Raw genomic sequence first — 72,089 nt, 5'->3', positions numbered from 1 at the left:
TGGTTGTTTTTTGGCTAAAGCCTACATCAGGGTGAAGCTGTCACACCAAGTGCATTTAACCAGCAATAGTCTGTTCATTTTTTGGCCATATACAAAATCAGGGGCAAGCTGCGCCTGTCACCAAGTGCATTTAACCCTCAATGGTGTGGTTGTTTTTTGGCTAAAGCCTACATCAGGGTGAAGCTGTCACACCAAGTGCATTTAACCAGCAATAGTCTGTTCATTTTTTGGCCATATACAAAATCAGGGGCAAGCTGCGCCTGTCACCAAGTGCATTTAACCCTCAATGGTGTGGTTGTTTTTTGGCTAAAGCCTACATCAGGGTGAAGCTGTCACACCAAGTGCATTTAACCAGCAATAGTCTGTTTATTTTTTGGCCATATCCCAGTCTAATTCTGTCACTAAATCCATACCGGTCACCCAGCGCCTAAATACTAGGCCTCAAATTTATATCCAGCTAAATCTGTCCCTAGTGCTGTAGCTGGGCGAGTTATTTAGTGTCCGTTCAAGCACATTTCTTGTTCTGGGTTGAAATACAATTCCCAATTTAGCAATTTCATAATTTAGTGGTTCCTGCTATATCAGAGCTATTTGAAATCTATCCCAAAAAGGGTATATAATATTGAAGGTGCACATTGGGTCATTCAGAATAACTTCACACACACCCGCTACTGTGTATTTCCAAGTCTAATTCTGTCACTAAACCCATACCTGTCACCCAGCGCCTAAATACTAGGCCTCAAATTTAAATCCCTCTAAATCTCTCGTTACCGCTGTACTGTTGTTGCTGGGCAAGATATTTAGTGTCCGTCAAAGCACATTTTTTGTTCTGGGTTGAAGTACAATTCCCAATTTAGCAATTTCATAATTTAGTGGTTCCTGCTATATCAGAGCTATTTGGAATCTATCCCTAAAAGGGTATATAATATTGAAGGTGCACATTGGGTCATTCAGAATAACTTCACACACACCCGCTACTGTGTATTTCCAAGTCTAATTCTGTCACTAAACCCATACCTGTCACCCAGCGCCTAAATACTAGGCCTCAAATTTAAATCCCTCTAAATCTCTCGTTACCGCTGTACTGTTGTTGCTGGGCAAGATATTTAGTGTCCGTCAAAGCACATTTTTTGTTCTGGGTTGAAGTACAATTCCCAATTTAGCAATTTCATAATTTAGTGGTTCCTGCTATATCAGAGCTATTTGGAATCTATCCCTAAAAGGGTATATAATATTGAAGGTGCACATTGGGTCATTCAGAATAACTTCACACACACCCGCTACTGTGTATTTCCAAGTCTAATTCTGTCACTAAACCCATACCTGTCACCCAGCGCCTAAATACTAGGCCTCAAATTTAAATCCCTCTAAATCTCTCGTTACCGCTGTACTGTTGTTGCTGGGCAAGATATTTAGTGTCCGTCAAAGCACATTTTTTGTTCTGGGTTGAAGTACAATTCCCAATTTAGCAATTTCATAATTTAGTGGTTTCTGCTATATCAGAGCTATTTGAAATCTATCCCTAAAAGGGTATATAATATTGAAGGTGCACATAGGGTCATTCAGAATAACTTCACACACACGCTTCTGTGCATTTCCAAGTCTAATTCTGTCACTAAATCCATACCGGTGACCCAGCGCCTAAATACTAGGCCTCAAATTTAAATCCCTCTAAATCTCTCGTTACCCACCGCTGTACTGTTGTTGCTGGGCAAGATATTTAGTGTCCGTCAAAGCACATTTTTTGTTCTGGGTTGAAGTACAATTCCCAATTTAGCAATTTCATAATTTAGTGGTTTCTGCTATATCAGAGCTATTTGAAATCTATCCCTAAAAGGGTATATAATATTGAAGGTGCACATAGGGTCATTCAGAATAACTTCACACACACGCTTCTGTGCATTTCCAAGTCTAATTCTGTCACTAAATCCATACCGGTGACCCAGCGCCTAAATACTAGGCCTCAAATTTAAATCCCTCTAAATCTCTCGTTACCCACCGCTGTACTGTTGTTGCTGGGCAAGATATTTAGTGTCCGTCAAAGCACATTTTTTGTTCTGGGTTGAAGTACAATTCCCAATTTAGCAATTTCATAATTTAGTGGTTTCTGCTATATCAGAGCTATTTGAAATCTATCCCTAAAAGGGTATATAATATTGAAGGTGCACATAGGGTCATTCAGAATAACTTCACACACACGCTTCTGTGCATTTCCAAGTCTAATTCTGTCACTAAATCCATACCGGTGACCCAGCGCCTAAATACTAGGCCTTAAATTTAAATCCCTCTAAATCTCTCGTTACCCACCGCTGTACTGTTGTTGCTGGGCAAGATATTTAGTGTCCGTCAAAGCACATTTTTTGTTCTGGGTTGAAGTACAATTCCCAATTTAGCAATTTCATAATTTAGTGGTTTCTGCTATATCAGAGCTATTTGAAATCTATCCCTAAAAGGGTATATAATATTGAAGGTGCACATAGGGTCATTCAGAATAACTTCACACACACGCTTCTGTGCATTTCCAAGTCTAATTCTGTCACTAAATCCATACCGGTGACCCAGCGCCTAAATACTAGGCCTCAAATTTAAATCCCTCTAAATCTCTCGTTACCCACCGCTGTACTGTTGTTGCTGGGCAAGATATTTAGTGTCCGTCAAAGCACATTTTTTGTTCTGGGTTGAAGTACAATTCCCAATTTAGCAATTTCATAATTTAGTGGTTTCTGCTATATCAGAGCTATTTGAAATCTATCCCTAAAAGGGTATATAATATTGAAGGTGCACATAGGGTCATTCAGAATAACTTCACACACACGCTTCTGTGCATTTCCAAGTCTAATTCTGTCACTAAATCCATACCGGTGACCCAGCGCCTAAATACTAGGCCTCAAATTTAAATCCCTCTAAATCTCTCGTTACCCACCGCTGTACTGTTGTTGCTGGGCAAGATATTTAGTGTCCGTCAAAGCACATTTTTTGTTCTGGGTTGAAGTACAATTCCCAATTTAGCAATTTCATAATTTAGTGGTTTCTGCTATATCAGAGCTATTTGAAATCTATCCCTAAAAGGGTATATAATATTGAAGGTGCACATAGGGTCATTCAGAATAACTTCACACACACGCTTCTGTGCATTTCCAAGTCTAATTCTGTCACTAAATCCATACCGGTGACCCAGCGCCTAAATACTAGGCCTCAAATTTAAATCCCTCTAAATCTCTCGTTACCCACCGCTGTACTGTTGTTGCTGGGCAAGATATTTAGTGTCCGTCAAAGCACATTTTTTGTTCTGGGTTGAAGTACAATTCCCAATTTAGCAATTTCATAATTTAGTGGTTTCTGCTATATCAGAGCTATTTGAAATCTATCCCTAAAAGGGTATATAATATTGAAGGTGCACATAGGGTCATTCAGAATAACTTCACACACACGCTTCTGTGCATTTCCAAGTCTAATTCTGTCACTAAATCCATACCGGTGACCCAGCGCCTAAATACTAGGCCTCAAATTTAAATCCCTCTAAATCTCTCGTTACCCACCGCTGTACTGTTGTTGCTGGGCAAGATATTTAGTGTCCGTCAAAGCACATTTTTTGTTCTGGGTTGAAGTACAATTCCCAATTTAGCAATTTCATAATTTAGTGGTTTCTGCTATATCAGAGCTATTTGAAATCTATCCCTAAAAGGGTATATAATATTGAAGGTGCACATAGGGTCATTCAGAATAACTTCACACACACGCTTCTGTGCATTTCCAAGTCTAATTCTGTCACTAAATCCATACCGGTGACCCAGCGCCTAAATACTAGGCCTCAAATTTAAATCCCTCTAAATCTCTCGTTACCCACCGCTGTACTGTTGTTGCTGGGCAAGATATTTAGTGTCCGTCAAAGCACATTTTTTGTTCTGGGTTGAAGTACAATTCCCAATTTAGCAATTTCATAATTTAGTGGTTTCTGCTATATCAGAGCTATTTGAAATCTATCCCTAAAAGGGTATATAATATTGAAGGTGCACATAGGGTCATTCAGAATAACTTCACACACACCCGCTACTGTGTATTTCCAAGTCTAATTCTGTCACTAAACCCATACCTGTCACCCAGCGCCTAAATACTAGGCCTCAAATTTAAATCCCTCTAAATCTCTCGTTACCGCTGTCCTGTTGTAGCTGGGAAAGTTATTTAGTGCCCGTCAAAGCACATTTTTTGTTCTGGGTTGAAGTACAATTCCCAATTTAGCAATTTCATAATTTAGTGGTTCCTGCTATATCAGAGCTATTTGAAATCTATCCCAAAAAGGGTATATAATATTCAAGGTGCACATTGGGTCATTCAGAATAACTTCACACACACGCTTCTGTGCATTTCCAAGTCTAATTCTGTCACTAAATCCATACCGGTCACCCAGCGCCTAAATACTAGGCCTCAAATTTATATCCCGCTGAATTTGAATACAATACATTGGGCCAAATAATATATTTGTTGTTGTGGTGAACCATAACAATGAGAAAAACATCTAGTAAGGGACGCGGACGTGGACATGGTCGTGGTGGTGTTAGTGGACCCTCTGGTGCTGGGAGAGGACGTGGCCGTTCTGCCACATCCACACGTCCTAGTGTACCAACTACCTCAGGTCCCAGTAGCCGCCAGAATTTACAGCGATATATGGTGGGGCCCAATGCCGTTCTAAGGATGGTAAGGCCTGAGCAGGTACAGGCATTAGTCAATTGGGTGGCCGACAGTGGATCCAGCACGTTCACATTATCTCCCACCCAGTCTTCTGCAGAAAGCGCACAGATGGCGCCTGAAAACCAACCCCATCAGTCTGTCACATCACCCCCATGCATACCAGGGAAACTGTCTCAGCCTCAAGTTATGCAGCAGTCTCTTATGCTGTTTGAAGACTCCGCTGGCAGGGTTTCCCAAGGGCATCCACCTAGCCCTTCCCCAGCGGTGAAAGACATAGAATGCACTGACGCACAACCACTTATGTTTCCTGATGATGAGGACATGGGAATACCACCTCAGCATGTCTCTGATGATGACGAAACACAGGTGCCAACTGCTGCGTCTTTCTGCAGTGTGCAGACTGAACAGGAGGTCAGGGATCAAGACTGGGTGGAAGACGATGCAGGGGACGATGAGGTCCTAGACCCCACATGGAATGAAGGTCGTGCCACTGACTTTCACAGTTCGGAGGAAGAGGCAGTGGTGAGACCGAGCCAACAGCGTAGCAAAAGAGGGAGCAGTGGGCAAAAGCAGAACACCCGCCGCCAAGAGACTCCGCCTGCTACTGACCGCCGCCATCTGGGACCGAGCACCCCAAAGGCAGCTTCAAGGAGTTCCCTGGCATGGCACTTCTTCAAACAATGTGCTGACGACAAGACCCGAGTGGTTTGCACGATGTGCCATCAGAGCCTGAAGCGAGGCATTAACGTTCTGAACCTGAGCACAACCTGCATGACCAGGCACCTGCATGCAAAGCATGAACTGCAGTGGAGTAAACACCTTAAAACCAAGGAAGTCACTCAGGCTCCCCCTGCTACCTCTTCTGCTGCTGCCGCCTCGGCCTATTCTGCTGCTGCCGCCTCGGCCTCTTCCTCCGCCTCTGGAGGAACGTTGGCACCTGCCGCCCAGCAAACAGGGGATGTACCACCAACACCACCACCACCACCTCCGTCACCAAGCGTCTCAACCATGTCACACGCCAGCGTTCAGCTCTCCATCTCACAAACATTTGATAGAAAGCGTAAATTCCCACCTAGCCACCCTCGATCCCTGGCCCTGAATGCCAGCATTTCTAAACTACTGGCCTATGAAATGCTGTCATTTAGGCTGGTGGACACAGACAGCTTCAAACAGCTCATGTCGCTTGCTGTCCCACAGTATGTTGTTCCCAGCCGGCACTACTTCTCCAAGAGAGCCGTGCCTTCCCTGCACAACCAAGTATCCGATAAAATCAAGTGTGCACTGCGCAACGCCATCTGTAGCAAGGTCCACCTAACCACAGATACGTGGACCAGTAAGCACGGCCAGGGACGCTATATCTCCCTAACTGCACACTGGGTAAATGTAGTGGCAGCTGGGCCCCAGGCGGAGAGCTGTTTGGCGCACGTCCTGCCGCCGCCAAGGATCGCAGGGCAACATTCTTTGCCTCCTGTTGCCACCTCCTCCTTCTCGGCTTCCTCCTCCTCTTCTTCCACCTGCTCATCCAGTCAGCCACACACCTTCACCACCAACTTCAGCACAGCCCGGGGTAAACGTCAGCAGGCCATTCTGAAACTCATATGTTTGGGGGACAGGCCCCACACCGCACAGGAGTTGTGGCGGGGTATTGAACAACAGACCGACGAGTGGTTGCTGCCGGTGAGCCTCAAGCCCGGCCTGGTGGTGTGTGATAATGGGCGAAATCTCGTTGCAGCTCTGGGACTAGCCAATTTGACGCACATCCCTTGCTTGGCGCATGTGCTGAATTTGGTGGTGCAGAAGTTCATTCACAACTACCCCGACATGTCAGAGCTGCTGCATAAAGTGCGGGCCGTCTGTTCGCGCTTCCGGCGTTCACATCCTGCCGCTGCTCGCCTGTCTGCGCTACAGCGTAACTTCGGCCTTCCCGCTCACCGCCTCATATGCGACGTGCCCACCAGGTGGAACTCCACCTTGCACATGCTGGACAGACTGTGCGAGCAGCAGCAGGCCATAGTGGAGTTTCAGCTGCAGCACGCACGGGTCAGTCGCACTACAGAACAGCACCACTTCACCACCAATGACTGGGCCTCCATGCGAGACCTGTGTGCCCTGTTGCGCTGTTTCGAGTACTCCACCAACATGGCCAGTGGCGATGACACCGTTATCAGCGTTACAATACCACTTCTATGTCTCCTTGAGAAAACACTTAGGGCGATGATGGAACAGGAGGTGGCCCAGGAGGAGGAGGAGGAGGATGAGGAAGAGGGGTCATTTTTAGCACTTTCAGGCCAGTCTCTTCGAAGTGACTCAGAGGGAGGTTTTTTGCAACAGCAGAGGCCAGGTACAAATGTGGCCAGCCAGGGCCCACTACTGGAGGACGAGGAGGACGAGGATGAGGAGGAGGTGGAGGAGGATGAGGATGAAGCATGGTCACAGCGGGGTGGCACCCAACGCAGCTCGGGTCCATCACTGGTGCGTGGCTGGGGGGAAAGGCAGGACGATGACGATACGCCTCCCACAGAGGACAGCTTGTCCTTACCCCTGGGCAGCCTGGCACACATGAGCGACTACATGCTGCAGTGCCTGCGCAACGACAGCAGAGTTGCCCACATTTTAACCTGTGCGGACTACTGGGTTGCCACCCTGCTGGATCCACGCTACAAAGACAATGTGCCCACCTTACTTCCTGCACTGGAGCGTGATAGGAAGATGCGCGAGTACAAGCGCACGTTGGTAGACGCGCTACTGAGAGCATTCCCAAATGTCACAGGGGAACAAGTGGAAGCCCAAGGCCAAGGCAGAGGAGGAGCAAGAGGTCGCCAAGGCAGCTGTGTCACGGCCAGCTCCTCTGAGGGCAGGGTTAGCATGGCAGAGATGTGGAAAACTTTTGTCAACACGCCACAGCTAACTGCACCACCACCTGATACGCAACGTGTTAGCAGGAGGCAACATTTCACTAACATGGTGGAACAGTACGTGTGCACACCCCTCCACGTACTGACTGATGGTTCGGCCCCATTCAACTTCTGGGTCTCTAAATTGTCCACGTGGCCAGAGCTAGCCTTTTATGCCTTGGAGGTGCTGGCCTGCCCGGCAGCCAGCGTTTTGTCTGAACGTGTATTCAGCACGGCAGGGGGCGTCATTACAGACAAACGCAGCCGCCTGTCTACAGCCAATGTGGACAAGCTGACGTTCATAAAAATGAACCAGGCATGGATCCCACAGGACCTGTCCGTCCCTTGTCCAGATTAGACATTAACTACCTCCCCATAACCATATATTATTGGACTCCAGGGCACTTCCTCATTCAATCCTATTTTTATTTTCATTTTACCATTATATTGCGATGCTACCCAAAGTTGAATGAACCTCTCCTCTGCCTGTGTGCTAGGCCTAAATATATGCCAATGGACTGTTGCAGTGGTGGCTGACATGAAGCCTGATTCTCTGCTATGACATGCAGACTAATTCTCTGCTGACATGAAGCCAGATTGTCTGTTACGGGACCTCTCTCCTCTGCCTGGGTGCTGGGCCTAAATTTATGACAATGGACTGTTGCAGTGGTGGCTGACGTGAAGCCTGATTCTCTGCTATGACATGCAGACTGATTCTCTGCTGACATGAAGCCAGATCCTCTGTTACGGGACCTCTCTCCTCTGCCTGGGTGCTGGGCCTAAATTTATGACAATGGACTGTTGCAGTGGTGGCTGACGTGAAGCCTGATTCTCTGCTATGACATGCAGACTGATTCTCTGCTGACATGAAGCCAGATCCTCTGTTACGGGACCTCTCTCCTCTGCCTGGGTGCTGGGCCTGAATATATGCCAATGGACTGTTGCAGTGGTGGGTGACGTGAAGCCTCATTCTCTGCTATGACATGCAGACTGATTCTCTGCTGACATGAAGCCAGATCCTCTGTTACGGGACCTCTCTCCTCTGCCTGGGTGCTGGGCCTAAATTTATGACAATGGACTGTTGCAGTGGTGGCTGACGTGAAGCCTGATTCTCTGCTATGACATGCAGACTGATTCTCTGCTGACATGAAGCCAGATCCTCTGTTACGGGACCTCTCTCCTCTGCCTGGGTGCTGGGCCTGAATATATGCCAATGGACTGTTGCAGTGGTGGGTGACGTGAAGCCTCATTCTCTGCTATGACATGCAGACTAATTCTCTGCTGACATGAAGCCAGATTGTCTGTTACGGGACCTCTCTCCTCTGCCTGTGTGTGTGCTGGGCCTAAATATATGCCAATGGACTGTTGCAGTGGTGGCTGACGTGAAGCCTCATTCTCTGCTATGACATGCAGACTGATTCTCTGCTGACATGAAGCCAGATCCTCTGTTACGGGACCTCTCTCCTCTGCCTGGGTGCTGGGCCTAAATTTATGACAATGGACTGTTGCAGTGGTGGCTGACGTGAAGCCTGATTCTCTGCTATGACATGCAGACTGATTCTCTGCTGTCATGAAGCCAGATTGTCTGTTACGGGACCTTTCTCCTCTACCTGGGTTCTGGGCCTAAATTTATGAAAATTGACTCTTACAGTGGTGGGTGACGTGAAGCCTGATTCTCTGCTATGATATGAAGACTGATTCTCTGCTGACATGAAGCCAGATTGTCTGTTACGGGACCTTTCTCCTCTGCCTGGGTTCTGGGCCTAAATTTATGAAAATTGACTCTTACAGTGGTGGGTGACGTGAAGCCTGATTCTCTGCTATGATATGAAGACTGATTCTCTGCTGACATGAAGCCAGATTGTCTGTTACGGGACCTTTCTCCTCTGCCTGGGTTCTGGGCCTAAATTTATGAAAATTGACTCTTACAGTGGTGGGTGACGTGAAGCCTGATTCTCTGCTATGATATGAAGACTGATTCTCTGCTGACATGAAGCCAGATTGTCTGTTACTGGACCTTTCTCCTCTGCCTGGGTTCTGGGCCTAAATTTATGAAAATTGACTCTTACAGTGGTGGGTGACGTGAAGCCTGATTCTCTGCTATGACATGCAGACTAATTCTCTGCTGACATGAAGACAGATTCTCTGTTACGGGACCTCTCTCCTCTGCCTGTGTGTGTGCTGGGCCTAAATATATGCCAATGGACTGTTGCAGTGGTGGCTGACGTGAAGCCTCATTCTCTGCTATGACATGCAGACTGATTCTCTGCTGACATGAAGCCAGATTCTCTGTTACGGGACCTCTCTCCTCTGCCTGTGTGTGTGCTGGGCCTAAATATATGCCAATGGACTGTTGCAGTGGTGGCTGACGTGAAGCCTCATTCTCTGCTATGACATGCAGACTAATTCTCTGCTGACATGAAGCCAGATTCTCTGTTACGGGACCTCCCTCCTCTGCCTGGGTGCTGGGCCTAAATATATGCCAATGGACTGTTGCAGTGGTGGCTGACGTGAAGCCTCATTCTCTGCTATGACATGCAGACTGATTCTCTGCTGTCATGAAGCCAGATTGTCTGTTACGGGACCTCTCTGCTCTGCCTGTGTGCTAGGCCTAAATATATGCCAATGGACTGTTGCAGTGGTGGGTGACGTGAAGCCTCATTCTCTGCTATGACATGCAGACTGATTCTCTGCTGACATGAAGCCAGATTGTCTGTTACGGGACCTCTCTGCTCTGCCTGTGTGCTAGGCCTAAATATATGCCAATGGACTGTTGCAGTGGTGGGTGACGTGAAGCCTCATTCTCTGCTATGACATGCAGACTGATTCTCTGCTGTCATGAAGCCAGATTGTCTGTTACGGGACCTCCCTCCTCTGCCTGGGTGCTGGGCCTAAATATATGCCAATGGACTGTTGCAGTGGTGGCTGACGTGAAGCCTCATTCTCTGCTATGACATGCAGACTAATTCTCTGCTGACATGAAGACAGATTCTCTGTTACGGGACCTCTCTCCTCTGCCTGGGTGCCGGGGCCTAAATATCTGAGAATGGACTGTTCCAGTGGTGGGTGACGGGAAGCCAGATTCTCTGCTATGGAACCTCTCTCCAATTGATTTTGGTTAATTTTTATTTATTTAATTTTTATTTTAATTCATTTCCCTATCCACATTTGTTTGCAGGGGATTTACCTACATGTTGCTGCCTTTTGCAGCCCTCTAGCTCTTTCCTGGGCTGTTTTACAGCCTTTTTAGTGCCGAAAAGTTCGGGTCCCCATTGACTTCAATGGGGTTCGGGTTCGGGACGAAGTTCGGATCGGGTTCGGATCCCGAACCCGAACATTTCCGGGATGTTCGGCCGAACTTCTCGAACCCGAACTTCCAGGTGTTCGCTCAACTCTATCTAGGACCTCATCGTCCCCTGCATCGACTTCCACCCAGTCTTCCTCCCTGACCTCCTGTTCAGTCTGTACACTGCAGAAAGATGCAGCAGTTGGCACCTGTGTTTCGTCATCATCAGAGACGTGCTGAGATGGTATTCCCATGTCCTCATCATCAGGAAACATAAGTGGTTGTGCGTCAGTGCATTCTGTCTTCCACCGCTGGGGAAGGTCTAGGTGGATGCCCTTTGGAAACCCTGCCAGCAGAGTCTTCAAACAGCATAAGAGACTGCTGCATAACTTGAGGCTCAGACAGTTTCCCTGATATGCATGGGGATGATGTGACAGACTGATGGGTTTGGTTTTCAGGTGCCATCTGTGCGCTTTCTGCAGAAGACTGGGTGGGAGATAATGTGAATGTGCTGGATCCACTGTCGGACACCTAATTGACTAATGCCTGTACCTCCTCAGGCCTTACCATTCTTAGAACGGCATTGGGCCCCACTAAATATCGCTGTAAATTATGGCGGCTACTGGGACCTGAGGTAGTTGGTTCACTAGGACGTGTGGCTGTGGCAGAACGGCCACGTCCTCTCCCAGCACCAGAGGGTCCACTAACACCACCACGACCGCGTCCGCGTCCCTTACTAGATGTTTTCCTCATTGTTACCGTTCACCACAATAAGAAAAACATTTTTTGGCCCAATGTATTGAATACAAATTCAGGCCTTTTTTTTTACAGACACAGAACACTATCTAGCTATTTATTTAGGTACCGTATTACACTAATACAGCCACAGCAGTAACAACAGATTTAGCTGAATATAAATTGTAGGCCTATTATTTAGGCGCTGGATGACAGGTATACGTTTTTAAGTTATTGAGGATGACCCTATCCGCACCTTCAATCTAATATACCCTTTTATGGATAGATTTAAACTTGGCCTGCTACAGCGGGAAACCACTGATTTAGGGAATTGCTAAGTTGGGAATTGTATTTCAATCCAGAACAAAAATATATCCTTTGCCAGACAGCAGACAGTATTACAATTGGCTAGCCGCAGCTGAAACACCAGATTTAGGGTACTGCTATTTTGGCAATTGTATTTCACCCCTCAATAAAATAGCTAGCACAGCCAAGCCCCTGATGTAGGATATAGCAAAAAAATAAAAAAAACACTATTGATGGTTAAATGTATTTGGTGGCAGCTTGTGCTGGCGCACCACAAGACGCAAAATGGCCGCCGATCACCCCAGAAAAAAGTGACAGAAAAATGCTCTGGGCAGCCTAAAAACAGTGAGCAATTAAATAGCAGAGGTTGAATGATTTACAGCTGTAGATCAATCACTTCATTAAGTGTTTTTGAAGAGTAAATCACTGCCTAATCTCGCCCTAACAGCAGCAGCTGCATCCTCTCCCTACACTGATCAGAGCAGAGTGACGTGTGGCGCTACGTGGCTCCAGCTTAAATAGAGGCTGGGTCACATGCTGCACTGGCCAATCACAGCCATGCCAATAGTAGTCATGGCTGTGATGGCCTCTTGGGGCAAGTAGTATGACGCTTGTTGATTGGCTGCTTTGCAGCCTTTTAAAAAGCGCCAAGAAAGCGCCGAACACATAACCCGAACCCGGACTTTTACGAAAATGTTCGGGTTCGGGTCCATGTCACGGACACCCCAAAATTCGGTACGAACCCGAACTGTACAGTTCGGGTTCGCTCATCCCTATTTACGAGTTCTCGAAGTGCCGATATTTGCGATTAATATTCGCTATTCGAATATTCGAGTCCAACACTACTGTCTAGTATAAGAGGGCAAGCAAGGTATTATGAGGATAATTTTGAAGCCACTTTTTGGGATAATATGCAAAATACTCACTGTCTCCCTCTCTCTTCACCTCCAGCAGAATAGGAACCAATTTTAAACCAAGTTGGCTTAATTACAAGGGTTTCTCAAGATGTGGATTTAACCCGTGTAAAACTTGTAATTATGTGACCCCCATACAGTCATTTGACAAGTCGGACCATTCCTGCAGCTTTCCCATCCGTAGCTACATAAATTGTAACACAGAAGGCGTTGTCTATGTCATCCGGTGCACTGACTGCGATCTAATGTACATTGGTAGCACAATCCGCAAATTTAAAAATCGACTCCTAGAGCATTTAAATTATATCAATAACCCGAATGCTCTGAATATCTCTAATGTGGCGAGGCACTTTATACAAAAGCATGCCCGTCAGGTGAAGTTCTTTAAAGCCTATGCCATTGAGAGAGTCCTTGCACCCAGGAGGGGGGGGTGATCATCGCAAAAAAATCCTCCTCCGGGAGGCATACTGGATTTTCAGACTCAACACCAGAATTCCAACTGGTTTGAACCTGAAAAAAGAACTAATGTATATTTATCAGTAATAAAAATAGACACGGACATAGTATCAAATAAATGTTACTTCTTGGTTACAGTATAAATGTCAAGTATATGTCTACGGAATCTTTTAAATCTGTAATTAATCTGAGGTTCAGATTATTTTGGGTCTCATTCATGCCTTTATCCACTTGTTATATCAAGTGTGCTGTTCACACGGTGCGGTATTCTTCCTTTCCCTGTATCTGCCTATGAACATGACAATATGATCCTTGGGGTCTGAAGTGGACTGGAAGTCCCCGTGCCGTGTTATACATACCGCATATGCAATTTTAATATACAGTTAACAGCTATACAAATTGTCACAAAAATAACAACTGTTGTCACTCTTGCTCTAAAATTGGAAATAAAATAAAATAAAAACATATATATTGTGTATAATCCCTAGCCCATTGGAAGGTATAAGGTCATTTTTGGTTTTGAATTGTATGTTTTGAATTGTTGTATGGATGGTAATGTTCACACTGTGCGGTTTCTCTCTTTTTCTGGTATTTGTTTGCAAGAGGGGATCATAGTACCCTAAGGGTTAAAATGGCCTGAGAGCTGCAGCACAGTTTGCTACCAATATAACATGTGATTACTGTGGTAAAAGGAAGGGTGTGATGCACAGTGTGATGACCAATGGTGTTGGAAGCTCCCCCCCTGAAATTTGGAGGGAGGGGCACCTAACTCCTTTAAATAGTGGGGTCACACAGTGCAACTTTGTTACGACTAAGGGTCTTGAACCCGAAAAGCGTCAACGTTTGTATGCCGTGTACCAAGTGGCTGCGTCCGCTGTTTATTTATGAATAATAAAGAAGAACTTTTAGAGGACCTCCATTGCTTCCGAGACCTTCCTTTTCAAAGGTAATCACTGCCTAATCTCGCCCTAACGTCGCAGCTGCAACCTCTCCCTACACTAAGCACAGCAGAGTGACGTGCGGCGCTACGTGACTCCAGCTTAAATAGAGACTGGGTCACATGCTGCACTGGCCAATCACAGCCATGCCAATAGTAGGCATGGCTGTGACTGCCTCTTCGGGCAAGTAGTATGACGCTTGTTGATTGGCTGGTTTGCAGCCTTTCAAAAAGCGCCAAGAAAACGACGAACACCGAACCCGGACTTTTACTAAAATGTTCGGGTTCGGGTCCGTGTCACGGACACCCCAAAATTCGGTACGAACCCGAACTATACAGTTCGGATTCGCTCATCCCTAATGGCAAGCAAACCTGAAAAACCTTCAGGTCATATTTGCAGCCACCAAATACTTAGTAGAAGTGTCCAAATAGTCCCACAACATGGCCAGTGACATACTAGAGGGGGATCAATGACAAAAACTCCAACAAAAAATATGTATCTTAATCAGGGGACATTTTAATGCGTCTTAAAGTAAAATTCTCTGAAATGTGCCCTGTTGGAGCCTAGATTTTTTTTTATTTTAGGCCACAGGAGTAAAAAGGCATTCACCTGACATAAAATAAATTCTGATTATGTGGTTTGAGGTACATTATGCAGTCAATGGATACAAATTTTAGTGTAGGCCACTGGACTACAGGCCCCAAACATTAGGCATTCATATGAAAGAAAAGATCAAGTGATTATGTGGCCAGAGGTATAATACACGGTCAATGGATATCAATTTTACTGCAGGCCAGTACAAATATAGGTCAAATACATATGTTTAAAAAAATGAAAAATATTAAATTGGATTAAAAACATGGCGAAATCCCCCCTCTTGAAAAAAAACCCTAATGATAATAGTTGAAATTCGATAACACGTGGTCGTCACTGGTGTTGAATTCCTCCGAGGCCGCACCAATTATTCAGTCAGCGTGCATAAAAGAACAAGTAAGTATGTGGCTGGAGGTAGATTACACGGTCATTGGATATACATTTTACCGCAGGCTAGTGTACTACAGGCCCCAAAAATTATGCATTCAGCGTACATAAAAGAACAAGTAATAAGTGGCTGGAGGTAGATTACACGGTCATTGGATATAAATTTTCCAGCAGGCCACTGTAATACAGGCCCCCTAAATTATGCATTCAGCGTACATAAAAAAAAACAAAGTATGTGGCTGGAGGTCTATTTGATGGTCAAAGGATATAAATTTTACTGAAGGCCAGTACAAATACAAGTCAAATGCATATATTTAAAATAATTAAAAATATAAAATTGGATTAAAAACATGGCTAACGAAACCCCCCATCTTGAAAAAAAAACTAATGATAATAGTTGAAACGCGTGGTCGTCACAGGTGTTTAATTTCTCAGAGGCCCAAAACATTAGGCATTCAACAGACAGAAAAGGCTTTTTCTGCCGCTGTATTTACCTAAGACAGGGACCAATATTTGTTCTGGGTGGTGGCGGATATTTTATGGGCTGGCATGAGAAAATTGAATTAAACGTGGTCATCACATGTGTTGAATTCCTCTGAGATCCATGCCTCATTGATTTTAAGAAATGTGAGGTAGTCCACACTCTCGTGAGCTAGGCGAGTGCGCTTATCAGTCACGATCCCCCCTGGACGAGGTGCAAGCCAACAGTTCCATGGCAAATTGTGCCAGCTCTGGTCACAGGTCAAGCCTGCACACCCAGTAGTCCAGGGGTTCCTCGCTTCTTAGAGAGTCCACATCGGCCGTTAACCCGATGTAGTCGGAAACCTGTCAGTCTAGGCGTTTTGTGAGGCTGGATACGGAGGGCGCCTGTCGATGGGTTGGCTGCAAGAATGAAGTGACCAACACATCTTCAAATCGCCCTCTTCTTGCATACACTGTTGGATTGGTACCCACAACTGAAATTCCTCTGCCAGCGCCCGCAAAAGCAGAATGCAGCATTTCTCGAAGCAAGGCCTGGAAGTGCTGCATTCTGACACCCTCTGTGATGGTGGTAACATGTCCGCCATTATGTGTTTGTACTGGGGATCTAAGCACATTTTCACCCAGTACTGGTCCTTAGTAGAGTTGAGCGCACACCTAGATGTTCGGGATCTACGGGTTCGGCGAACTTGAGAAAAAATTTTGAGTTCAGGACCCGAACTTGTCCCGAACTTGACCCCGAACCCGAACCCTATTGAAGTCAATGGGGACCCAAATTTAAATATTGACCCGAAAAATGGCTAGAGGGCTGCAAATGGCATCAAAATGTGGTTAAGAGCATGGCAAGTGCTCTGCAAACAAATGTGGATAGGGAAATGACTTTGAATAACATAAAATAGGTAAAAATAAAAAATAATAATCTTGATCTAGAAGGATGAGGTCCATATGGAGTAGGAGGTTGAGGAGGCGGTGGATGTGGCGGTGTAGTTGGAAGCGGCAGTGGAGGAGGAGGAGGTAGCCTACACTGCTTTTTGGTTTTACATTTTATTTTTATAATTAGGGTACACCCCAAAACATTGGGAAATATAACATGTGATAACCCCCTCCAGTCGTGCTAAACACATGTTCAGACAATACACTGGCTGCAGGGCAGGCCAGCACCTCCAAGGGGTAAAGGGCAAGCTCAGGCCATGTGCCCAATTTGGAGACCCAGAAGTTGCAGGGGCTGACCCCTGTCAGTCAGTTCGTGTAGGCGTGTGCACACTTTGTGCCCCACCATGTCGCACGTCCCGGTGATGATCTAATTTGATATCCGCTCTATCAACTTTCGATGTTCTTTTATGCGCCTACCATGGTGATCACGGGTTGGGGAGAATCAGGGTTCCAGGCCAGAGAGGGAGCGTGAGAAAGAGAGACCACATCCAAGGTAGGATACATTTTTTCAAATTTAAAATTATAGAGTTGAAATATGGGGGAAATTATTTAAGCGTAAAAGTGTGACAACTATTCAAAGTTTAAGCATTGAATGAAAGGAGGTGGCGCGCATTAATTAATGAAGAATTTATTAAATTTTATTCCCTGTCACCTATGCAGAGCAGGAGTTTATTCACGTTTTAAAATTGTATAATGTCAACCCAAGAATGTAACAGAAAAATGATTGTAATTTAATAAGCTGTCAACTAGGTAGAGGAGGGGTATATTCCACCCAAAAATTGGTGAATTTCACCCAAAAATGTAACTGACAATTTTTTTTTTCCGGTCTACTAGGTATAGGAGTGGTACATCACTTGAATTTCACCAGAATCTTTTTTGGGAGTCACGTAGCGCCGCACGTCACTCTGCTCTGATCAGTGTAGGGAGTGGATGCAGCTGCTGTTAGGGCCAGATTAGGCAGTGATTAACTCAGCAAAAACACTTAATGAAGTGATCGATCTACAGCTGTGAATCATTCAACTTCTGATTTAATCATTCAACTTCTCAGTTAATTGCTCACTGTTTTTAGGCTGCCCAGAGCGTTTTTCTGTCACTTTTTTCTGGGGTGATCGGCGGCCATCTTGTGTCTTGTGGTGCGCCAGCACAAACTGCCACCAAGTCCATTTAACCATCAATAGTAGGTTTTGTTTTTTTTGCTATATCCTACATCAGGGGCTTGGCTGTGCTTATTGTCACCCCTAGAAACTCAGGATAGAATTTTCTATATTTTATTGAGGGGTGAAATTCACTTGCAAAAATAGCAATCCCCTAAATCTGGTGTTCCAGCTGTAGCTAGCCAAGTGTAATACTGTCTGCTGTCTGGCAAAGGATATATTTTTTTCTGGGGTGAAATTCAATTGCCAAAATAGCAATACCCTAAATCAGTGGTTTCTGCTGTGGCAGGCCAAGTGTAAATCTGTCCGTAAAAGGGGATATTACACTAACTGTTAAATTACAATTGCTGAAAGCATAAGCCTTTAAATTTGCACACACTATTGTGCATCTCACGTAGTGTATTTCTGTCCGTAAAAGGACACCTTTCATCCAGGGCCTAAATACTAGGCCTACAATTTATATTCAGCTAAATCTGTGGTTACTGCTGTGCCTGTATTAGTGTAATACGGTACCTAAATAGATAGCCAGATAGTGTTAGGTCCCTGTAAAAAAAGGCCTGAATTTGAATTCAATACATTGGGCCAAATAATTTTTTTCTTATTGTGGTGAACGGTAACAATGAGGAAAACATCTAGTAAGGGACGCGGACATGGTCGTGGTGGTGTTAGTGGACCCTCTGGTGCTGGAAGAGGACGTGGCCGTTCTGCCACAGCCACACATCCTAGTGAACCAACTACCTCAGGTCCCAGTAGCCGCCAGAATTTACAGCGATATTTGGTGGGGCCCAATGCCATTCTAAGGGTGGTAAGGCCTGAGCAGGTACAGGCATTAGTCAATTGGGTGGCCAACTGTGGATCCAGCACGTTTACATTATCTCCCACCCAGTCTTCTGCAGAAAGCACACAGATGGCGCCTGAAAACCAAGCCCATCAGTCTGTCACATCACCCCCATGCATATCAGGAAAACTGTCTCAGCCTCAAGTTATGCAGCAGTCTCTTATGCTGTTTAAATACTCTGTTGGCAGGGTTTTCCAAGGGCATCCACCTAGCCCTTCCCCAGCGGTGGAAGACATAGAATGCACTGACGCACAACCACTTATGTTTCCTGATTATGAGGACATGGGAATACCACCTCAGCACGTCTCTGATGATGATGAAACACAGGTGCCAACTGCTGCGTCTTTCTGCAGTGTGCAGACTGAACAGGAGGTCAGGGAGGAAGACTGGGTGGAAGATGATGCAGGGGACGATGAGGTCCTAGTCCCCACATGGAATGAAGGTCGTGCCACTGACTTTCATAGTTCAGAGGAAGAGGCAGTGGTGAGACCGAGCCAACAGCGTAGCAAAAGAGGGAGTAGTGGGCAAAAGCAGAACACCCGCCGCCAAGAGAGTTCGCCTGCTACTGGCCACTGCCACCTGGGACCAAGCACCCCAAAGGCAGCTTCAAGGAGTTCCCTGGCGTGGCAGTTCTTCAAACAATGTGCTGACGACAAGACCCGAGTGGTTTGCACACTGTGCCATCAGAGCCTGAAGCAAGGCATTAACGTTCTGAACCTTAGCACAACCTGCATGACCAGGCATCTGCATGCAAAGCATGAACTGCAGTGGAGTAAACACCTTAAAACCAAGGAAGTCACTCAGGCTCCCCCTGCTACCTCTTCTGCTGCTGCTGCCTCGGCCTCTTCCTCCGCCTCTGGAGGAACGTTGGCACCTGCCGCCCAGCAAACAGAGGATGTACCACCAACACCACCACCTCCGTCGCAAAGCATTTCCACCATGTCACACGGCAGCGTTCAGCTCTCCATCTCACAAACATTTGAGAGAAAGCGTAAATTCCCACCTAGCCACCCTCGATCCCTGGCCCTGAATGCCAGCATTTCTAAACTACTAAACTGGCCTATGAAATGCTGTCATTCAGTCTGGTGGACACAGACAGCTTCAAACAGCTCATGTCGCTTGCTGTCCCACAGTATGTTGTTCCCAGCCGCCACTACTTCTCCAAGAGAGCCGTGCCTTCCCTGCACAACCAAGTATCCGATAAAATCAAGTGTGCACTGCGCAACGCCATCTGTGGCAAGGTCCACCGAACCACAGATACATGGACCAGTAAGCACGGCCATCTCTTTGGCACACGTCCTTCCTCCGCCAAGGATTGCAGGGCAACATTCTTTGCCTCCTCCTCCTACTCGGCTTCCTCCTCCTCTTCTTCCACCTGTTCATCCAGTCAGCCACACACCTTCACCACTAACTTCAGCACAGCCCGGGGTAAACGTCAGCAGGCCATTCTGAAACTCATATGTTTGGGGGACAGGCCCCACACCGCGCAGGAGTTGTGGCGGGGTATTGAACAACAGACCGACGAGTGCTTGCTGCCGGTGAGCCTCAAGCCCGGCCTGGTGGTGTGCGATAATGGGCGAAATCTCGTCGCAGCTCTGGGACTAGCCGGTTTGACGCACATCCCTTGCCTGGCGCATGTGCTGAATTTGGTGGTGCAGAAGTTCATTCACAACTACCCCGACATGTCAGAGCTGCTGCATAAAGTGCGGGCCGTCTGTGCGCGCTTCCGGCGTTCACATCCTGCTGCTGCTCGCCTGTCTGCGCTACAGCGTAACTTCGGCCTTCCCGCTCACCGTCTCATATGCGACGTGCCCACTAGGTGGAACGCCACCTTGCACATGCTGGACAGACTGTGCGAGCAGCAGCACGCACGGATCAGTCTCACTGCGGAACAGCACCACTTCACCACCAATGACTGGGCCTCCATGCGAGACCTGTGTGCCCTGTTGCACTGTTTCGAGTACTCCACCAACATGGCCAGTGGCGATGACGCCGTTATCAGCGTTACAATACCACTTCTATGTCTCCTTGAGAAAACACTTAGGGCGATGATGGAAGAGGAGGTGGCCCAGGAGGAGGAGGAGGAGGAAGAGGGGTCATTTTTAGCACTTTCAGGCCAGTCTCTTCGAAGTGACTCAGAGGGAGGTTTTTTGCAACAGCAGAGGCCAGGTACAAATGTGGCCAGACAGGGCCCACTACTGGAGGACGAGGAGGACGAGGATGAGGAAGAGGTGGAGGAGGATGTGGATGAAGCATGATCACAGCGGGGTGGTATCCAACGCAGCTCGGGCCCATCACTGGTGCGTGGCTGGGGGGAAAGGCAGGACGATGACGATACGCCTCCTACGGAGGACAGCTTGTCCTTACCTCTGGGCAGCCTGGCACACATGAGCGACTACATGCTGCAGTGCCTGCGCAACGACAAAAGAGTTGCCCACATTTTAACGTGTGCGGACTACTGGGTTGCCACCCTGCTGGATCCACGCTACAAAGACAATGTGCCCACCTTACTTCCTTCACTGGAGTGTGATAGGAAGATGCGCGAGTACAAGCACACGTTGGTAGACGCGCTACTGAGAGCATTCCCAAATGTCACAGGGGAACAAGTGGAAGTCCAAGGGCAAGGCAGAGGAGGAGCAAGAGGTCGCCAAGGCAGCTGTGTCACGGCCAGCTCCTCTGAGGGCAGGGTTAGCATGGCAGAGATGTGGAAAAGTTTTGTCAACATGCCACAGCTAACTGCACCACCACCTGATACGCAACGTGTTAGCAGGAGGCAACATTTCAATAACATGGTGGAACAGCACGTGTGCACACCACTCCATGTACTGACTGATGGTTCGGCCCCATTCAACTTCTGGGTCTCCAAATTGTCCACGTGGCCAGAGCTAGCCTTTTATGCCTTGGAGGTGCTGGCCTGCCCGGCGGCCAGCGTTTTGTCTGAACGTGTATTCAGCACGGCAGGAGGCGTCATTACAGACAAACGCAGCCGCCTGTCTACAGCCAATGTGGACAAGCTGACGTTCATAAAAATGAACCAGGCATGGATCCCACAGGACCTGTCCATCCCTTGTGCAGATTAGACATTAACTACCTCCCCTTAACCATATATTATTGTACTCCAGGGCACTTCTTCATTCAATCCTCTTTTTATTTTCATTTTAACATTATATTGCGGGGCAACCCAAAGTTGAATGAACATCTCCTCTGTCTGGGTGCCGGGGCCTAAATATATGACAATGGACTGTTGCAGTGGTGGCTGATGTGAAGCCTGATTCTCTGCTATGACATGCAGACTGATTCTCTGCTGACATAAAGCCAGATTCTCTGTCACGGGACCTCTCTCCTCTGGCTGGGTACCTGGGCCTAAATATATGCCAATGGACTGTTGCAGTGGTGACTGACGTGAAGCCTGATTCTCTTCTATGACATGCAGACTGATTCTCTGCTGACATGAAGCCAGATTCTCTGTTACGGGACCTCTCTCCTCTGGCTGGGTACCTGGGCCTAAATATATGACAATGGACTGTTACAGTGGTGGCTGACGTGAAGCCTGATTCTCTGCTATGACATGAAGACTGATTCTCTGCTGACATGAAGCCAGATTCTCTGTTACGGGACCTCTCTCCTCTGCCTGGGTGCTGGGCCTAAATATATGACAATGGACAGTTGCAGTGGTGGCTGACGTGAAGCCTGATTCTCTGCTATGACATACAGACTGATTCTCTGCTGACATGAAAACAGATTCTCTGTTACGGGACCTCTCTCCTCTGCCTGGGTGCTGGGCCTAAATATATGCCAATGGACTGTTGCAGTGGTGGCTGACGTGAAGCCTGATTCGATGCTATGACATGCAGACTGATTCTCTGCTGACATGAAGCCAGATTCTCTGTTACGGGACCTCTCTCCTCTGCCTGGATGCTGGGCCTAAATATATGACAATGGACTGTTGCAGTGGTGGCTGACGTGAAGCCTGATTCTCTGCTATGACATGCAGACTGATTCTCTGCTGACATGAAGACAGATTCTCTGTTACGGGACCTCTCTCCTCTGCCTGGGTGCCTGGGCCTAAATATATGCCAATGGACCGTTCCAATGTTGGGTGACGTGAAGCCTGATTCTCTGCTATGACATGCAGACTGATTCTCTGCTGACATGAAGCCAGATTCTCTGTTACGGGACCTCTCTCCTCTGCCTGGATGCTGGGCCTAAATATATGACAATGGACTGTTGCAGTGGTGGCTGACGTGAAGCCTGATTCTCTGCTATGACATGCAGACTGATTCTCTGCTGACATGAAAACAGATTCTCTGTTACGGGACCTCTCTCCTCTGCCTGGGTGCCTGGGCCTAAATATATGCCAATGGACCGTTCCAATGTTGGGTGACGTGAAGCCTGATTCTCTGCTATGACATGCAGACTGATTCTCTGCTGACATGAAGACAGATTCTCTGTTACGGGACCTCTCTCCTCTGCCTGGATGCTGGGCCTAAATATATGACAATGGACTGTTGCAGTGGTGGCTGACGTGAAGCCTGATTCTCTGCTATGACATGCAGACTGATTCTCTGCTGACATGAAGACAGATTCTCTGTTACGGGACCTCTCTCCTCTGCCTGGGTGCCTGGGCCTAAATATATGCCAATGGACCGTTCCAATGTTGGGTGACGTGAAGCCTGATTCTCTGCTATGACATGCAGACTGATTCTCTGCTGACATGAAGCCAGATTCTCTGTTACGGGACCTTTCTCCTCTTCCTGGGTGCTGTGCCTAAATATATGACAATGGACTGTTGCAGTGGTGGCTGACGTGAAGCCTGATTCTCTGTTATGACATGCAGACTGATTCTCTGCTGACATGAAGACAGATTCTCTGTTACGGGACCTCTCTCCTCTGCCTGGTGCTGGGCCTAAATATATGACAATGGACTGTTGCAGTGGTGGCTGACGTGAAGCCTGATTCTCTGCTATGACATACAGACTGATTCTCTGCTGACATGAAAACAGATTCTCTGTTACGGGACCTCTCTCCTCTGCCTGGGTACCTGGGCCTAAATATATGCCAATGGACTGTTCCAATATTGGGTGACGTGAAGCCTGATTCTCTGCTATGACATGCAGACTGATTCTCTGCTGACATGAAGACAGATTCTCTGTTACGGGACCTCTCTCCTCTGCCTGGGTGCTGGGCCTAAATATATGACAATGGACTGTTGCAGTGGTGGCTGACGTGAAGCCTGATTCTCTGCTATGACATGCAGACTGATTCTCTGCTGACATGAAGCCAGATTCTCTGTTACGGGACCTATCTCCTCTGCCTGGCTGCTGGGCCTAAATATATGACAATGGACTGTTGTAGTGGTGGCTGACGTGAAGCCTGATTCTCTGCTATGACATGCAGACTGATTCTCTGCTGACATGAAGATAGATTCTCTGTTACGGGACCTCTCTCCTCTGCCTGGGTGCTGGGCCTAAATATATGACAATGGACTGTTCCAATGTTGGGTGACGTGAAGCCTGATTCTCTGCTATGACATGCAGACTGATTCTCTGCTGACATGAAGATAGATTCTCTGTTACGTGACCTCTCTCCTCTGCCTGGTTGCCTGGGCCTAAATATATGCCAATGGACTGTTCCAATGTTGGGTGACGTGAAGCCTGATTCTCTGCTATGACATGCAGACTGATTCTCTGCTGACATCAAGACAGATTCTCTGTTACGGGACCTCTCTCCTCTGCCTGGGTGCCTGGGACTAAATATATGCCAATGGACTGTTCCAATGTTGGGTGACGTGAAGCCTGATTCTCTGCTATGACATGCAGACTGATTCTCTGCTGACATGAAGCCAGATTCTCTGTTACGGGACCTATCTCCTCTGCCTGGCTGCTGGGCCTAAATATATGACAATGGACTGTTGTAGTGGTGGCTGACGTGAAGCCTGATTCTCTGCTATGACATGCAGACTGATTCTCTGCTGACATGAAGATAGATTCTCTGTTACGGGACCTCTCTCCTCTGCCTGGGTGCTGGGCCTAAATATATGACAATGGACTGTTGCAGTGGTGGCTGACGTGAAGCCTGATTCTCTGCTATGACATGCAGACAGATTCTCTGCTGACATGAAGACAGATTCTCTGTTACGGGACCTCTCTCCTCTGCCTGGGTGCTGGGCCTAAATATATGACAATGGACTGTTGCAGTGGTGGCTGACGTGAAGCCTGATTCTCTGCTATGACATGCAGACTGATTCTCTGCTGACATGAAGACAGATTCTCTGTTACGTGACCTCTCTCCTCTGCCTGGTTGCCTGGGCCTAAATATATGCCAATGGACTGTTCCAATGTTGGGTGACGTGAAGCCTGATTCTCTGCTATGACATGCAGACTGATTCTCTGCTGACATGAAGCCAGATTCTCTGTTACGGGACCTCTCTCCTCTTCCTGGGTGCTGGGCCTAAATATATGACAATGGACTGTTGCAGTGGTGGCTGACGTGAAGCCTGATTCTCTGCTATGACATGCAGACTGATTCTCTGCTGACATGAAGACAGATTCTCTGTTACGGGACCACTCTCCTCTGCCTGGTGCTGGGCCTAAATATATGCCAATGGACTGTTGCAGTGGTGGCTGACGTGAAGCCTGATTCTCTGCTATGACATGCAGACTGATTCTCTGCTGACATGAAGACAGATTCTCTGTTACGGGACCTCTCTCCTCTGCCTGGGTGCTGGGCCTAAATATATGACAATGGACTGTTGCAGTGGTGGCTGACGTGAAGCCTGATTCTCTGCTATGACATGCAGACTGATTCTCTGCTGACATGAAGACAGATTCTCTGTTACGGGACCTCTCTCCTCTGCCTGGGTGCTGGGCCTAAATATATGACAATGGACTGTTGCAGTGGTGGCTGACGTGAAGCCTGATTCTCTGCTATGACATGCAGACTGATTCTCTGCTGACATGAAGACAGATTCTCTGTTACGGGACCCATCTCCTCTGCCTGGGTGCCTGGGCCTAAATATATGCCAATGGACCGTTCCAATGTTGGGTGACGTGAAGCCTGATTCTCTACTATGACATGCAGACTGATTCTCTGCTGACATGAAGACAGATTCTCTGTTACGGGGCCTCTCTCCTCTGCCTGTGTGCTTGGCCTAAATATATGACAATGGACTGTTGCAGTGGTGGCTGGCGTGAAGCCTGATACTCTGCTATGACATGCAGACTGATTCTCTGCTGACATGAAGACAGATTCTCTGTTACGGGACCTCTCTCCTCTGCCTGGGTGCCTGGGCCTAAATATATGCCAATGGACTGTTCCAATATTGGGTGACGTGAAGCCTGATTCTCTGCTATGACATGCAGACTGATTCTCTGCTGACATGAAGACAGATTCTCTGTTACGGGACCTCTCTCCTCTGCCTGGGTGCTGGGCCTAAATATATGACAATGGACTGTTGCAGTGGTGGCTGACGTGAAGCCTGATTCTCTGCTATGACATGCAGACTGATTCTTTGCTGACATGAAGACAGATTCTCTGTTACGGGACCTCTCTCCTCTGCCTGGGTGCTGGGCCTAAATATATGACAATGGACTGTTGCAGTGGTGGCTGACGTGAAGCCTGATTCTCTGCTATGACATGCAGACTGATTCTCTGCTGACATGAAGACAGATTCTCTGTTACGTGACCTCTCTCCTCTGCCTGGTTGCCTGGGCCTAAATATACAGTCATGTGAAAAAATTAGGACACCCTTTGAAAGCATGTGGTTTTTTGTAACATTTTTAATAAAAGGTTATTTCATCTCCGTTTCAACAATACAGAGAGATTAAAGTAATCCGACTAAACAAAGAAAACTGAAGAAAAGTCTTTTCAAGATCTTCTGTAAATGTCATTCTACAAAAATGCCTATTCTAACTGAGGAAAAAGATAGGACACCCTTGCCCCTAATAGCGAGTGTTACCTCCTTTGGCTGAAATAACTGCAGTGAGACGGTTCTTGTAGCCATCTACCAGTCTTCGACATCGGTCTGAGGAAATTTTACCCCACTCCTCAATGCAGAACTTTTTCAGCTGTGAGATGTTTGAGGGTTTTTTTTGCACGTACAGCCCTTTTCAAGTCACCCCACAGCATCTCAATGGGATTCAAATCTGGACTTTGACTTGGCCATTCCAGGACTCTCCATTTCTTCTTTTTCAGCCAATCTTTGGTTGATTTACTAGTATGTTTTGGGTCATTGTCATGTTGCATGGTCCAGTTCCGCTTCAGCTTTAATTTTCTAACTGAGGGTCTCACATGTTCTTCAAGCACCTTCTGATACACAGTAGAATTCATCGTGGATTCTATGATGGTGAGCTGACCAGGTCCTGCTGCAGCAAAGCAGCCCCAAACCATGACACTTCCACCTCCATGCTTCACAGTTGGTATGAGGTTCTTTTCTTGGAATGCTGTGTTTGGTTTACGCCAAACATGTCCTCTGCTGTTGTGTCCAAATAATTCAATTTTGGACTCATCTGTCCAAAGAACATTATTCCAGAAGTCCTGGTCTTTGTCAACTTTATCTCTGGCAAATGTCAGTCTGGCCTCGATGTTTCTCTTGGAAAGCAAAGGTTTCCTCCTTGCACACCTCCCATGCAAGTTAAACTTGTACAGTCTCTTTCTGATTGTAGAGGCATGTACTTCTACATCAACAGTAGCCAGAGCCTGCTGTAGTTCTCGAGATGACACTTTAGGGTTTTTGGAGACCTCTTTTAGCATCTTGCGGTCTGCTCTTGGGGTGAACTTGCTGGGGCGACCAGTCCTGGGCATGTTGGCAGTTGTTTTGAAAGCCCTCCACTTGTAGACTATCTTCCGGACAGTGGAATGGCTGATTTCAAAATCTTTTGAGATCTTTTTAAATCCCTTCCCAGACTCATAGGCTGCTACAATCTTTTTTCTGAAGTCCTCTGACAGCTCTTTTGCTCTCACCATGGTGCTCACTCTCACTTCAACAGTCAGGAGCACACCAAACTAAATGTCTGAGGTTTAAATAGGGCAAGCCTCATTCAACATGCAGAGTAACGATCTACTAATTATGTGCACCTGGTGTGATATACCTGTGTGAGATCTGAGCCAATTTAAGAGGGAATACATGTGAGGGTGTCCTATCTTTTTCCTCAGTTAGAATAGGCATTTTTGTAGAATGACATTTACAGAAGATCTTGAAAAGACTTTTCTTCAGTTTTCTTTGTTTAGTTGGATTACTTTAATCTCTCTGTATTGTTGAAACGGAGATGAAATAACCTTTTATTAAAAATGTTACAAAAAACCACATGCTTTCAAAGGGTGTCCTAATTTTTTCACATGACTGTATGCCAATGGACTGTTCCAATGTTGGGTGACGTGAAGCCTGATTCTCTGCTATGACATGCAGACTGATTCTCTGCTGACATGAAGACAGATTCTCTGTTACGGGACCTCTCTCCTCTGCCTGGGTGCTGGCCTAAATATATGACAATGGACTGTTGCAGTGGTGGCTGACGTGAAGCCTGATTCTCTGCTATGACATGCAGACTGATTCTCTGCTGACATGAAGACAGATTCTCTGTTACGTGACCTCTCTCCTCTGCCTGGTTGCCTGGGCCTAAATATATGCCAATGGACTGTTCCAATGTTGGGTGACGTGAAGCCTGATTCTCTGCTATGACATGCAGACTGATTCTCTGCTGACATGAAGACAGATTCTCTGTTACGTGACCTCTCTCCTCTGCCTGGTTGCCTGGGCCTAAATATATGCCAATGGACTGTTCCAATGTTGGGTGACGTGAAGCCTGATTCTCTGCTATGACATGCAGACTGATTCTCTGCTGACATGAAGACAGATTCTCTGTTACGGGACCTCTCTCCTCTGCCTGGGTGCCTGGGACTAAATATATGCCAATGGACTGTTCCAATGTTGGGTGACGTGAAGCCTGATTCTCTGCTATGACATGCAGACTGATTCTCTGCTGACATGAAGCCAGATTCTCTGTTACGGGACCTATCTCCTCTGCCTGGCTGCTGGGCCTAAATATATGACAATGGACTGTTGTAGTGGTGGCTGACGTGAAGCCTGATTCTCTGCTATGACATGCAGACTGATTCTCTGCTGACATGAAGATAGATTCTCTGTTACGGGTCCTCTCTCCTCTGCCTGGGTGCTGGGCCTAAATATATGACAATGGACTGTTGCAGTGGTGGCTGACGTGAAGCCTGATTCTCTGCTATGACATGCAGACAGATTCTCTGCTGACGTGAAGACAGATTCTCTGTTACGGGACCTCTCTCCTCTGCCTGGGTGCCTGGGACTAAATATATGCCAATGGACTGTTCCAATGTTGGGTGACGTGAAGCCTGATTCTCTGCTATGACATGCAGACTGATTCTCTGCTGACATGAAGCCAGATTCTCTGTTACGGGACCTCTCTCCTCTGCCTGGCTGCTGTGCCTAAATATATGACAATGGACTGTTGTAGTGGTGGCTGACGTGAAGCCTGATTCTCTTCTATGACATGCAGACTGATTCTCTGCTGACATGAAGACAGATTCTCTGTTACGGGACCTCTCTCCTCTGCCTGGGTGCTGGGCCTAAATATATGACAATGGACTGTTGCAGTGGTGGCTGACGTGAAGCCTGATTCTCTGCTATGACATGCAGACTGATTCTCTGCTGACATGAAGACAGATTCTCTGTTACGGGACCTCTCTCCTCTGCCTGGGTGCCTGGGCCTAAATATATGCCAATGGACCGTTCCAATGTTGGGTGACGTGAAGCCTGATTCTCTGCTATGACATGCAGACTGATTCTCTGCTGACATGAAGCCAGATTCTCTGTTACGGGACCTCTCTCCTCTTCCTGGGTGCTGGGCCTAAATATATGACAATGGACTGTTGCAGTGGTGGCTCACGTGAAGCCTGATTCTCTGCTATGACATGCAGACTGATTCTCTGCTGACATGAAGACAGATTCTCTGTTACAGGACCTCTCTCCTCTGCCTGGTGCTGGGCCTAAATATATGCCAATGGACTGTTGCAGTGGTGGCTGACGTGAAGCCTGATTCTCTGCTATGACATGCAGACTGATTCTCTGCTGACATGAAGACAGATTCTCTGTTACGGGACCTCTCTCCTCTGCCTGGGTGCTGGGCCTAAATATATGCCAATGGACTGTTGCAGTGGTGGCTGACGTGAAGCCTGATTCTCTGCTATGACATGCAGACTGATTCTCTGCTGACATGAAGACAGATTCTCTGTTACGGGACCTCTCTCCTCTGCCTGGGTGCTGGGCCTAAATATATGACAATGGACTGTTGCAGTGGTGGCTGACGTGAAGCCTGATTCTCTGCTATGACATGCAGACTGATTCTCTGCTGACATGAAGACAGATTCTCTGTTACGGGACCCATCTCCTCTGCCTGGGTGCCTGGGCCTAAATATATGCCAATGGACCGTTCCAATGTTGGGTGACGTGAAGCCTGATTCTCTACTATGACATGCAGACTGATTCTCTGCTGACATGAAGACAGATTCTCTGTTACGGGGCCTCTCTCCTCTGCCTGTGTGCTTGGCCTAAATATATGACAATGGACTGTTGCAGTGGTGGCTGGCGTGAAGCCTGATACTCTGCTATGACATGCAGACTGATTCTCTGCTGACATGAATTCAGATTCTCTGTTACGGGACCTCTCTCCTTTGCCTGGGTGCCTGGGCCTAAATATATGCCAATGGACTGTTCCAATATTGGGTGACGTGAAGCCTGATTCTCTGCTATGGCATGCAGACTGATTCTCTGCTGACATGAAGACAGATTCTCTGTTACGGGACCTCTCTCCTCTGCCTGGGTGCTGGGCCTAAATATATGACAATGGACTGTTGCAGTGGTGGCTGACGTGAAGCATGATTCTCTGTATTGACATGCAGACTGATTCTCTGCTGACATGAAGACAGATTCTCTGTTACGGGACCTCTCTCCTCTGCCTGGGTGCCTGGGCCTAAATATATGCCAATGAACTGTTCCAATGTTGGGTGACGTGAAGCCTGATTCTCTGCTATGACATGCAGACTGATTCTCTGCTGACATGAAGCCAGATTCTCTGTTACGGGACCTCTCTCCTCTGCCTGGCTGCTGGGCCTAAATATATGACAATGGACTGTTGTAGTGGTGGCTGACGTGAAGCCTGATTCTCTGCTATGACATGCAGACTGATTCTCTGCTGACATGAAGACAGATTCTCTGTTACGGGACCTCTCTCCTCTGCCTGGGTGCCTGGGACTAAATATATGCCAATGGACTGTTCCAATGTTGGGTGACGTGAAGCCTGATTCTCTGCTATGACATGCAGACTGATTCTCTGCTGACATGAAGCCAGATTCTCTGACTGGACCTATCTCCTCTGCCTGGCTGCTGGGCGTAAATATATGACAATGGACTGTTGCAGTGGTGGCTGACGTGAAGCCTGATTCTCTGCTATGACATGCAGACAGATTCTCTGCTGACATGAAGACAGATTCTCTGTTACGGGACCTCTCTCCTCTGCCTGGGTGCTGGGCCTAAATATATGACAATGGACTGTTGCAGTGGTGGCTGACGTGAAGCCTGATTCTCTGCTATGACATGCAGACTGATTCTCTGCTGACATGAAGACAGATTCTCTGTTACGGGACCTCTCTCCTCTGCCTGGGTGCCGGGGCCTAAATATCTATGAATGGACTGTTCCAGTGGTGGGTGACGTGAAGCCAGATTCTCTGCTATGGGACCTCTCTCCAATTGATATTGTTTAATTTTTATTTATTTTATTTTAATTTTAATTCTTTTCCCTATCCACATTTGTTTGCAGGGGATTTACCTACATGTTGCTGCCTTTTGCAGCCCTCTAGCCCTTTCCTGGGCTGTTTTACAGCCTTTTTAGTGCCGAAAAGTTCGGGTCCCCATTGACTTCAATGGGGTTCGGGTTCGGGACGAAGTTCGGTTCGGGATCGGATCCCGAACTCGAACATTTCCGGGAAGTTCGGCCGAACTTCTCTAACCCGAACATCCAGATGTCCGCTCAACTCTACTTCTAAGGTCAGACAGGTAAACACTTGTTGATTGGCTGCTCTGCAGCCTTTCAAAAAGCGCCAAGAAAGCGCCGAACACCGAACCCAAACTTTTACGGAAATGTTCGGGGTACAAAAATCCAAAAGTTCGGTATATACCCAAACTTTACAGTTTGGGTTCGCTCAACCCTACTTATTACTATGTAGTGGACTGTGATCATACAACTGGTGAAGACACATATTGCCCAACCATGACCCATGAACTTGCTTTATTAATGAAGGGCATGGATCTTTTGCCTATCCAGTTACATTTAGTGAATGCACCCCTTTTGATCACTAGTGTTGAGCGCAAATATTCGAATATCGATTTTTTTTTTGCGAATATCGGCACTTTGCTAATTCACAAATATTTCGAATATAGTGCTATAAATTCGATATTTCGAATATTCGTTTTTGTGTTTTTTTTATTGTTATATTTTTTCTTTCCAACTTCCCAAAAGTAGTTCTTACCTGTCCTTAGGATTCCTGGCTTTCTGGCTGCTCCAGTCAGTGCCCGTTGCCGCTTCTGACGACTTCCGTGCTCATGGAGCGTCCCTATCACCATGGGAACGTCTCCATACTAGAATGTACTGTCGGATTTGAGAATTACGTTGAAATCGCAATTCGATTAATTCAAGTTATAATAATCGAATTTCGATTTCAACTTAGCACTGCTACATTCCATATTAATTAATTCTAGCCTAATATGGAATATAGCAGTGCTAAGTTGAAATCGAAATTTGATTATTATAACTTGAATTAATCAAATTGCTATTTCAACTTGGACCTGGTTTACTATGGTTGGCTTGGTAGAATTAGCGAATATGACGAATGTATTCGTCATATTCCTCAAAACGAAGATAACACCTAATATACCAGAGTCCACAGAAAATCTATTACTAAACGAGATAGACGAGGCGGCAAATCATAATGAGGTGGTTATTATGGGGGACTTCAACTACCCAGATATAGACTGGGAAACTGAAACTTGTATATCTCATAAAGGAAACAGGTTCTTGGCAATAACCAAAGACAATTACCTCTCCCAACTGGTTCAGGACCCGACTAGAGGGACGGCCATACTGGACTTAGTATTAACCAATAGGCCGGACAGAACAACAGATGTGCAGGTTGGGGGACACCTGGGAAATAGTGACCACAAAGTAATAACCTTCCAATTATCATTCAAAAGAGCGTTTCTACAGGGAGGAACAAAAATACCAAACTTCAAAAAAGCTAAATTTAGCCAACTAAGAGAGGCCATAGGCCAAACTAACTGGGACAAAGTCCTCAAAAATAAAAATACAGCCACAAAATGGGATATCTTTAAAAACATCCTAAAATCTCATTGTGAGAGGTACATACCGTATGGTAATAAAAGGTTAAGGAACAAAAAGAAACCAATGTGGATAAATAGAACTGTAAAGAAAGCAATAAATGACAAAAAGAAAGCATATCATTCACTGAAACAGGAGGGGAGCACGGAAGCACTGAAAAACTATAAGGAAAAAAATAGAACATGTAAAAAACAAATAAAAGCGGCCAAACTAGAGACCGAGAGATTAATTGCCAAAGAGAGTAAAACTAACCCTAAAATGTTCTTCAATTATATAAATGTTAAAAAGTATAAATCTGAAGGTGTCGGCCCTCTAAAGAGTAATGAGGGGGAAGTCGCAGAGAGCGATGAGGAGAAAGCAAAGCTGTTAAATATTTTTTTCTCCAATGTATTCCCTGAGGAAAATAAATTGTCAGATGACATGCAGAATGCAAAAATAAATTCCCCATTAAAAGTGTCCTGTCTGACCCAGGAAGAAGTACAACAGCGACTTAAAAAGATTAAAATAGACAAATCGCCAGGACCGGATGGCATACACCCCCGTATCCTAAAGGAATTAAGTAATGTCATAGCCAGACCCTTATTTCTGATATTTGCAGACTCTATACTGACAGGGAATGTCCCACAGGATTGGCGCATGGCATATGTGGTGCCAATATTCAAAAAGGGGCCAAAAACAGAGCCTGGATACTATAGGCCGGTAAGTTTAACATCTGTTGTGGGTAAACTGTTTGATGGTTTTCTGAGAGATGCTATATTAGAGCATCTCAACAGAAATAAGCAAATAACGCCATATCAGCATGGCTTCGTGAGGGATCGGTCATGTCAGACTAATTTAATCAGTTTCTATGAGGAGGTAAGTTCTAGACTTGACAGCGGCGAATCAATGGATGTCGTATATCTGGATTTCTCCAAAGCATTTGACACTGTACCACATAAAAGGTTAGTATATAAAATGAGAATGCTCGGACTGGGAGAAAACATCTGTATGTGGGTAAGTAACTGGCTCAGTGATAGAAAACAGAGGGTGGTTATTAACGGTACACACTCAGATTGGGTCACTGTCACTAGTGGGGTACCTCAGGGGTCAGTATTGGGCCCTATTCTCTTCAATATATTTATTAATGATCTTGTAGAAGGCTTGCACAGTAAAGTATCAATTTTCGCAGATGACACTAAACTGTGTAAAGTAATTTACACTGATGAGGACAGTATACTACTACAGAGGGATCTGGATAGACTGGAGGCTTGGGCAGATAAGTGGCAGATGGGGTTTAACACTGATAAATGTAAAGTTATGCACATGGGAAGGAAAAATGCAAGTCAACCGTACATACTAAATGGTAAAACACTCGGTAACACTGACATGGAAAAGGATCTAGGAATTTTAATAAACAGCAAACTAAGCTGCAAAAACCAGTGTCAGGCAGCTGCTGCCAAGGCCAACAAGATAATGGGTTGCATCAGAAGGGGCATAGATTCCCGTGATAAGAACATAGTCCTACCACTTTACAAATCGCTAGTCAGACCGCACATGGAGTACTGTGTACAGTTCTGGGCTCCTGTAAACAAGGCAGACATAGCAGAGCTGGAGAAGGTCCAGAGGAGGGCATCTAAAGTAATAACTGGAATGGGGCAACTACAGTACCCTGAAAGATTATCAAAATTAGGGTTATTCACTTTAGAAAAAAGACGACTAAGGGGAGATCTAATTAATATGTATAAATATATCAGGGGTCAGTACAGAGATCTATCCCATCAGCTATTTATCCCCAGGACTGTGACTGTGACGAGGGGACATCCTCTGCGTCTGGAGGAAAGAAGGTTTGTACACAAACATAGAAAAGGATTCTTTACGGTAAGAGCAGTGAGACTATGGAACTCTCTGCCTGAGGAGGTGGTGATGGTGAGTACAATAAAGGAATTCAAGAGGGGCCTGGATGTATTTCTGGAGTGTAATAATATTACAGGCTATAGCTACTAGAGAGGAGTCTTCCTCTGGATCAACTTGCGGGATAACAGGCCGAACTGGATGGACAAATGTCTTTTTTCGGCCTTATGTACTATGTTACTATGTTACTATGTTACAAAGTATTCTCCATCTTCGTTTTAGCTCCATATTCGTCAATTTCGCTAATTCTAGCAATCAAATAGGAAAGTTGACTATAGAGACAGCTATGTTTAATTAGCTATGCGATTATATTACTTTGCTTTTTTTTTATTGAATAGTTAAATACTTGATTATTATAATGATTCTATTTATAAAAAAAAAAAAAAGCAAAGTAATATAATCACATAGCTAATTAAACATAGCTGTCTCTATAGTCAACCTTCCTATTTGATTGCTAGAATTAGCGAAGTTGACGAATAGGTAGCTAAAACGAAGATGGAGAATACTTCGTTATCTTCGTTTTGAGGAATATGACGAATACATTCGTCATATTCGCTAATTCTAGATATCAAACCAATAGGAAAGTAGCCTAAATTAAAATCGCAATACGCGATTATTAAAATCGCATATTAATCCTGATAACTAGAATAATGCCGAATATTCGATTTTGACGAATATGAAACGAATATTCTATCGAATATTTGCAAATTTCGTCGAAATCGAATATGGCACCTGCCGCTCATCACTATTGATCACTACCAAGGTATCGATTGCTAAACAGTAGAAAACTGTTGTAATTCCGAGCTCATCTGAGATAATCATAGTAATTAGAGATGAGCAAATTTCTCAAGAATTAGATTCAACCTCTTCACCGAATTTTCCGAAAAGATTAGATTCCATATGAATTTATTTGTGGCCATTCGTGTTAAAAAACAGCTATTTCCTGGCTTCAGAGAACCTTTATAGTGGTGTAGAACTCTGTGCCTTGCAGTAACATGCATAGGGAGTCTGCTGTGGTAGTGAAGCAATACTGTGAGTCAGTGTGACTTGCAGATGACAGGAGTTGCTTTTAGAATCAGTGCACACTTCACTTATTTGGACAGTTACGGTGCCAAAACTGACCAAATAACTCAAGTGTGAACTCGAGTTAGCCTTACAGGTCGATGTTAGCGTCAAGAAGAAGTGCACTTCTTTTACACCATTGTCAGTGGATTCCCCATAGATGTCTACAGAACTTGTTCTATTAAACGCTTATACAAGTAGAGCCCCCCTGACAGAGTAGAGTGGGTGTCAGCAGTAAGTTTTTATTGACATCACTGATTATTTTGCCCTTCCTCTAATCTGTCAGAACAATAACCCCCAAAAAACGGATCCTGTCTGTTGAGCATCCACCTTCACTCAGTCAGCATTTGGTCAGTAATCCAACAGTATTGCTAATGCAAAAAAAAAAAAAATTCTGATGGGACCATACAGGGCTTACAGCTGCTATATAGACATAGACCATTTTGTGTCTCATTTTTCCTTCCTTCTGACAGATCAGAAGAAGGGTCAAATAAATGAAGATGTCAACCAGGCCAAAAAGGCAAAATAGTGGCCCAGTACACAGATTGGCCCAATGACATAGTAGTGAGGTGCAAGCAGCATGAGGAGACCACAGAGTGGCCCAGAGACAGAGTTGTGAGTTGGAAGCAGCATGAGGAGACCACAGAGTGGGAAGGTAACATAGTGTGGCGGTGGCAGCAGCAGCCGCATGAGGAGGCTGCAGAGTGTCACAATGACAGAGTGTGGAGGTGGCAGCATCACCATAAGGAGGCTACAGAGTGGCCCAGAGACAGAGTTGTGAGTTGGCAGCAGCATGAAGAGGCCACAGAGTAGCACAATTACATAGTGTGGAGGTGGTAGCAGCAGCAGCAGCATGAGGAGGTCACAGAGGGGCAAGGTGACATCAGCATGAGGAGACCACAGAGTGGCAAGGTGACATCAGCTTGAGGAGACCACAGTGTGTGGAGGTGGCAGCAGCAGCAGTATGCAGAGATCGCATAGTGGCACAATAACAGAGTGTGGAGGTGGCAGAAGCAGCATGAGGAGACCTGAGTGGTAAGGTGGCAGCAGCATCAGGAGACCACAGAGTAACCAGGTGACAGAGTGGGGAGGTGGGTGGCAATAACAGTACCCGCTGACAATGATTGGTGAAAAAAGGAGCACTTGGCATCAGATGTGTGGCATTGAGCGGGTGGCAGCATTAGAATAGTTTCTGAGGGCACAGGACCTGCTCCTGGGCCATGCCAACTAAGCGTTGTGGCTGACGAACTCACTGACTCTTGCTACCACCTGCTGGTTCAGGTCCTGCTCAAGGTCTAGCTGATCATGGCTCTACCAGCAAGAAGAAAGAAATATGAAGCCAGTTTCAAACTTAAAGTTGTAAACTTTGCCATGGAACATAATAACTGAGCTGCTGCAAGACAATATGGAGCAACAGAAAATAAGGTTTGGGACTGGAAAGCAAATGAAAAAGCATTCAAGAGTATGCCAAGGGGTAAGTGTGCATTAAGAAAAGGCACCCCACATTGGCCAGAACTTGAAAAACATGTAGCAGACATGGTGAATGAGATTCGCCAAAACGGTTATGTAGTGACACAAAATAAAATATGTTTATTTGCACTTCAGTGGGCCAAATCTAACCCAGATCACAGCAACAGAATTAAGGCCACTGTATCCTGGTGTACTAGATTCTTGGAAAGGCATAATATGGTACTGAGGCAAAAGACGAAAATTGCACAACAATTACCTGCAGATCTTGATGCCAAAGTAAATAGCGTTGGAGGGGTAGTCTTATACGGCGAGTAAAGCCTAAATCCTATATTTTAACTGGAAAAGATGGGGGTCGTCTTATACACCCAGTCGTCTTATACGCCGGAAAATACTGCTTCCACCAAATACTGATTGAGGACTGCAATATACCTGCTTCCACAAAATACTGATTAAGGGGATTGATATATCTGTTTCCACCAAATATCGATTGGGTCCTGTGATACACCCGCTTCAACAAAATACAAATTTAGGGGATTGATATACCTGCTTCCACCAAATATTGATTAAGCCTGCAAGATACTTGCTTCCACAAAATATTGATTAAGGGCTTTATTATACCTGTTTCCACCAAATATTGATTGAGGGCTACGATATACCTGCTTCCACAAAATACTAATTAAGGGGTTCGATATACCTGTTTCCACCAAATATTGATTGTGGCCTGCGAAATACCTGCTTCCACAAATACTGCTCTTCACTAGGGACTTAGGCACAGGGTAATTTTGAAAATGACAGGTAGAGGAAGAGAAAGGCCATTCCGCAGGGGTGGTAGTGGTCGGTCAGGTGCACCAGGCTGGAGCCTAAGTGGGAAGTTGGAGAAGACGTGTGCGATTATTTCAAAGGACCCATCAGAGTTGATTGAGTTGCTCATTCAGCCTTCCATTTCTGCACACTCCTCATCCTCTGTATTTTCCCATCCATTCCCAGACCTTACTTATGCCCAGACATTGTTGACATCAGATGAGGAAGAAGAGGAAGCAACAGCCGCCGTCCAGCGGTCTGACGACATTACCCATATCAGCCCAAGGAGGGAGGTCCCCGCTGTTGCTGCCTACTCTGAGATCTCAAATGTCAGTGGTGGTGAAGGTGAGGATGATGACGTGTCAATGTACATCACGTGAGTGCCCATAAGAGAGGAAAAGGAGGGGAGTTTAGCGGAAGAGACGAAGCAGCAGAGAGGGAGGAGAAGCAGGCAGAGCTCGCAGGGCAGAGGAGGCAAAAAGCAGACTGCAAATGTATCTGCAAATGTCACTTCTGGCACTCCCAGGACGCCAGCACATGGCTCCGCAGTGTGGGCTTTTTTTAACGTGTCAGCTGCTGACAATAGTGTTGCCATCTGCAGCCTGTAAGCCCAACACTCACCTAGGGATGACTGCCTTAAGAAGGTACCTGGACTCCCATCACCAAGCCTAGTGGGAGCAACGCCGTAAGAACCCACAAAGCCACACTCCTGGAGCTCCACGTCTTGCCTCTTCTACTCTTCTATACTCCCATTTGTCCCCCACCTTCCACCGTGCCGTCGTTTTCATCAGGCAGAAGGCAGGCTTCTGTGGCACAAATGTTCGAGCATAAAAAGTTGATGACGCCGGATAACCCTCTAGCCCAATGGCTGACCGCTGGCTTGTCGGAACTGCTAGCCCGCCAACTACTGCCAGATAAACTGGTGGACTCGGAGGCCTTTAGAAAATTTGCGGCCATTGGCACTCTGCAATGGAAGGTCCAGAGAAGGAAATATTTCTCCCAGAAGGGCATCCCAGAGTCACAGAATATGGCCATGTTCAGCAGCAAGTGAATATACAGTATCTCTGGCACACAGTGTCGGTGCCAATAAACAGCTGACCACAGACACGTGGTCTAGCAAACACTGGCAGGGAAGGTGCATAACATTTACTTCCCACTGGGTAAACCTTCTGACGGCCATCAAGCATGTAACACGTGGCTCCCGTGTGGATTTGGTGTTACCGCCACGGATTTCATGCAAGCCTGCCTCTTCTTCTCCTCTTCCTACACCGTCTCCTCCTTGGCTGACAACTTTTTTTACACAGCTACCGCCTCGTCCGCTGCACCCCCCGCCCCCTAGCTCCCCAGAACCTATTTGACGTGCCAGGTAAGACCTTGCCATGCTGTGCTTCGGCTGTTGTGCCTGGAAGCCAAGAGCCTCACCAGTCCTGCACTGCTTTCAGATTTGCGGTCACAGGCCGATCAGTGGCTAACTCTGCTCAATTTGACACAAGTGGTGTGCGACAATGGTGCCAATCTACTGAGCGTGCTGAAACAGGACAAAATGAGACACGTGCCATGTATGGCACATGTCCTGAACTTAGTCGTGCAGCGATTCGTTGCCAAATACCGCGGGTTCCAGGAAATCTTGCGGCATGCCAGGAAAATCTCTGGCCATATTAGAAGATTTTACACGGCCATGGCTCTCCTTGCTGACGTTCAGCGGCGATACCACCTGCCCGTTAGACATATTATTTGTGACAGCCCAACGCACTGGAACTCCACCTTGTATATGCTTGATAGGCTGCTCCGGCAGCAACGTACCGCTAATGACTACTTGTATGAACTCTGCAGCAGGATAGGTTCTGGGGAGCTTGGTTTATTTTCGCCGTGCCAATGGCTGCTCATGAGCGACACATGCAGACTTCTGCGGCCATTTGATGAGATCACCAAACTGGTCAGTCGCAGCCAGGGCACCACCAGTGACATCGTACCTTACGCCTTATTACTGGAGCGTGCATGGGGAAGGCTTAACAAAAAACTGCCACACTGACGAGTGGGTGATTTTACCCCAAACACTCCGCACTGACTAACTGTTACCGGCGCCGCCTTCGTTATCCCCTGCACCACTACTTTCCGGGTAGTTAGGCTCCTACAAAGCGGATGGTCTACCCCAGGCATGTTTGGCTCCCGACCTCCCACTGCTGCCACCCTGCTGACTCCTGGCCACGCTAGTGACTTGCATCACTTGCCAGCTGCCACCCTCTTATCCCGATGATGAAGCCCCTTCATCACCCAGCTCCCAATTGCAATCAGCTACATCATCATCAAGTACTGCGTGCACATCACTGATGTCCTCCTCAATGGTCTATGAGCCAGGAGCCTGACCGCTTGCAACACCAGCTCCCACGCCACTCTCCTCATCACTACTTTCCCACCTACCGGCGGAAGCGGCGGATGTCTCCTCCAAATCTTGGCTGACCAGTAGCTGATGACTGTCCTTTAATAGCTCGTACTCGCTGTATAGTGAATCTGAGCTCACAGCTTATAATACTTATCTGGCTGAGGGAACAGAAAAGCACAGAGGCAGGTTGAGGACAGGTGAGGGCACAGGACCTGGTTCCGGGCCATGTCAACTAAGGGTTGTGTCTGGCGAACCCACCGACTCTTGGCTGGGGGTGTCTGATGTCACTTGGGTCAAAATGGATGACCAAATCAACCATTTAAGAACCGCTGGGTTTCTGCGGTAGTTGACACCGGGAGCTCAAGCCTCTCGCTGACACTCCGGCTGCCACGCCCTCTTACTCTGCTGTGACCTGTGCCTGAGCCAGAAACATTTATGCCTTTGCCACTCCTCTGTGCAAGACCTGTCACTTCTCTGTCTGACATACAGTTAAATAAATAAAAAGAAAATGAATACAACCCAAAAAAGGCTTTAGAACATATAACTGCACTGCTGAATGGCAAATAATACTTTTTTCCCACTAATACACCCCAAAAAAGGCTGTAATGTTGTCACTTCACAGCACAACAGCTAACAAGCCTTTTTTTTCCACTAATAACCCTCAAAAAAGGCTTCAGAGCATATAATTGCACCGCTGAACGGCAAATAATACTTTTTTCCCCCACTAATACACCCCAAAAAAGGCTGTAATTTTCTCACTTCAATGCACATTGGCAAATAAGCCCTTTTTTCCACTAATACACCCCAAAGATGGCTCCTGCACAAGGGCCAATAAGACGTACAAATATTTCCTAGTAATACACCTTGTTAATGGCTGCATCACACATCACTTGTACTCCAATAACAAGCAAGGTGTGCTGGAATTACAGAGGTATCATCTATTGCAAACCTAAAAGCAGCAGAATAATTCCTCCCTATCCTTTCCCTACACCTAGACTAAGCTTTCCCTGAACTTGTAAATCATTTTTTTAGCACAATGAAGTCTTTCCTAGCACTGTCCCTAGCGCCGGCTGACGTCTCTCACTGCACTAAGTACACTGGAAGATTGCAGAATTCAAGATGGCTGAGGCTATTTACAGGGCTGTGATATCATAGGGGCTGGCTGCTGATTGGGTGTATGCATGGCATAGTGGTTGATTCCTCATTCCCACAGTTCTTAGCTCCATGTCCTAACATGTTGTCACTAATCCAGCGGGTGTGAACCCACTGTGCCACATGTCCTACCTCCTCTAAGAGTGTTGTTTAAGTGAACCCCTTGATTCTTCACAGATGGTTGGGATAGACTTTCTTGAGGGGAACACCAGGTCGCTACGTCTTGAGGAGGATAGGCACATGAGGTAGCTGGTCCAGGTGGACCAGGAGATACCTGAGAAAGGAATCAGAAGTACAAGCGATGTCAGCAGGCAGGGTCGTTACCAGGAGCCAAGTACAGGACCAAAGGATGAGGCCGAAGTGTAGTCAGACAGTCAAAAGGTCAGGGCAGGTGACACAGGTACAGGTCAGGCAATCCGGGTCAGCAACTGGAGAGTCAAGGCAAGCAGGCAGGGATCAGACAGGTAGCAGAATCCAGGAACACTAGTACGAGTCAGAAACACAGGAACACAAGTGGTAATCAGGTACCTTAGCAGGACACAAGGACCTTGACACTGAGGCATCTGGGTAGCAGGCTGAGCCACTTATATATGACCAGGAGGGCAAGGATTGGTCAGCGAGGTCACAGGACCTAACCCATAAAGCCCAGGAAGTGACGCGCCGGCCCTTAAGGAAGTTACTGCAAGTATGCTGTAGCCAGGGCTGAGAGGAAACTGTGGAGCAGATCCCAGAACCACAGTACCTACACAGACAGAGCCCAGGACTGCAGCGCTGAATGGGAAACACTGGCCACAGATCACCGCTGAACACGGTGCCTGGGACTGCGGCGGTAATCAGGGAACAATGGCGCACAGCAGCCACTGTTACACATGTGCAGCAGCCATTTTAGGAAAAAATTACATTTGTTACCACGAAGCGTGAGGAAATTCGGATTTTGTGCGAATCGAATTTTTGATGAAATTTGAATCGAATTCCACTTCGTCAATTTCGATTCGCTCATCTATAATAGTAATTAATACATTTATATTACAGCAATCCTTTAGAAACCAACAACCAAAGATTTTCAAATCCTGGTCTTGAAGACATTATTGTTCTAATTGATCAGATTCTAAATTGTAATATTGTTCCCATTGTATACATGGCAGGGTGCATTGTGCGGTACACACAGGTTGAAATTCTTAAACATCTTAGGGTCCATTCACACGTCCGTATGTGTTTTTCGGATCTGCAAATTGCAGATCCGCAAAACACGGACACCTGCCATGTGTGTTCCGCATTTTGCGGACTGCACATCGCCGGCACTCTCATAGAAAGTGCCTTTTCTTGTCCGCAATTGCGGGCAAGAATAGGAAATGTTCTATATTTTTGCAGAACGGAAGTGCGGATCCGGAAGTGCGGATCCGCAAATACGGATGCAGACAGCACATTCTGGCCCCATTGAAAATGAATGGGTCCTCACCTTTTCCGAAAAAATTGCGGAATGGATGCGGACCCATTGCGGACATGTGAATGGACCCTTATACTGTACCTTGATCTTCGTATTGCTTTGCCCAAGGTTTTTACATTGGGTTTCAATGCTATTGCTATATAGACATCCTGTCACATTTATATCATTGAAATTTGATTTGGGATTTTTAGTTGTTACTATTGTGCAATTTTTTTAGCAAACTGGTCAATAGCAGGGCTGTCTTTATTGCCTATAGCAACTATAAGGCCTCTTTCACACGGGCGTTGCGGGAAAATGTGCGGGTGCGTTGCGGGAACACCCACAATTTTTCTGCGCGAGTGCAAAACATTGTAATGCGTTTTGCACTCGCGCGAGAAAAATCGCGCATGTTTGGTACCCAAACCCGAACTTCTTCACAGAAGTTCGGGCTTGGGATCGATGTTCTGTAGATTGTATTATTTTCCCTTATAACATGGTTATAAGGGAAAATAATAGCATTCTGAATACAGAATGCATAGTAAAACAGTGCTGGAGGGGTTAAAAAAATAAATAAAAATTAACTCACGTTAGTCCACTTGATCGCGGCCTGGCATCTCCTTCTGTCTCCTTTCGTCACAACCAGACATCTGAGAAGCTCTGACAGATGCCTTTCAGAACCTCCTCCTTGAGACACCTTTGTTTTGGTTTTCAGTTCCTCATCTCGTTAGCCTCTCTCAGCTGTCATGTAGTTGGACTGATTGCATCCCCTTAAATTCCTCCCCATAATGCATTAGTGTGCGGTTTATACAGCTTCCTGGAGTGTGTGTACATGCTGATCCTATTTCCCAGTCTTCTACAAGATAAGTGTTGTACATTCATTTGTGATTTTATGTTTGCTGGATCCCAGGTGACCCTCACTCCCTCCGTGTCTGGTGTAGGGAGCCGGTGGTCGTGTCCCCTCACTATTATAGGGTGTTCAGGTGTTACACATTCGAGGTACGAGGATATGCGATCATCTACCATTGGGATGTTCGCATAGGCTGAGCAGTCAGGGAGAGTGCCAGGTCTTATGCAGGGGTCTTCCTTTTTGTTCCTTAGTTTTGGATCCAGTGAGTCATATATTCATTTTGTATTGTCTTGTTTCCTGTACACCTTCCGTGACACCTTTGTTGAATAGGACCTGTGGTGAGCATTAATTCCAGGAACAGGACCTTTGATGACGTCACTCCGGTCATCACATGGTACGTCACATGATCTTTTACCATGGTGATTGACCATGGTAAAAGATCAAGTGACGTACCATGTGATCACCGGATGACGTCATCAAAGGTCCTGTAATTAATGCTCACCACAGGTCCTATTCAACAAAGGAGACAGAAGGAGATGCCGGGGCTACGCGATCAAGTGGACTAAGGTGAGTTACATTTTTTTTTAACCCCTCCAGCGCTAGTTTACTATGCATTCTGTATTCAGAATGCTATTATTTTCCCTTATAACCATCTTATAAGGGAAAATAATGGGTCGGTATTCAGTGCAGGTGCAATGTGTTCAACTCACGCATCGCATCCGCGCAGAATACTCGCCCGTGTGAAAGGGGCCTAACAGACAGTGGGCGTGGAACCACTGCGTCAACTAACCTGTTTGACTTTAAGCTATTCCTGAGGGCATTGTCCTGACAGTCTCTTGTATCCACCCTTTAACCCCTATACAGGGATCTTGCCTTCACTGCAGGGGCAAAGGATCAGTACGGACAACAGGCACAAGTCAGATCAGATGGCAGAGGATAAGAATCCAGGAATCAGGCAGCCAAACAATGCAGGGTCTAACAAGCCAGCAGAACAAAACAGTATCTGTTGCGTGGGCATTGCAACGGGTGAGACAAACGGACCGGAATATATACCGTAGGTTAATTAATTGGCTGATAAGTCAAACATTTGCACACACAGCAAACAGGGGAACTAACCCTTGAAGTAATGCAGGGAATAGTCTATTTAATACACAGAAAAGGCTTTTTTTGACATGACCGTGGTTTTGTTCCGCATCCAAGACCCATTTTTTGTGGCTCGGGTGCGGACCCATTCACTTCAATGGGGCCGCAAAAGATGCGGACAGCACTCTGTGTGCTGTCCGCATCCGTTGCTCTGTTCCGTGGCCCCACAAAAATGATGAGTCATGTCCTATTCTTGTCTGCTTTGCGGACAAGAATAGGCATTTCTATAATGGGCCTTCTGTTCCGTTACGCAAATTGCAGAAGGCACACGGACGGCATCCGTGTTTTGTGGATCCACATTTTGCAGACCGCAAAACACGGCACAGTCATGTGAATGAGCCCAAAGGAAGAAGCCTTGAACTCAAATTTAAACCTGCAGTGTGGGACATGGGCTTTTAGCTGCAGGGAAGAGGGGGAGTCAGAATTTAGGTGAGTAATGCAGCACCTGTGCCCGTCCCAGGTAGCAGAACTGCAACGGTCACGGAGTGCCACCATAACAGCAACCATTCAGAGCTCAGCTTTCTGTTTTGAAATTGTTCTGGAAAATATGAAACTGTTCTCTGTTTGCCATGGGTAATCTTACTATTATGCCTCATGCACACGAACGTCTGTATTTTGCGGTCCACAAAAAATACAGTTGACGTCCATGTGCATTCTGTATTTTGCGGAACGGAATAGTTGGCCCCTAATAGAACAGTGCTATCCTTGTCCGTAATGCGGATAATAATAAGACATGTTCTATTTTTTTGCGGAACGGAAATACGGACATACGGAAACAGAATGCAAGCGGAGTAACTTCCGTTTTTTTTTGCGGACCCATTGAAATGAATGGTTCAGTATACAGTCCGCAGAAAAAAAACGGTACGGACACGGAAAGAAAATACGTTTATGTGCATTGGGCCTTAGACAGTTTGGCTAGATTAGGTCTACAGTATCATATCTGTAACCTGTCCTTGTTCTCCTCTTGCAGACTGTGTTGGACTGTTTATGTTTGAAAAAAATGAAAAATAATAACAATAAAAATGTTGAAAAGATAAAATACATTTAAACTAAGAAATTCTTCATTTTATTAACCTACCAAGTTGTGTCTCCATGTTATCAGTGCTGGTGTAACATTCAGCAGATCTGGATGTGATGGATCAAATATTCCGACAAGCGTCTTTGAGGAAATTCCACGTGATCCACTCACTCTTACTACCCAGTTTGCAATATACAGAGGTGACAACCATTCTCCTTTCTCATTAATAAGCATTCCATCTAGAGCATCTTGAGAGTGCAGTCGTTTGATGTACTGTGTTAACTTGAACAAAAAAGAATGATTGTGATAATTATATTAATATCAGTATTTTAATGAAAATATTATTAAATTAAAATTAATTTTAAATATAGTGACCTTAAAATTGTACATAACATTAATATATACAGTGGGGAAAATAAGTATTTGATACACTGGCAATTTTGCAAGTTTTCCCACCTATAAAAAATGGAGAGGCCTGTAATTTTTATCATAGTTACACTTCAACTGTGAGAGACGGAATCTAAAAAATAATAATCCAGAAAATCACATTGTATGATGATAATTAATTTGCATTTTATTGCATGAAATAAGTATTTGATCACCTATCGACAGCAATAATTTTAGCTCTCACAGACCTGTTAGTTTTTTCTTTGAGAGGGAGAGAATAGGAGAGAATCTTTAATCAGAACTCCAATTGAACTCAGCGATCTACATAGATTTAGTTGTGTGGGTGCAGTGCACAATCTTTTTACCCTGCCCTGAGCCCAGTAACAGAGAAAAATAACTTTTATCTGTCTGTTAGTTAGGTGGGCGGAGGAGGCCATTTTATGCAAGCTCAGTGCACCAGCACTGCATCTGTGCTTTTGTGACATTAACCCCTTAAGGACACATGACGTACCGGTACGGCATGTTTCCCGAGTCCTTAAGAACACATTACGTACCGGTATGTCATGTGTTGTTCCGATCACCGCCGCCCGGCGGGCGGTGATCGGAACAAGGTGCCTGCTCAAATCATTGAGCAGGCACCTCGGCTAAATGCGCGGGGGGGGGGGGGGGGTTCGGTGACCCCCCCCCCCCCGTGTTGGCGATCGCAGCAAACCGCAGGTCAATTCAGACCTGCGGTTTGCAGCGCTTTCTGCAGTTTCTGATCCCCGCGGTGATCAGAAACTTTAAAATGCCCAATATTAAGATTTTTTCACCCCCCCCTGCACCCCTGATTGATTTTATGCCGGCGTGTGGGGCAGGCGGTGCGAGGGGTGCGGGAGGCGGGATTGCGATCCCCCGCCCGCCTCCTCTTGAATATTCATTGGCATCCAGTGGGTATATAAGAGTGTCAGCACATTGCTGACGCTCTGGTATAAATGGCTGACATCTGTGCTGTGATGTCAGCTGTTTAACCCTTTCCATACCGCGGTCCGTACAGACCGCTGTATGAAAAGGTTAATAGTCAGGGAGCTCCCTCCCTCTCCCATCGGGGGGCTGCTGTGCCTTTGCAGCCCCCAGACAGGATGGGGTCACAGAAGGAGGGAGCCCCCCTCCTTCCCCTTCCCCGTCTGCTCAGTTGTGGCAGACGGGGAAGGTTCCCATGGCAACAGGACGCCTTCTCAGGCATCCTGCTGTCCATGGTGCTGAACAGATCTGTGCTAAAGGCATAGATCTGTTCAGACAAAGTGTAAGTAAAATACATTACAGCACACTATATAGTGTACTGTACTGTATTATACAGACATCAGACCCACTGGATCTTCAAGAACCAAGTGGGTCTGGGTCAAAAAAAATAAAAAAAGTGAAAAAAGTAAAAGATAAAAAAACACATTTATCACTGAATAAAAATAAATAAAAAAATGCACTACACATATTAGGTATCACCGCATCTGAAACGTCCTGATCTATAAAACGGTCATGTTACTTTCCCCGCATGGTGAACGCCATAAAAATAAAAAAATAAAAACTATGAGGAAATTGAAATTTTGCCCACCTTACCCAAAAAAGGTAATAAAAGTGATCAAAAAAGTTGCATGTACGCCAAAATAGTACCAATCAAACCGTCATCTCATCCCACAAAAAAATCATACCCTACCCAAGATAATCGCCCAAAAACTTAAACTATGGCTCTTAGACTATGGAAAAACTAAAACATGATTTCCCATATGTCTATTTCATGTTTGAATTATTTTGGGAATTATTTTTTATTTTTTGGGGATGTTACAAGGCTTACAAATTTTTCAGAAATTTACAAAAACCCAATTTTTAGGGACCACTACAGGTCTGAAGTCACTTTGCGAGGCTTACATAATAGAAACCACCCAAAAATGACCCCATCTAAGAAACTACACCCCTCAAGGTATTCAAAACTGATTTTGCATACATTGTTAACCCTTTAGGTGTTGCACAAGAGTTATTGGCAAATGGGGATGAAATTTGAGAATTTAATTTTTTTGTCTAATTTTGCATTTTAACCCATTTTTTCCACTAACAAAGCAAGAGTTAACAGTCAAATAAGACTGTATCTTTATTGCCCTGTCTCTGCCATTTACAGAAACACCCAATATGTGGCTGTAAACTACTGTACGGCAACACAGCGGGGCATAGAGAGAAAGGTGCGCCGTTTGGTTTTTGGAGGGCTGATTTTTATGGACCGGTTTATTTACACCGTGTCCTGTTTCAACCCCCCTGATGCACCCCTGGAGTAGAAACTCCCTAAAAGTGACCCCATTTTGGAAACTACGGGATAAGGTAGCATTTTTTTGGGACTATTTTTAGGGTACATATGATTTTTGGGCAAGGTTACCAAAAATTGCAATTCTGAAATTCCATCTCCATTTGCATTAACTGTTGAGGAACACCTAAAGGGTTAATAAAGTTTGTATAATCAGTTTTGAATACCTTGAGGGGTGTAGTTTCTTAGATGGGGTCACTTTTAGGGGGTTTTTACTCTAGGGGGCATCAGGGGGGCTTCAAAAGGGACATGGTGTCAATAAAAAAGGCCATCAATATCGGCCTTCCAGAAACCATGTCGGTCCTTTCCTTTCGTGGCCTCCCTTTTACTGATACAAGCCGTTTACAACCACAAATGTGGCATTTCTGTAAACTGCAGTATCAGGGTAATAAATATTATCTTTTGTTTGGTTGTTAACCCTTGTTTTGTTACCGGAAAAAACGGATTGAAATGGAAAAGTGCCAGGGGGTTAGGTCATGGGATAATTTTATAGAGGAGATTCTTACGGACGTGGCGATACCTAATAAGTCTACTTTTTTTTTTACAATTATTTAGGTTTTTGACTATATTATCCTTTTTGATACAAAAAAAAAATTGTATCTGTAAAGTCAAAGAGTCATTATTATTATTTTTTTTATCCGATTATCTTATGTGGGGGCTCATTTCTTGCGGGATGAGCGGACGGTTTTATTGGCACTATTTTGGTGGCTATAAGACTTTTTGATCGCTTGCTATTAGAGTTGAGCAAACACCTGGATGTTCGGGTTCGAGAAGTTCGGCTGAACTTCCCAGAAATGTTCGGGTTCGGGATCCGAACTCGACCCAAACTTCGCCCCGAACCCGAACCCCATTGAAATCAATAGGGACCCGAACTTTTCGGCACTAAAAAGGCTGTAAAATAGCCCAGGAAAGGGCTAGAGGGCTGCAAAAGGCAGCAAAATGTGGGTAAATCCCCTGCAAACAAATGTGGATAGGGAAATGAATTAAAATTAAAATAAAATCAATTAAAATTAACCAATATCAATTGGAGAGAGGTCTCATGGCAGAGAATCAGGCTTCATGTCATAGCAGAGAATCAGGCTTCACGTCACACACCACTGGAACAGGCCATTGTCAGATATTTAGGCCCCGGCACCCAGACAGAGGAGAGAGGTCCCATAACAGAGATTCAGGCTTTATGTCATAGCAGAGAATCAGTCTTCACGTCAGCCAAAACTGGAACAGTCCATTGTCAGATATTTAGGCCCTGGCACCCAGGCAGAGGAGAGAGGTCCCATAGCAGATATTCAGGCTTCATGTCAGCAGAGAATCAGTCTTCATGTCATAGCAGAGAATCAGGCTTCAAGACGCAGCAGTTGGCACCTGTGTTTCATCATCAGAGACGTGCTGAGGTGGTATTCCCATGTCCTCATCATCAGGAAACATAAGTGGTTGTGCATAAGAGACTGCTGCATAACTTGAGGCTCAGACAGTTTCCCTGATATGCATGGGGGTGATGTGACAGACTGATGGGCTTGGTTTTCATGCTCCATCTGTGCGCTTTCTGCAGAAGACTGGGTGGGAGATAATGTGAACGTGCTGGATCCACGGTCGGCCACCCAATTGACTAATGCCTGTACCTGCTCAGGCCTTACCATCCTTAGAACGGCATTGGGCCCCACCAAATATCGCTGTAAATTCTGGCAGCTACTGGGACCTGATGTAGTTGGTTCACTAGGACGTGTGGCTGTGGCAGAACGGCCACGTCCTCTCCCAGCACCAGAGGGTCCACTAACACCACCACGACCATGTCCGCGTCCCTTACTAGATGTTTTCCTCATTGTTACCGTTCACCACAATAAGAAAAAAAATTTGGGGCCCAATGTATTGAATTTAAATTCAGGCCTTTTTTTTCAGACACCTAACACTATCTGGCTATCTACTTAGGTACCGTATTACACTAATACAGGCACAGCAGTAACCACAGATTTAGCTGAATATAAATTGTAGGCCTATTATTTAGGCCCTGGATGACAGGTATATGTTTACGGACAGAATTAGACTTGGAAATGCACGGTAGCGTTTGAAGTTATTGAGAATGACCCTATCCACACCTTCAATCTAATATACCCTTTTATGGATAGATTTAAACTGGCCTGATACAGCAGAAACCACTGATTTAGGGAATTGCTAAGTTGGGAATTGTATTCAACCCAGAACAAAAACTGTGCTTCGGCAGACAGCAGACAGTATTACAATTGGCTAGTGTTGAGGAAGGGTGGAGCGTGTTGTATGGGTGTGTGTATGTGTATGTATTGGCGGTGCAGAGGGCGATGTGCGCAGATGTGCCCAGCACCTGCGCCCATCCGCCTCCGATATTCCCCAGGGGCTCATCCATGCCCCTGTGGGAATTCATATAGTGTGGCCCGCGAATACATATACATATATACATGTGTATATATGTGATGTGCCCTTTTATCAATATATATATATATGTGGCCCCTTGATATTGCCCCCTTGATATATATATATATATATATATATATATATATGTGCCCCCTTGATATTGCCCCCTTGATATATATGTGTGCCCCCTTGATATTGCCCCCTTGATATATATATATATATGTGCCCCCTTGATATTGCCCCCTTGATATATATATATATATGTGCCCCCTTGATATTGCCCCCTTTGATATATATGTGCCCCCTTCATGCCCCCATATGTACTGTCCGTTCATATATGCTTATAGATGTGCCCCAAGCATCTATGGGCATATATGCCGGAATTATGCTGCCTGCTGGAGGGGTGGAGGAGACCGACAGTTGGACAATCATGCGTCGGCCTCTACAAAGGACAGAGGATCAATGAGATCCTCTGCCCTTTGTCACCATCTCCGATCGCGCCGGAGATGGTACGCCTAACAGAGACATGGGAACAAAGAGTTCCCATGCCCCTGTGAGTGGCTGACCTCCGGCGCTGTAATTACAGCCGGAGGTAGGCGTCCTCTTCACAGGCGGGAGGATCAAAGGATCCCCCCCCTGGAAGCGCGCTCCAAGATCCTCGGGCCGGCGCGGTGACGTCACATCACCGCGCCGGCCCACGTGTTCAGGCCGGCCGTGCGCATGCGCACGGCGGCAAAAGGGGGACTGCGAGCGGGCGCCGCCAAGTTTAAATAGGCAGGCGGCGCTCCGCTCAGCAGTCCGAAATACCACCGGGCAGGACATCATCCCCTGGACTGACGAGCCCCCCTGGAAAACGAGCAGAACCTTAAGTATCATTTAACCCCCACTATCCCACCAACGTTATTAACCCCCACTATCCCACCAACGCTATTATCCCCCCCACTATCCCCCAACGCTATTCTATCTACCCCCCCCCCCACTATCTGGTTATTAACCCCTGCCATACCCCCATTATATTAACCCCTGCCATACCTCCATTCCCCTGGTTAACCCCTGCCATACCCTCATTCCCCGGGTTATTATATTAACCCCTGCCATACCCTCATTCCCTTGGTTATCTGATTCCCCTGATTAACCCCTGCCATACCCCCATTCCCTTGGTTATCTGATTCCCCTGATTAACCCCTGCCATACCCACATTCCCTTGGTTATCCTCGTCGTACACCTTAGGAATAGAATTAGTCAGGTGGGTGGGTTGTTAATGTTACTTGTATGTGTGTATTGTATAGTTAGTTTGTGGGTGGAATTTGGGAACGTGTAGTGTAGTTGAGTACTGTATATTTAGTGTTGTGTTGTCAGTATTGCGTGCGTAGTGTATTGTAATAAATACTGTGTTACTTGTACCCTTTGTGTAGTGTGTACTTGTTAGCGGTAGTAAGTAAGGCGCATGCAGCTAGCATTAGTGATTAGTGTAAAGCATAGCGAAAATATTGTTGTTATTGTTATATAAAGGTATAAATAGGCGGAGTCTTCACTAGACGGTTCCTCCTATTTATGAATATTAATTATCGATATCCGCATAATATTGGTAATTAATATTCCCCCTTTACATTGGCGAGCCAGGCCCACTGCGTGGATTTTGCGTTTGTTTTTGGTCTTAAGGCTGAGGGTCGCTAGTACTGTGAATTATCGGGCAGGAGAGACGCGGTCAGCGGAGTGTCTGAGCGTCTAGGACCCGATAATTGGACAGGAGAAGCGATACTTCCCTTACAGTACCAGAAATAAAACAAAATCTTTTGCAGAGAATCTATAATCTATCTGTGTACTAATATTTTTGTATTTGCTTTACACGTCACCGTCGCTGGGGTGTGAAGAAGGATACGTCACGGAAAGAGATCCATCTTCGTTGGAGGTACATAGAAGTCCGGCTGGTCGGGAAGAAGCGATCCGGAAGAAAAGGACTTCTTTCAAGCAGCTGCAAGGGACGGGAAAGTACAGCACCAACAAGAAGATGGAGGCTCAGAAAAATGTGAGTATGAACTTCTCCACACTCCAACACTTAGCCAAAAACAGCACTTTTAATCCCATTGTTCCTACTACATGCAAATCCGCTGAGCTGCTGTGGTCCGCTTTACTGGACCAGGCTTACGCTCATGACCGGGTTTGTATTAGTAGGAGTGTCTTCAACAAGACCACCAAACGCCTCCAAATGCTAGCCAAATTGGTTCTTTCCTATGAGGATACCATTTGGAAGGCGGAACACATAGAGACACTTGCCAGCACAAGAAAGGCAGGGGAGGTTGCGGACAAGGCAAACTTCCACTGCAATTGTTGTGTTGATAACTGTAAAATAATTCACACACTAGAGGTTCAATTACAAGAAGAAGCCCAGTGTACAGTCGAGAGGGGGAGAGAAATCTGTGTGCTAGAGTCGAGACTCTCGGATAAGGACAGTCTCTACTCTGACATGGACAGAGAGCTACTCCGGCTGTACACTGAGATTAATCAGTATTGGAACAATACGGTATCTACGGATGCCCTGATTGTTCAGATGAGGGAGGACCTGGCTGCAAAGACGCAAACCATTGCAGACTTGCAGCGGGCAATCTCCAATTTGTCCAGGCCTAGTACCAACGGTATGGTGCCCACGAAACAAGTTTGTGTTTCGGGAACGGCACAGGAGGAGACAGCGGCGACAGCGCCAAGGTCTTCGACGGATAATACATCCGCAGTGGTAGATACTAGGGGACATGTGGTCTCTACGATTCACCCCGACACCCGGGGAGAATAGGAGTAGCAACCGTTACCAGGAACAGGACAACGGTTGGGGAGAGGAGAGTGGAGGGGTATATTCCGCTTCCAATCCGCCAACACGTCCGGAAAAACAGGAAGAGATGTATCCTAACCATTCCAGTATGGAAAGGATAAACTTCCTGTTACGGATCTGCAAGGAGATCCCGAAATATGATCCCCATGTAGATCCGTTCGCTTCATGCGATATTTTCAAAGGTCACTGTAACAAATATTCAGTGGCTCCGGAATATCGCATGGAGCTGTTCAGATTATGGTTACCAACACACCTTATTCAAAGGTATGAGGTAACGGGGAGGATGCAACCCACGAATGGCCAGTTTCATGATAAGGAAGAACGTCTCTCCATACTCACGAGACTGGCCACGGGTCACTGGGATGTCACTCCAGAGGTCCTGTCCAAGTTCAAGCCTACTATACATGATGAACCCTTGTCATTGTGTAGTCGGTTTGAAGCAATGTACAGGAGGGTTACCAAAGATCAGGTTATTGGGATTCCACAAGGCATGGTGTGCATGTTTGTGGAAAAATTCCCATATCTTGATACTGCAATCCGGCTGAGTGCAGCTAGGGAGCCATCCCTCACGGACGCAGCCATGATTATTGAGCAGTGTAGACAAGACATACTGCTCAGTAAGAAGTCTGTGAAAGTGAGGGAGCGTGTGCCTGTATACGGTAGGTCACAAGACGACCGGGTACAACACACGAGGTATACATCCACCGTTCGCCCCACGGCCCCACCGTTGGAAAGGGCAGGAAACTTTCGTTGTTTCCTGTGCTTACAAGAGGGGCACATAAAAAGAAATTGTCCACAGTGGTTAAAGATTAACCGGACAAATTCTGAGAAAAATGGCAATAATAACGGTTTCAGGATGAAACCCAATTTTGCCAGGCCTGTGGGGGGACAGGTTGATATGAATCTGGGACATTTATCAGGGCAAGCACCAAAATACTTGGCGGTCATGAATGTCCCAGGGGGCGTGGAATCAAGAGATTCCACACCTAAGGATCAGGAACAGAGCGCAAGAGTGGCAGTATGTACCACACAAATACCTACTGGGAGTCTGGTGGATATCGAATGAGGATTAGGGGTCCCTAAAGAGTTGGCACCAGTATGTCCAATCATACTGGATCCTTCAGGGAGACCCCATATAAAAGCCACGATAAAAGATAAAGAAACGGAAATCATGCTTGATACTGGGGCGGAAATTTCCATTACCAATATCAAACATGATCTACTCCCCAACAGCCCTCAGTGTGTGGTGATCGGATTTGATCACCAACAAGGGGGGGTGAAGGCCCACAGAATTGATGAGGTAATCATTCAGATTACCAGGTGCACTACCCTCAGGATACCCATGTGGTATTACCCCGGTTCTGATAACATTATTGGAACCGATGTAATGACACAAAATGGGTGGATCCTGGATCTGGCAAATTGCATTGTGTGGAAAGGTCCCAGACGAGCCAAGGTGTTTGTCATTCAACGCCAGTATCTGGGACCACCTTTGCCAGCAGTAGATAACTCTACTGATGTGCTGGAACACAAGTGGCCTGAGGTCTCACACAATCCAGACCTTGAGCCTATTGTGTACAAGCACCCTGATCTGTGGGCCCAAAGTAAGAATGACTGTGGCAGACTGATTGGCGTTTTGGTGGACATACAGGGTCCTGACCCTCCACCTCAACGCCAATATCGATTTCCACCAGAGGCCACCCATTCAATTATGGACACAATCCTTGAATTGAAGACTAGGGGTGTGGTCATTGAGGGCAACTCAAAGTGCAACAATGCCCTCTGGCCAGTTAAGAAAAAGGACACGAATGCATGGAGGCTGACCATAGACCTCCGTGTCCTTAACAAATACACCCCAATGTCAGCCCCAGTGGTGGCCCAGACTCCCGACATCATGGCCAGAATAAGTGGCAAAAGCCGCGTATTCTCGACCATCGATGTTGCCAACGGGTTCTTCTCCATCGAACTCACGGAATCGTGTCGGTACAAATTTGCTTTCACGGTGGGGGACAAACAGTACATGTTTGCTGTACTGCCCCAGGGGTTCCATAGCAGCGCCACGTATTTCCATCAGGCATTGGCGGCTGTGCTGAGTGTATTCTCACGACCGGAATGCCTCCTACAATAGGTGGATGACTTGCTTTTGCATACAGAAACCATGGAGGAACACTTGGTTCTGTTGAAAGAGCTGCTAGGACTCCTGGCAAAGTCAGGACTCAAGCTGAGTCCCCATAAGGCAAATTTGGGTAAAGCAGAGGTAACTTTCCTTGGGGTCCAAATTTCCTGTGGAACCAAAGATATCATGACGGCCCGTGTGGAAGCCATGGTAAAGTTACCCAGGCCTGGCACCCTTCCGGATTTGAGAAAATTCCTGGGGGTTGCCAACTTCATTAGGGAGTTCATAGAGGATTTCGCGGCCAAAGCGAGACCTCTCTACGAACTCCTTCGGGGAGAGGAACCCTCAATCAAAGGATGGTCCGATGCGCAGGAAGAGGCCTTTTCAACCCTGAAAAGGGACCTCTCCTCGGCGCCTGTGTTGGCCACTCCACATTCAGATGGGGAACTGGCCATACAGGCGCATGCAGGGATCGAGTCTATCGCAGCGGTCCTGGTACAGAAAGTAGGCTACGAGACCAGACCGCTGGGATATTTCTCCAGGCTGCTTTCGCCCGTCGAACGAGGGTTCGATGAATGCGCCAAGCAATTGGCAGCCATACACTATGCTGTTAAGACCACAGAGCATATTGTTGGCTTCCGGCCCCTCACTTTGCAGACTCCACATTCACCGTTGACCCTTTTGCTCCGTGATACTCTCCCTGGAGTCTCCCAACAGAGATTCGGGAGATGGATCATGGATCTCAGCGGCCGGAATCTGCAGGTGGACCACAAGGCCAAGTATGTTCTGTCCCAGTTGCTTAACCTGACTGGAACTGAACATGACTGTGGCCAACCGGTAATGGACGACTCTCCACAGATGTTCAGGACTGACAAACATCCAGATGACAGAGTCATCTTTGTTGATGGCTCTCGGTTCTATCTGGATGGGGAATATGTCACAGGTTTTGCTGTGCTGGATGAGACCACTGGTACCCAGAGTCTTGTCCGGTTACCGGGTCACATGTCAGCACAGCGGGCAGAGCTGGAGGCTGTTAAAGAGGCTCTGCTTCTTCACCCTCCAGGGAAACGAACTATATATAGCGACAGCTCATATGTAGTTCGCTCCCTCACATTGCACCTGGACGTTTGGAAGAGAAGAGGATTTGTGGACAGCCAAAACAAACCTCTGGCTCATGTGTCAGTCCTGAAGGAGCTGTGGGAGTGGGGTATGGCACACGTGGCGGAAGCAGCCATCATAAAAATCCTGGCGCATCAAAAAGGGGATGAACCCTTGACAACAGGTAACAACCAGGCAGACGAACTGGCAAAACTAGCAGCAGTGTCTGGGACCTTTAGGGAACCAGGCGCTGAGCCACTGCCCGCATACCGGATTGCAGCGCATACCCATCTGAGTGACAGCCCGGTGTCATTCGAGGAGGAACAAGCTAAGGATCCTCTTCTAATGACACACATCCAAGTACCACAGCATCCCTGGTCCTTACATCAGGGGATCCTGTGTTACGACACCGGTACACAGTCGCTTCCTCTCCCGGTGGTTCCACAGCATCTGCAAGCAGAGCTGACACGGTTGAACCACCAAATGTTTGGACATCTTGGCCGGAATAAGCTCTTGCCTCTCCTGAGAGACAAATTGTACTGGCCCGGAATGTCCAACACAGTAGAAGAGGTTACGCAACAGTACCTGGTGTGTGCTCAGGTTAACCCAAGGGCATCTGCCTTGAAGCCAGTGTTACAGCGGGTTCCTCCTGCTGATGGTCCATGGTCCGCTATCCAAATTGATTTCATCTGACCTTTGCCAACGGGGAGTCGTAACTGTCGTTACGCCCTGGTGGTAGTGGATGTCTTCTCGAAGTGGGTAGAAGCCATCCCTACGGTCAATGATTCGGCCTCCACCACTGCCCGTGTTCTCTGGGAACAAGTTCTGTCACGATGGGGGTTACCCAGATTGATAGAATCCGACAGAGGGACCCATTTCACGGGTAAGGTCATGAAAGCGCTTTGTGGTCTCCTAGACATAAAGCAAAGGTTTCATGTCCCTTATCACCCTCAGTCAGCGGGCATCGTGGAGCGGATGAACCGGACCATCAAAACCCGGCTTTCCAAGGCACTGCTGGAGAAAGGTTCCTCTTGGGTAACCTCCCTTCCAGCTGTGCTAATGGGTATCCGAGCCACAGAGGCCTCTAGTACCGGTATCTTCCCATTTGAACTCATGACCGGACGTAAGATGCCCCTATGTCTACCAAACGAACCCCAAGTGTCGGAGCCCACGAAGAACGCCATCGCCAGGGACTTGTTTCTTCAACAGGTTCAGCAGAACCTGAAGGAGTTACTGCCTCATGCAGCTATACGGTTACACAAACCGTATCTACAGGGGGAAACACCTATGCCCTCTGTAGGAGAAATGGTAATGGTGAAAGTCTTTCGACGGGCCGGCCCATGGGACGCAAACTGGGAAGGACCATACAAGGTCCTTGAAGTGATGGGGGACACCATCCTGAAGGTACAAAGGCCTGTCACGAGCAAGAAGAAATCCCGTAGACGCCAGGAAGTTTTTTGGATTCACATCGACCAGGCCAAAGCCACCCGAGCCTCCCCAACTCAATAACGAAAACCGTTCCGAGTTGGGTGAGAGGGGGGAGGGCTTGGTGGGTCGAATATGAATCCAATACACTTAACACATTCCATCTCATTGCAGAACACAAGAGGGAGACACTCCATGGGACCACACTGCCAGGGAAGAGCTAGGCACTCTCTGAATGGGATACGTATCCAGCTTGTGACACTGGTGGTAAGCATGTTGATGGCGGGCTCAGCCTCTTCAGGGGAGGACCTGGGGACTAATATTGGTATGGCCAGCATGGACTCACTTGATGGACCCGGCCTTTTAATGGTGGAATGTTTGGGTGGCAAAATCCTGGAACCATACGAGAACGTTACCTTTACACCAGGTCAATGGTATCTGTATGGTTTCCAGAGAGAGGGTTTTGCCAACGGTGTAATTCAGCATTATACCCCGGTGGAGAATGTGTCTGCCATACAACATGACTTGCACGCTCTCTGTCTCAAGGAATACAGGCATTTTCAGGACTTGGACCCTGTACCTATCAAATCCTTAAGATGGGTATCTAGGAATCCACACTTGCACCCTTACCAGCAAGTGAGAGCCAACACTACCACAGTGTTGTGTACAAAGGAGGGTTTGCTGAGTCCTGAAGATGTCACTGGGGCAGAGTACAGCGGTTGGTATATCCTGAAAGCTACCTTCCTAGGGAAGGATAGCAGGAACGGGTTGAGGGTTAGGACATATTTCGATAGGCCCATTCCGGTAAAAGGCACCCTGAAGGCTTATTGTATGTTGAGGGATTCCCAGATGATTATCACCAGGGAATCCAGTTATGTACAGGGACATGTATCCACAGATTACTTGCGAACCAGCATAATGATGCTAAAGTTAAACTGCAGTGACTCTGATCAGGCCATCTGGAATGATCAGAGTGGTCCGGTAAAACTGGAGGGTTTGTATCGAGCCACAGTTTTAAAGGTACGGACTGATGCCAAGGACCCAAGGTATGCACAGTTAAAGGGGTCTCCATCCATACGGTCTTTCATGATTACGATCATGAGAGACAACTGCGTTCCTGAGGTGACGGGATACTATTTCATCACCTATGCCCACTGGGAACAGGATACCCAGATGGTGATGTTGGACACTAATCCCTGGAGGTGGGATTTAGTGTGCAATGGGGTGGACACCCCTACAGTGGATGTATGGATGGATGGTACCCCTATGACTGAGGAATACCGGGGTAGGTATGTGTCTTCCGATTGGACAGACTCCAGGGGCAGGGACATTAACTTTGACATCAATATAGATGGTTCATTCAAGTGGCCTTTTTGCGAGGCAGCCGACGAAGGGTGCTGGACCTTTACTCAATGGGTCTATCTGTCTCAAACCAAACCCGTAGGGAAACTAGTGTTACAGGCTGGAGAAGACGAACAATGGTATCCATTCAAAGGACGGGGACGGGTCTGTGTTACGGTAGTAAGGGTCCCCAACGAAACAGAAGGTCTCCAACCCGTAAGACCACATTCAGACTCTTGCACCACCCCTATCCATCAATTGGCAGACCCTGTAGCTCCTCAACTGTCATCCCCCTGGAAGATCATCACGGAGGCAAAATTCATCCTGTTTACCTGGAGAATTTCCGTAGATGACTTCCGAGTGGATCACTGGGATCACAGGTGTGAGGAGTTCGTTAGGAACCAAATTGACATGGTAAGAGGTTGGATAGAGGCGGGGCAAGAGGTCAGGAAAGATGACTCTCGACTCAGGAAGAACAGGGGGAGGAGAGACCTGGTGGCTATGGGACTTGGCGGAGGTGCTTTGGGAGTGGGTGCCCTGAACACTATGGATATGGAAGTCCTGAGCAGTAAGCTTGGGGAGGTTGCGCAACACGCCGAGGAAGGATTCAAGACCCAGATTGATGTAGACCACGTCTTAGAGGGTTTACAACACTCGCACATTGATGCCACTACCTCTCTATCTTCTGCTATACGTGAGAAGTTTAGGAGGTTAGTTGTGGGTCTTTTGGAGGAGCAGGATCGGGCTCAGCTTGCTCTGGCGTGTACGCAGGTCCAAAGTGAACTTTCGGACAACCTTAAACATATTGTCACGGCACTTCACAACGGCCACTTCCCATTCAACCTCCGTCAGCGAATAAGTCCACTGATTTCTCCTTTTGCCATTAATCACACCAACTGGTGGGTGGTTCAGTGGCATGGATGTAAAAATTTTACCTGCACTGCTTCGTCCCTGGCACCTGTATCCGGTCGCATCAGACAAGGATACAGTGTCATCAATCTAGGAACGATGATTAACAACCAGACGGTGCTTCATCCCCAGCTCCCCTCGGGCGTTCTAACCTATGAGGAGGGCCATCCCTCTTTGTTTGATACAGAGAGATGTCGGATAAGGGAGAATGCCATCCTCTGTCAGGGTAGTCGGGAGCGGATGCTCAGACACCAGTGTTGGAACACCGAGGGGTCCTGTGAGATGAAGGCCAACCCAATGCCCTCATCCTCTTTGAAATATTTGGGGCAGGGGTATTGGTGTTGGTACCAAGGGAGTGATCCATCATATGCAATTTTTGGGCTTAACTGCACCGAACGAGGAACACTCCACCCCGGAGCGTACTGCACCCTTAGTCCCGTTTTAGGTTTGAACGTCGCAGAGCAGCAGGGAAGAACCCCGATTAACCCAGAGAAAAGACTTGACATCCGCCCCGATGTTCCTGTAAGACTTCAGAAGATTCCTCTTGGGTTCGGCAAAGAACTTAGGCATCTCCTGATGGATTTCAGCCAAGAGGAAGAGATCATACAACGTCTTCGGGAGACGGAGAAGCAAGCCACCATTCAACTCACCCATGACAGAATAAAGATTATCGCGGTTGCCACAGCATTGGACAAGGACTCAAAGGTTTCGTGGTGGGAGAGTCTTTTCGGATACAGTCCTAAGGCAACGTCATTTTTCAATTTATTGATACACCCGGTGATAGTGCTTCTGGTTCTGGTTGGACTCATGTACCTTGGACTATGGTGGATGTATCGGAGAGTCAAGAGACTAACGGACCAACTAAACCAGAACCAGACGGCACTTCATGAAGTCAACCGCCGAAGGCCCAGGGCTTGACTTCACAAGAAGTCCTGAGGCCTAATCACCCAAAGGACAGGACAATTGGACTGAACTCTTGGGTTTGGGGGGGGGGGGGGGTTGGGGGTTATTGTGTAAATAGGTGGTGTGAATGGGGATAGAATAGGGCACGATAGGGACAGGCCCCCTCTGGTTGCCATTTGCCACTTTGACCCCTGAACGGTAAGGATCATGAGGGAAAACCTGGATGTGTAGTGTAACGGAGGTATTCCCGTTGTTAGAATTTAGGTACCGTGACATCACCTCTATTGAAGCAAAGAAATATATATATCTGACCTGCCTTGTAAAGACTGATTCAGCTGTCCATGGGAGAACCGCACCCATCCTTCACTCAAGATGGAACAAGACATGCTTAAGGAGAGTTGGCGCAGAATGGAGACTGAGACTGCAAGGGTGGACCCACTCCAGATTCTTTGGGCGTGGACGACACCTGAAGATCGGCAGCAATGCCAAGAGACGGCGAGGGTGTGGTCATTCTAAACTTCAGGAGTGACCTACACCGGAAGAAGTGAGAAGAAAGACCAGTCAAAGACTGCGAGGTTCAAGCCACTCCGGAAATCCAGACAAGGCAGAAGAGAGTTCCTAGGAAAAGAAGACAACGGTGTATCCTGTGGATGGGGGAGTCGGTTACGGTGAAGGGCAGGTCGGAGGAAGTCATCGGGTTAGATGATGTCTAGGTACCTAAGAGACAGGGTGCACTCCGGTTTTCCTGGACCATCACCAAGGATGGGGTTGAGGGGGGCAAAGATGCCTCCACCCTTCCCCCCAAGATATTGTCGTATTTCCGACAACAGGGGGATTGTTGAGGAAGGGTGGAGCGTGTTGTATGGGTGTGTGTATGTGTATGTATTGGCGGTGCAGAGGGCGATGTGCGCAGATGTGCCCAGCACCTGCGCCCATCCGCCTCCGATATTCCCCAGGGGCTCATCCATGCCCTTGTGGGAATTCATATAGTGTGGCCCGCGAATACATATACATATATACATGTGTATATATGTGATGTGCCCTTTTATCAATATATATATATGTGGCCCCTTGATATTGCCCCCTTGATATATATATATGTGCCCCCTTGATATTGCCCCCTTGATATATATATGTGCCCCCTTGATATATATATATATATATATGTGCCCCCTTGATATTGCCCCCTTGATATATATATATATGTGCCCCCTTGATATTGCCCCCTTGATATATATATATGTGCCCCCTTGATATTGCCCCCTTTGATATATATGTGCCCCCTTCATGCCCCCATATGTACTGTCCGTTCATATATGCTTATAGATGTGCCCCAAGCATCTATGGGCATATATGCCGGAATTATGCTGCCTGCTGGAGGGGTGGAGGAGACAGCGCCGGACAGCGCCGGAGGTAGGCGTCCGCTTCACAGGCGGGAGGATCAAAGGATCCCCCCCCTGGAAGCGTGCTCCAAGATCCTCGGGCCGGCGCGGTGACGTCACATCACCGCGCCGGCCCACATGTTCAGGCCAGCCGTGTGCATGCGCACGGCGGCAAAAGGGGGACTGCGAGCGGGCGCCGCCAAGTTTAAATAGGCAGGCGGCGCTCCGCTCAGCAGTCCGAAATACCACCGGGCAGGACATCATCCCCTGGACTGACGAGCCCCCCTGGACTGACGAGCCCCCCTGGAAAACGAGCAGAACCTTAAGTATCATTTAACCCCCACTATCTCACCAACGTTATTATCCCCCCCACTATCCCACCAACGCTATTATCCCCCCCACTATCCCACCAACGCTATTCTATCTACCCCCCCCCCCCCACTATCTGGTTATTAACCCCTGCCATACCCCCATTATATTAACCCCTGCCATACCTCCATTCCCCTGGTTAACCCCTGCCATACCCTCATTCCCCGGGTTATTATATTAACCCCTGCCATACCCTCATTCCCTTGGTTATCTGATTCCCCTGATTAACCCCTGCCATACCCCCATTCCCTTGGTTATCTGATTCCCCTGATTAACCCCTGCCATACCCCCATTCCCTTGGTTATCCTCGTCGTACACCTTAGGAATAGAATTAGTCAGGTGGGTGGGTTGTTAATGTTACTTGTATGTGTGTATTGTATAGTTAGTTTGTGGGTGGAATTTGGGAACGTGTAGTGTAGTTGAGTACTGTATATTTAGTGTTGTGTTGTCAGTATTGCGTGCGTAGTGTATTGTAATAAATACTGTGTTACTTGTACCCTTTGTGTAGTGTGTACTTGTTAGCGGTAGTAAGTAAGGCGCATGCAGCTAGCATTAGTGATTAGTGTAAAGCATAGCGAAAATATTGTTGTTATTGTTATATAAAGGTATAAATAGGCGGAGTCTTCACTAGACGGTTCCTCCTATTTATGAATATTAATTATCGATATCCGCATAATATTGGTAATTAATATTCCCCCTTTACAGCTAGCCACAGCTGAAACACCAGATTTAGGGTACTGCTATTTTGGCAATTGTATTTTACCCCTCAATAAAATAGCAAGCACAGCCAAGCCCCTGATGTAGGATATAGCAAAAAAAAACAACACACTATTGATGGTTAAAAATGGACTTGGTGGCAGCTTGTGCTGGCGCACCACAAGACACAAAATGGCCGCCGATCACCCCAGAAAAAAGTGACTGAAAAACGCTCTGGGCAGCCTTAAAACGGTGAGCAATTGAATTGCAGAGGTTGTATGATACACAGCTGTATATCGATCACTTCAGTAAGTAAATCCCTGCCTAATCTGGCCCTAACAGCAGCAGCTGCATCCTCTCCCTACACTAAGCTCAGCAGAGTGACGTGCGGCGCTACGTGACTCCAGCTTAAATAGAGGCTGGGTCACATGCTGCACTGGCCAATCACAGTTATGCCAATAGTAGGCATGGCTGTGATGTCCTCTTGGGGCAAGTAGTATGACGCTTGTTGATTGGCTGCTTTGCAGCCTTTCAAAAAGCGCCAATAAAGCTCCGAACACCAAACCCGGACTTTTACGAAAAGGTTATAGACTATATTATCCTTTTTGATACAAAGAAAAATTTTGGGTATCTCTAAAGTCTAAGAGTCATTTATTTTATTTTTTTATCAGATTATCTTATGTGGGGGCTCATTTTTTGCGGGATGAGAGGATGGTTTTATTGGCACTATTTTGGGGGCTATATGACTTTTTGATCGCTTGCTATTAAACTTTTTATTATGTAAGGTGACAAAAAAATCTTTTTTTGCACCTTTTTTTTTTATGGACCGTGTTAATCTGGGGAGTTAGGTCATGGGTAGAGTTGAGCGAACACCTGGATGTTCGGGTTCGAGAAGTTCGGCCGAACATCCCGGAAATGTTCGGGTTCGGGATCCGAACCCGATCCGAACTTCGTCCCGAACCCGAACCCCATTGAAGTCAATGGGGACCCGAACTTTTCGGCACTAAAAAGGCTGTAAAACAGCCCAGGAAAGAGCTAGAGGGCTGCAAAAGGCAGCAACATGTAGGTAAATCCCCTGCAAACAAATGTGGATAGGGAAATGAATTAAAATAAAAATTAAATAAATAAAAATTAACCAAAATCAATTGGAGAGAGGTTCCATAGCAGAGAATCTGGCTTCCCGTCACCCACCACTGGAACAGTCCATTCTCAGATATTTAGGCCCCGGCACCCAGGCAGAGGAGAGAGGTCCCGTAACAGACAATCTGGCTTCATGTCAGCAGAGAATTAGTCTGCATGTCATAGCAGAGAATGAGGCTTCACGTCAGCCACCACTGCAACAGTCCATTGGCATATATTTAGGCCCAGCACCCAGGCAGAGGAGAGAGGTCCCGTAACAGACAATCTGGCTTCATGTCAGCAGAGAATCAGTCTGCATGTCATAGCAGAGAATCAGGCTTCACGTCACCCACCACTGCAACAGTCCATTGTCATAAATTTAGGCCCAGCACTAGTGTTGAGCGGCATGTCCCATATTCGAATTCGCGAAATTTTGTGAATATTCGAAAGAATATTCGTAAAATATTCGCGATTATTCAAATTCGTTATTATTTCGCATATGCGATAATTCGAATTTTCGCATCGCATAATACATATATTTTATGCAAAATTCACATGTGCGCTAATGAAATCGCCTTACGAAGATTCGCAACTCAATTCAATCACTAATGTATGAATGCAATGCCCTTTGCCTCTGTTCTGGGACAAGTGTAGATATTCGCATGTGCGCTAATAAAATCGCCTTACGAAGATTCGCACCTCAATCACTTTCTAGGGAATGTGAGACTTTTGGGAATCAATCGAGATACAGTGGGGGGTGATGACAGTAGTTGACAGAGTACAGATCAATGTAATCTGTAAGGTGGAAAGTAAAATAAAAAATACGAATTTTCGTTAATCGAATTTTACGAAGTTCTACGTATTCGCGAATATGGTGCTATACTATATGAATGCACAGGCCTTTGCCTCTCTGTTCTGGGGACAAGTGTAGATATTTGCATTTGCGTTAATAAAATCGCCTTACGAAGATTCGCAGCTCAATTCAATCACTAATGTATGAATGCAAAGCCCTTTGCCTCTGTTCTGGGACAAGTGTAGATATTCGCATGTGCGCTAATAAAATCGCCTTACGAAGATTCGCAACTCAATTCACTAATGTATGAATGCAAAGCCCTTTGCCTCTGTTCTGGGACGTGCCGATATTCGCATGTGCGCTAATAAAATCGCCTTACGAAGATTCGCGCCTCAATCACTTTCTAGGCAATGTGAGTAAGATCTGAGCTGTTGGACCTTTGGGAAACAATCAATTATATGTGTACTGTAATTTTGTGGGGGGGGGGAAAAAACAAAAAACGAATATTCGTTTTTACGAATATATAGCACTATATTCGAAATATTCGCGAAATCGCGAAGTTGCGATATTCGCGAAAAAAATTTGCTTTTCGAATATTCGCGCTCAACACTACCCAGCACCCAGGCAGAGGAGAGAGGTCCCGTAACAGACAATCTGGCTTCATGTCAGCAGAGAATCAGTCTGCATGTCATAGCAGAGAATGAGGCTTCACGTCAGCCACCACTGCAACAGTCCATTGGCATATATTTAGGCCCAGCACCCAGGCAGAGGAGGGAGGTCCCGTAACAGAGAATCTGTCTTCATGTCAGCAGAGAATTAGTCTGCATGTCATAGCAGAGAATGAGGCTTCACGTCAGCCACCACTGCAACAGTCCATTGGCATATATTTAGGCCCAGCACACACACAGGCAGAGGAGAGAGGTCCCGTAACAGAGAATCTGGCTTCATGTCAGCAGAGAATTAGTCTGCATGTCATAGCAGAGAATGAGGCTTCACGTCAGCCACCACTGCAACAGTCCATTGGCATATATTTAGGCCCAGCACACACACAGGCAGAGGAGAGAGGTCCCGTAACAGAGAATCTGGCTTCATGTCAGCAGAGAATCAGTCTGCATGTCATAGCAGAGAATGAGGCTTCACGTCAGCCACCACTGCAACAGTCCATTGGCATATATTTAGGCCCAGCACCCAGGCAGAGGAGGGAGGTCCCGTAACAGAGAATCTGTCTTCATGTCAGCAGAGAATTAGTCTGCATGTCATAGCAGAGAATGAGGCTTCACGTCAGCCACCACTGCAACAGTCCATTGGCATATATTTAGGCCCAGCACCCAGGCAGAGGAGGGAGGTCCCGTAACAGAGAATCTGTCTTCATGTCAGCAGAGAATTAGTCTGCATGTCATAGCAGAGAATGAGGCTTCACGTCAGCCACCACTGCAACAGTCCATTGGCATATATTTAGGCCCAGCACACACACAGGCAGAGGAGAGAGGTCCCGTAACAGAGAATCTGGCTTCATGTCAGCAGAGAATCAGTCTGCATGTCATAGCAGAGAATGAGGCTTCACGTCAGCCACCACTGCAACAGTCCATTGGCATATATTTAGGCCCAGCACACACACAGGCAGAGGAGAGAGGTCCCGTAACAGAGGATCTGGCTTCATGTCAGCAGAGAATCAGTCTGCATGTCATAGCAGAGAATCAGGCTTCACGTCAGCCACCACTGCAACAGTCCATTGTCATAAATTTAGGCCCAGCACCCAGGCAGAGGAGAGAGGTCCCGTAACAGAGAATCTGGCTTCATGTCAGCAGAGAATCAGTCTTCATATCATAGCAGAGAATCAGGCTTCACGTCACCCACCACTGTAAGAGTCAATTTTCATAAATTTAGGCCCAGAACCCAGGCAGAGGAGAAAGGTCCCGTAACAGACAATCTGGCTTCATGTCAGCAGAGAATCAGTCTTCATATCATAGCAGAGAATCAGGCTTCACGTCACCCACCACTGTAAGAGTCAATTTTCATAAATTTAGGCCCAGAACCCAGGCAGAGGAGAAAGGTCCCGTAACAGACAATCTGGCTTCATGTCAGCAGAGAATCAGTCTTCATATCATAGCAGAGAATCAGGCTTCACGTCACCCACCACTGTAAGAGTCAATTTTCATAAATTTAGGCCCAGAACCCAGGCAGAGGAGAAAGGTCCCGTAACAGACAATCTGGCTTCATGTCAGCAGAGAATCAGTCTTCATATCATAGCAGAGAATCAGGCTTCACGTCACCCACCACTGCAACAGTCCATTGGCATATATTTAGGCCTAGCACACAGGCAGAGCAGAGAGGTCCCGTAACAGACAATCTGGCTTCATGACAGCAGAGAATCAGTCTGCATGTCATAGCAGAGAATCAGGCTTCACGTCAGCCACCACTGCAACAGTCCATTGTCATAAATTTAGGCCCAGCACCCAGGCAGAGGAGAGAGGTCCCGTAACAGAGGATCTGGCTTCATGTCAGCAGAGAATCAGTCTGCATGTCATAGCAGAGAATGAGGCTTCACGTCAGCCACCACTGCAACAGTCCATTGTCATAAATTTAGGCCCAGCACCCAGGCAGAGGAGAGAGGTCCCGTAAAAGAGGATCTGGCTTCATGTCAGCAGAGAATCAGTCTGCATGTCATAGCAGAGAATGAGGCTTCACGTCACCCACCACTGCAACAGTCCATTGGCATATATTTAGGCCTAGCACACAGGCAGAGCAGAGAGGTCCCGTAACAGACAATCTGGCTTCATGACAGCAGAGAATCAGTCTGCATGTCATAGCAGAGAATCAGGCTTCACGTCAGCCACCACTGCAACAGTCCATTGGCATATATTTAGGCCTAGCACACAGGCAGAGCAGAGAGGTCCCGTAACAGACAATCTGGCTTCATGTCAGCAGAGAATCAGTCTGCATGTCATAGCAGAGAATGAGGCTTCACGTCAGCCACCACTGCAACAGTCCATTGTCATAAATTTAGGCCCAGCACCCAGGCAGAGGAGAGAGGTCCCGTAACAGACAATCTGGCTTCATGTCAGCAGAGAATTAGTCTGCATGTCATAGCAGAGAATCAGGCTTCATGTCAGCCACCACTGCAACAGTCCATTGGCATATATTTAGGCCTAGCACACAGGCAGAGGAGAGGTTCATTCAACTTTGGGTAGCATCGCAATATAATGGTAAAATGAAAATAAAAATAGGATTGAATGAGGAAGTGCCCTGGAGTCCAATAATATATGGTTATGGGGAGGTAGTTAATGTCTAATCTGGACAAGGGACGGACAGGTCCTGTGGGATCCATGCCTGGTTCATTTTTATGAACGTCAGCTTGTCCACATTGGCTGTAGACAGGCGGCTGCGTTTGTCTGTAATGACGCCCCCTGCCGTGCTGAATACACGTTCAGACAAAACGCTGGCTGCCGGGCAGGCCAGCACCTCCAAGGCATAAAAGGCTAGCTCTGGCCACGTGGACAATTTAGAGACCCAGAAGTTGAATGGGGCCGAACCATCAGTCAGTACGTGGAGGGGTGTGCACACGTACTGTTCCACCATGTTAGTGAAATGTTGCCTCCTGCTAACACGTTGCGTATCAGGTGGTGGTGCAGTTAGCTGTGGCGTGTTGACAAAAGTTTTCCACATCTCTGCCATGCTAACCCTGCCCTCAGAGGAGCTGGCCGTGACACAGCTGCCTTGGCGACCTCTTGCTCCTCCTCTGCCTTGGCCTTGGGCTTCCACTTGTTCCCCTGTGACATTTGGGAATGCTCTCAGTAGCGCGTCTACCAACGTGCGCTTGTACTCGCGCATCTTCCTATCACGCTCCAGTGCAGGAAGTAAGGTGGGCACATTGTCTTTGTAGCGTGGATCCAGCAGGGTGGCAACCCAGTAGTCCGCACAGGTTAAAATGTGGGCAACTCTGCTGTCGTTGCGCAGGCACTGCAGCATGTAGTCGCTCATGTGTGCCAGGCTGCCCAGGGGTAAGGACAAGCTGTCCTCTGTGGGAGGCGTATCGTCATCGTCCTGCCTTTCCCCCCAGCCACGCACCAGTGATGGACCCGAGCTGCGTTGGGTGCCACCCCGCTGTGACCATGCTTCATCCTCATCCTCCTCCACCTCCTCCTCATCCTCGTCCTCCTCGTCCTCCAGTAGTGGGCCCTGGCTGGCCACATTTGTACCTGGCCTCTGCTGTTGCAAAAAACCTCCCTCTGAGTCACTTCGAAGAGACTGGCCTGAAAGTGCTAAAAATGACCCCTCTTCCTCATCCTCCTCCTCCTCCTCCTGGGCCACCTCCTGTTCCATCATCGCCCTAAGTGTTTTCTCAAGGAGACATAGAAGTGGTATTGTAACGCTGATAACGGTGTCATCGCCACTGGCCATGTTGGTGGAGTACTCGAAACAGCGCAACAGGGCACACAGGTCTCGCATGGAGGCCCAGTCATTGGTGGTGAAGTGGTGCTGTTCTGTAGTGCGACTGACCCGTGCGTGCTGCAGCTGAAACTCCACTATGGCCTGCTGCTGCTCGCACAGTCTGTCCAGCATGTGCAAGGTGGAGTTCCACCTGGTGGGCACGTCGCATATGAGGCGGTGAGCGGGAAGGCCGAAGTTACGCTGTAGCGCAGACAGGCGAGCAGCGGCAGGATGTGAACGCCGGAAGCGCGAACAGACGGCCCGCACTTTATGCAGCAGCTCTGACATGTCGGGGTAGTTGTGAATGAACTTCTGCACCACCAAATTCAGCACATGCGCCAAGCAAGGGATGTGCGTCAAACCGGCTAGTCCCAGAGCTGCAACGAGATTTCGCCCATTATCACACACCACCAGGCCGGGCTTGAGGCTCACCGGCAGCAACCACTCGTCGGTCTGTTGTTCAATACCCCGCCACAACTCCTGTGCGGTGTGGGGCCTGTCCCCCAAACATATGAGTTTCAGAATGGCCTGCTGACGTTTACCCCGGGCTGTGCTGAAGTTGGTGGTGAAGGTGTGTGGCTGACTGGATGAGCAGGTGGAAGAAGAGGAGGAGGAAGCCGAGAAGGAGGAGGTGGCAACAGGAGGCAAAGAATGTTGCCCTGCGATCCTTGGCGGCGGCAGGACGTGCGCCAAACAGCTCTCCGCCTGGGGCCCAGCTGCCACTACATTTACCCAGTGTGCAGTTAGGGAGATATAGCGTCCCTGGCCGTGCTTACTGGTCCACGTATCTGTGGTTAGGTGGACCTTGCTACAGATGGCGTTGCGCAGTGCACACTTGATTTTATCGGATACTTGGTTGTGCAGGGAAGGCACGGCTCTCTTGGAGAAGTAGTGCCGGCTGGGAACAACATACTGTGGGACAGCAAGCGACATGAGCTGTTTGAAGCTGTCTGTGTCCACCAGCCTAAATGACAGCATTTCATAGGCCAGTAGTTTAGAAATGCTGGCATTCAGGGCCAGGGATCGAGGGTGGCTAGGTGGGAATTTACGCTTTCTATCAAATGTTTGTGAGATGGAGAGCTGAACGCTGGCGTGTGACATGGTTGAGACGCTTGGTGACGGAGGTGGTGGTGGTGGTGTTGGTGGTACATCCCCTGTTTGCTGGGCGGCAGGTGCCAACGTTCCTCCAGAGGCGGAGGAAGAGGCCGAGGCGGCAGCAGCAGAAGAGGTAGCAGGGGGAGCCTGAGTGACTTCCTTGGTTTTAAGGTGTTTACTCCACTGCAGTTCATGCTTTGCATGCAGGTGCCTGGTCATGCAGGTTGTGCTCAGGTTCAGAACGTTAATGCCTCGCTTCAGG

This window comes from Bufo gargarizans, chromosome 1, assembly GCF_014858855.1.
Source record: "Bufo gargarizans isolate SCDJY-AF-19 chromosome 1, ASM1485885v1, whole genome shotgun sequence".
NCBI classification, from domain to species: Eukaryota; Metazoa; Chordata; class Amphibia; order Anura; family Bufonidae; genus Bufo; species Bufo gargarizans.
This window is presented reverse-complemented; position numbering follows the sequence as displayed.